Raw genomic sequence first — 71,345 nt, forward strand, 5'->3', positions numbered from 1 at the left:
TCATCTTGGAAAATGGCGTTAAAGAGTTCTTGAGCCACTACTGTCTTTCCCTCTCAATGTTCTACCCCAGCCAGCAACTACGACCACAATAGCTGCTCACGTACTCTCCCAACCTATTAAGTGCAATATGGAAGATAACCGAACGGAATGGAGAAACCCGCGGGTTCAGAAATAGCATTTTAATAAGACAATAAAAATAGTATAATATACTACTACTACTACTACTATGCATATAATTAAATGAAATGCAATTTAAAAATTAAAATGAAATATAAAAAATCAAACTAAATTAAATTAAGAAAATATACTCAGTGCAATCCGTCATGTAACTCCAGTCACACGGAACAGCCTGTCCTGGAGAAAGGAGCACCTTGGTCCCAAACAGCCAATCCCAGCAAGACAGAGCAAAAAGGCCCAAGGACCAAGTGCAAAATGGCAGAACAGCAAAAAATCTCACTCAAAACTCCCAGCAGAACGGAACTTCCAAACTAAACTAACCAAAGTACCTGGCAAATCTGGACTAACAGAAGTAACCAGCCAGAAATGTCAGCTCCAGCTTATACTGAGTATGACACTAATTGTAGGTGTGGGAATATAAGGGAAGATTGGCAAGAAGGAGATTTGTAAATACACTTAAGTGACTGTACCCAGAGTTTAGAAAACACAAATCACAATAATTTAGGTTTAGCCTTGTGTGCTTCACAAGTTGAACGTCTGTCTTTATAGAACATAGACTTGTGAAATCTTAAAGGCACCTCCTCAAACATCCTTGAAATTCCGGCTCTACTCAATAACAGGAAGATGTGCCAGGGGAGGGTCAGTTGGACATGAGGAAAAGGTTCTTCCCCCAGAGGTGCTGGACACTGAACAGGCTCCCCAGGGAGGTGTCACGGCCCCAACCTGACAGTGTTCAAGAAGAGACTGGACAACGTCCTCAGACACACGGGGTGACCTGTGGGGTGTCCTGTGCAGGGACAGGAGTTGGACTCCATGATCCTTGTGGGTCGTTCCAACTCAGGACATTCTATGATTCTATGAAACACTAGGTCAAAAGTCCATGTTTTCATTGTACAGCTGAGATGTAAACACATGGCTCAGGGCTCTTCCTGGGACCGTGGGATGTGGGTGTGCAAGGCCCAGGGAAGGACAACATTGGGACAACAACTTCCAGCTTCCCCATGGGGCTGCAAGGAGGCAACAAGGCCCCAGTGCCATGAGGACAACATGTCTTCTCTTAGACTTTTTTGTAGAGACAACTGCCATGGCTAAGGGGACAGAGACCTGGGTTCTGTGGGTCCCTTCCAGTCTCACCAGTGCCCTTTGCCATCTCCATCCCAGGCTCTTCTACACAGTTCTTGTGTGTGCCACAGGTTTTCGTGGACCCCCAAGGAACAGTTGATGGTGTTTGTGCTCACTCGTGTTCATGACACAGTATCACAGTATGTTTGGGATTGGAAGGAACGTCAAAAGATCATCTAGTCCAATCCTCCTGCTGGAGCAGGAACGCCTAGGTGAGGTCACACAGGAAAATGTCCAGGTGGGTTTTGAATGTCTCCAGAGAAGGAGACTCCACAACCTCCCTGGGCAGCCTGTTCCAGTGTCTGTCACCCTCATTGAGAAGGAGTTTTTTCTCAAATTTAAGTGGAACCTTTTGTGTTACAGCTTGATCCCATTAACCCTTGTCCTATCATTGTTTGCCACCGAGAAGAGCCTGGCTCCATCCTCGTGGCACTCACCCTTTATATATTTATAAACATTAATAAGGTCACCCCTCAGTCTCCTCCAAACTAAAGAGCCCCAGCTCCCTCAGCCTTTCTTCATAAGGGAGGTGCTCCACTCCCTTAATCATCTTTGTTGCCCTACGCTGGACCCTCTCCAGCAGTTCCCTGCCCTTCTTGAACTGAGGGGCCCAGAACTGGACACAATATTCCAGATGGGGTCTCACCAGGGCAGAGTAGAGGGGAAGGAGGACCTCTCTCGATCTACTAACCACCCCCCTTCTAATACACCCCAGGATGCCATTGGCCTTCCTGGCCACCAGGGCACAGTGCTGGCTCATGGTCATGTCACCTCACATACATGATGTGTGTGCTCACATCTCATCTGTACAAAGCAAACACAGACTGCTGAACTATTCATTCAGTGTCCATGCATAGAGGGAAGAACAACTTCCGTGTGTGAGAAGCCAGTGCTGGAAATGATAGCTGTGAGGTGCCAGTCCATGATGACTGACCTGAGGCTCCTTCTGTAGGGTGTCCAGTGCACAGGGGCACAGCCCAGCCCTGCTCTGCTGGTCCTGCAGGTCTCTGGCAGGAGCCTGGCTGTGAGAGGACACTGCTGTGTACCAGCCCTGCACACACACACTGTTCAGCTGTACATTGGGGTTTGAATCTGTGGCCACTTTCTTGGCATGTTCTTGACAGAAATTTTAAGAAGTCCAAAGTCTTCTGACACTGTCCCAAGAAGATCACTGTTCTTTGTAGAATTACTTTTACAAAGACCAGCTCTGTCACAGCAGTGCCCATTGCCTGTCCCTGCCTGCGCCCACAGCACTGACACACAGCAGCACGGTGACAGAGCTGCCAGAGCACTCAGGCCTTGCACCAACACCAGGGATGAGAAGGAGAGTGTGGAGTGGAACCAGAACAGCTCTGGAAGAACAAGCGCAGCTGCTCCCTGGCAGGGCTGTCACGATGGACTCTTTTACCCTTCACCCATTAGAGGAACTGTCCCTGCAGTTCCAAAAAGCCTTGCAGGAAGGATCTAGTGAAAATCAAGTGACTACAGGACTCTTTACATTGTATAAATACACACAGATCATGGCTCCTCATTTACACAACCAGTGGTCATAAAAGAAAAGCAGACAGAGGTTTAGAAAGGGGATGACAACATTATCAGAATAAAAAATGCCAACAACAACAGCGAATACAGATGACAAGCTGGACCTGTAACAAGTTACATTAAAACTTCTATGTAGAAGCAGACGAGCAGTTTATTGCTTCGGAAAACACTGAGATACGAGTTTCCACAGAGCATGCTTAAGCTCCTGGTTCTTCATGCTGTAGATGAGGGGGTTCACTGCTGGAGGCACCACCGAGTACAGAACTGACACCACCAGGTCCAGCGATGGGGAGGATATAGAGGGGGGCTTCAGGTGGGCAAACATGACAGTGGTGACTAACACAGAGACCACAGCCAGGTGAGGGAGGCAGGTGGAAAAGGCTTTGTGCCGTCCCTGCTCAGAGGGGATCCTCAGCACGGCCCTCAAGATATGCACATAGGACACCATAATGAACACAAAACAGCCAAAACCAATTAACAGACTAAACACAATAAGCCCAAGTTCCCTGAGGTAGGAGTGTGAGCAGGAGAGCTTGAGGATCTGGGGGATTTCACAGAAGAACTGGCCCAGGGCATTGCCCTTGCACAGGGGCAGTGAAAATGTATTGGCCGTGTGCAGCAGAGCATTGAGAAACCCAGTGGCCCAGGCAGCTGCTGCCATGTGGACACAAGCTCTGCTGCCCAGGAGGGTCCCGTAGTGCAGGGGTTTGCAGATGGCAACGTAGCGGTCATATGACATGACGGTGAGAAGAAAATACTCTGCCACTATCAAGAAGAGAAATGAAAAGAGCTGTGCAGCACATCCCAAGTATGAGATGGTCTTGGTGTCCCAGAGGGAATTGGACATGGACTTGGGGAGAGTTGTGGAGATGCAGCCCAAGTCAAGGAGAGCGAGGTTGAGCAGGAAGAAGTACATGGGGGTGTGGAGGTGCTGGTCCCAGGCTATGGTGGTGATGATGAGGCCGTTGCCCAGGAGGGCAGCCAGGTAGATGCCCAGGAAGAGCCAGAAGTGCAAGAGCTGCAGCTCCCGTGTGTCTGTGAATGGCAGGAGGAGGAACTGGGTGATGGAGCTGCTGTTGGACATTGGCTGCCTGTGGGCATGAGGACCTGTGCAAGGAGGAAAGGACAGTGACAAGTTAGGGGAGACTTTTCTGGGGAAAATAAACATGCTGTTTCTCATGGAAAACCCCCTTTCTCATGATGGGATGTATCCGCTCATTCTCTCTTTCTACCAAGTGAAAAGTACAGTTCATCACAGTTTAAAATGCAGCTTGGTCATCTGGTTTCCATAAACACATCTCAGGGGAAAGACCCTCTGAGTTGGTGTCAGAACAAAAATTGGCCCACACTCGCACCCCAACCCCAGAGAGCAAGAGCAGCAGGGACAGATGGAGAAACAGGGAAGAACACTGCAGTGGTACCAGAAAATAAAGCAAGGATAGAAAGGCAGACGGGCATGCTGTGGAACCTTCTCCTGACCCAGCTGTGCTGCTGCCACTCGCATAATGACACTGGAGAGCAAGTACTTTTAGCACCCTTTTTGAGTACCACGTTGCAGGAACCCTTCACCTGGAGGTCCAGCTGCTGAGGTGGAGACTCGTGACCTGGACCCCATGGCTTTGGGGCAGAGGGTCTGCTGGGGAGGAGAGGAGACCAGGGGTTGCACTGGGAAACGGGTCTGCGCTGCAGGGGATGGCAGGGGGGCCTGAAGCCCCTCCCCAGCATTTCTGGTCCATCTCCCTCTCCCTGTCCATGTCTGTGCTGCCTGCAGCTGTGTCTGTGTCCCTGGTCTGCTCCCTGTCAGTGTCACAGACCCCGTCCCACCTGCTGTGTGCTCAGCTCTGTCGTGCTCACACCTCCTGGCACTGCCCAGGGGCAGCTCTGTGTGTGCAGGGGCTCAGGAGCAGCTCAGACACGTCCTAACGAGAACTGGGGTCTCACTGTCTGCTCCAAAGAGAGAAATAAATCCCCATCTCCCACTGCACACTCAGCCAATCAAGAGTGGAAAACTGAAAGCACAGACTCCTTCCCTGGCAGCTGTTGCTGTATCAATGTTGTTGTTCAGAAGGACCCTGTGCCATGTCTGTGGGGGCATCTGGATCTCTGAGCAGCCCTGACCCACACAGCCCCCTTCACCCCCACAAGCTCCCTGCCTGCCCTGCCGGGGGTCGCTCCTTCCCCCCACAGCTGCTGCCATGGGATCTCCCGGGCAGGCTGAGCGCTGACCCTGGCAGGCGGCAGAGTCCCTGCCCGGCACAGCCCTGGGGTGCAGGGACCCTGCTCTGCAGGACAGCCCTGGGCACCCCTGGGTGCTCCCCCGGCTTCACAGCTGTTCAACATGGCCTAACAAGAGCCCCGTCCTTACAGATCCCACAAGCTGTGCCTGTGCCAGTTTCAGGAGATGCCTCCAGGAGCTACAGCTGCACTGCCCTGCACCAGAGACTTACCATGGCAAGGGCTGCAAAGGTTTCTCCTCCAGTGAGCTCTCAGTCATCCTCCAGTCCTGAGCACCTTTAATCTCTCTCCACCTTGCTCATCTGCTGAGATCCCCAGGCAGAGCCCTGAGCCCTGCTGCGTGTGCAGAGGAGCTGCTCCTGGGCAGAGCTGTCTCTGTGCAGCACTGCTGCTGCCATGAGCTCCCTGTGTCCCAGGAGCCCAGCCCAGCTCAGCAGCACAGGAGCAGCACAAGGCGCTTTAATGACCCCTCTGGTGGGTTTGGTGCTGAGCCCATGGAACTTAGACCTTGGAGGAAGGTGACGAAACCTCTCAAGAAGTCAAAGTCAGATGTAAACTCCAAAGTTTCTTGTAAAGTCACCTGAAAGGACACAACTGAGAAACCATCCCAGGGGTCTGGTCAGAGAAGAAAACTGGAAACAGAGATGACAGGTCAAGAAAAGCAAAGTAAACGTGGGTCTGATGCTGAGAAAACCTGCATGTGTTAACTTAATCAACGTGCCAAGCCCTGACTCCCAGCCCTGGAAAGGCAGATCCTGTCCCTCCCACATTGCCCAGGGCCCATCCTGGGACAGTGTGATGTGGGGCTGTGCAAGGCCAAGGGCAGGACTATGGTCCCACACCTCCCCGGTTCCTGGCTGGGGACAAGGAGGCCATGAGGCCCCTTTTCTGCAAGGACAAGGTGTCTCCTCACAGGCATCAGAGGTGCAGACAACAGTCACAGCCACGGAGAGAAGCTCATTTCTGGTGGGGCTTTCAGCCTCTTTCCATCCCGTGATCATCTCCACGACAGCCTGTCCTGTGCTGTGGCATCCCCTGCACCTCTGACCCTGCAGGCTGGAGACATCCCCCCTGCTGCCCCACCTTGCTCCTGTCTGAGCATCTTCCTTCCTTTGCTGAGATCTCTCCATCCTCCCCAGCTGCTCCTTGAAGCACAAAGCCTTGGGCTGATGCAGACTCCCTCTGCTGACCTGCTCCACCACAGCACTGCCCTTCCATCACATTCCTTTCTGCTCATGTCCAGCCTGGACCTCCCCAGCTGCACTTTGGGCCATTATTTCTTTTCCACTCTGAAGAAACCTCCACCACCTCTGAAACTGCCCTTCAAGCACTCTCAGGCTACTCCTGCACTGCTGCAGCCTCCCCAGCACTGCTGGGCCAAAGCAGCCCAGGTCCCTCAGCAGCCCACACCATGTGCACAAGGTGCTGAACCTGCCTTGGCACAGCCCTGCACTCTGCAGTTCCTCCCTGCTGCTCCAGACTGGGAAGCCACACACTGGCACACACCTGTGTGTGTGGGTCACACCAGTGCTGAACCGAATGGGGTGAGAACTGCAGGTGTCTGGGTCCCCACGCTCCTCCTCATGCAGCCCCATGTGCAGCTGCCTTGTTCATGGTGACCGTGCACCACGGGCTGGTGTGGAGCCCATTGACAAAATCTTCCTGACACTGGTGACTGAGGAGTCAGTGCGGTGAGGTGCCCTGTGGGAATTCACATTTACAAACCAGAAAGAGTTGGTCAGGATGGAACAGTCAGGGATGGGAAAGTGGAGCTGAGGCTCCTGGGAGATGAGAAGAAGGCCAAGAACAGGATTTCAGGAGAGCAGGATTTGACCTGCTGAGGGACCTGCTTGGGTCCTATGGGATATGACCTTGGTGTCTGCAGAGCTTTTCTCTCACATCTCCTCCCTCCTCTATCCCACCTGCTGTTGTGCAACGTTTTGTACGCTTTCTCAAATACAGCATCCCAGAGGTGCTGACGGCATCACTGAGTGGCTCAGATTGGGCAAGGAGTGGGTCCATCTTGGAGCAGCTGAAATCGGCTCTGTCTGACATTGGTCAAACTCCTGTTGTCTTCTCAGAGAGGTGACAACTGCAGCACACCCACAGTCACCCTCAGTTCCAAGACTTTGCCATGTAAATCCAATACAGGGTGACAAAGCTTTGGATGTTGCAAACTACTTGATCATGGAGAAGTAATGGAAAAGATCTTCTGTCAGTAACCTCAGGAAGTCACCAGTCAATGAGCAGCTTCCTATGGGGAACTATAATTGCCCTGACAGTCACTGGCCTGACATATCTGCAGGTGCCAACAATCCAGAGGATTTTTGGCCAACTGCTTAACTTGTCTGCCTGCTGGGTCAATAAGGGTGATATTTACCTGGATCTGGAACTGGGAAACAAGGAAGATCTGGTGAGGTATGTGAACATCAGTGTCCACCTTGGCTGTCAGGAGTAGGACACAGGGGGGTCCCAGGCACCAGAGGGGAGGGAGGAAGGCCAGCAGCAGAGCACAGGCTGGTGGGATCCAGAGGGGAAGACTTTGACATACTGGGGGTCTGATACAGTTGGTGCCATGGGAAGCAGCTCAGAAAGTGAAGGAGCTCAGGAAATCTGATCAGCCCTACAGGAAAGACTGCTCCAAGCACAAGAAAGATCTATCAGAGAACCTGTGAAATGAAGCATTTATCTCATTAGGGTGTCTGAACCGATGGAGCTGAAGGGCATAATGGCAGCACACAGGAGGTGGCAGCAGGGGAAGCTGCAAAGGAGGAATTTAGAAACCTTGTAATGAGGTGAAAGGCAGAAGCAAACCCCAAGTTTCTGAGGGTGTTTGGACCCCATGAAGGGCCATCACTGACACAGCTGTGAAGGAAACAACCAGTGCAGGTCCCTGTCCCTGGAGGCTGGTGAAGGAAAGACTTGCAGACACTGGTTCCAGGTGGTGAGGGCCATGTGGAGGTGGCTCTGATGCCATGACAGCCCAGAATGGCTGAGCCCTGACCCCTGGGACCTGGTAGATTTTTCTCCAATGTTTTTCAAGTCTTTTCCTGTGGTCAGTGTGAGTGTTTTATGTTTTGGGGGTGGTGTTTATGTCAAGTGCTGTTGCTTTAACTGCAAGGCTCTGGTTTTCTGTCGAGCTCGAAATGCCTGTGAGCTCCTCATAACTCATCCAGCTTCTTTCATACATCTGGCAATGGTCACCAGTCACCTCAGTGTCCCACTTCAAAACTTGCTTGAATCCTCTATTTGGATCCATACCCATCAGTCCAAGAGGTTCATGGATCCAGCAGGCTCATGGATGATTCCTGAGGACCATCCAAGTGTGGGCAGTGTAAGAGAGGAGCAGAGCAGGGTCAGCTCATGGGCCATGACTGAGCACAGCCACCCCAGCAGCAGCCATTCCCCATCTCCCAGGCACAGCCATGCCCACAGCATGCAAATGGCACTGCCATATAGGATTAGTCCAAGAGAGGCCTTTCTTCCTTCTGTATTCCCAGGAAAATCTTCCTCCTGTTCCTCCTCCACCTGCAGACATCAACTGCTTTCCATTGCTGGGCTCAGACATGGCTGGAAGGGTTCACTGAAGCCATCAGCCATCTCATTGCTTCTCCCTGACATGCCCTGACCCTCTCCCACACCTACAATGGCCAATCACAGCTGCTCAGGCCTCCCGCTCTTCAGAAGAGGCCTCAAGCTTCTTGGTTCTTCCTGGTGCTTATTATGAACTTCCTCGCTCTCTCCAGAGTTCACGGTGAGCTTTCTTGTCCATAACAGCCCCTTTATGACCATGTCTCACTAAATGGTTGTGTTTGCATGATCATTTGTGCAGAAAGGGCAGTCACAGGACAGCACCCAATATGTCAAAACTGATGCCGAGTGAAATGCCGTAAAGCCCCGATGAGTTCCCCCTGTGTCTGTGTCTCTCCTGGAAGGAGTCTGTCCCGAGAAGGGGATCCAGCTCCTGCCACTCTCTGCAGAGGCACATGCGCAGTGTCCATCACCTGGGGATACAAAGGGTGACGTTTGCCAGACCACCCGTCATCTGAACCACTTAGATGTGTGCTTGTGGATGGGGTATGGATCCTTATAGTGCAAATGCCTATTTAATTGGCATTGCCAGAGGGGCTACCACAGATGCAGAGTACTATTTTACAGATATTTAAATATATAGCATATACGACTGACATCCCTAGACAAATTACACAAACACCTGAAGGATTATTCAAGCCTTTTAACATGATTATCCTCAGAAGGGCACCAGCTTTGCATCTCAGGAAATGGGATCCAGAGTCCAAGGGCAGGATGGTTTGGGCTCTGTGCTGGGATCTGGAAACTGAAACGTGCTCCCATCTCCCAGCCCCCTGCCCTCCTCAGTGAGGGTGTGAGACATTCTGCCAGCGAGGGCTGAACTCACAGCCATGACCAGTATCTTATGTCCAACTGCAGCCAATGGTGTCCTGCCAGCTCAGGATTGGAGCTTCCATTGCTGAACATGTTTAAAAAACGTGGAGATGTGGCGCTTTGGGACATGGTTTAGTGGTGGACTTGGCAATGTTTGATTTACGGTTGGTCTCCATGTTCTTAAGGGTCTTTTCCAGCCTAAATGATTCTCTGATTCTCTGATTTGGGTTGAAACCATTTCAGTTCGATCACCTCCAGCTTCCATCAGAGGCGGCTGTTGTGTGGCACAACTGTCCTGGCTCTCCAGGCACCCCACACCCTGAACATCTTCTTGCTTCGCTCTCCTTCCCAAAGCTGGGTGACCAGGTGAGGTTCTTCAAGGTCTTTGCTCAGCTTTGCATCATCTCCATCACAGCACAGAAGGGAGAATAAAGACCTTCAGCAGTTTTGGCCCAAATGCTGCTCACATGGGGAATGACACACTAACTGCACAGAGGACACTGCATCGCAGATGATATTTGGGCTTGATGTTTCAGTGAACTTCCTACCAAGCATCCAGTTCTTCAGCCCAAACAGCATCAATCCATCAATAAGGACACCACAAGAGTCCATGTCCAAGGCCTGGCACAATTTCATACACACAACATGCCTGTCTTTCCCCCGCCCATTTTGGTTCACAAGTCTCTTTCTTGTCCTTCAAGTGCCTGCAGATGGCTGCAGGAGGACTTGTCCCATCACCTTTCCAGGGACAGAGACAAGCTGAGAAGCCTGTGATTCCCCCATTCTCCTTCCTGGCTTTCTTGAAGATGGGTCTGACGGATGCCAGGACCTCCTCGATTGCACTGTCATTTTGAAAACGCAATCCAGAATCAAAGGGCAACTGAGGTGAATCTCACTGGGTCAGTGGGGTTTGTTCCCAGAGTCACACACACAAATGTCAGGGTTGTGCCAGGTGTCCATAACTGAGTTGGCTTTCTGGACTCTCATCTGAGGCAGAATCATAGAACCATAGAATACTCTGATAGGAAGAGAGTCTTGGTATCATTGAGTCCAACCACAGCCCAGCTCTCACACTAAACCATGTACCAGAGAACCTCGTCTAAACACCTTTAAACCCCTCCAGGGGTGGTGACTTCCCCACTGCCCTGGGCAGCCTGTTCCAATGCCTGACAATCCCTTCCAGGAAATATTTTTTTTCCTAATATCCAATCTAAACCTTCTCTGGTGCAATTTGGGGCCATTTCCTCCTGTCCTATCACCTGCTACTTGGGAGAAGAGACCAACACCCTTCTTTCAGGCAGTTGTGGACAGTGAGAAGGTCTCCCCTCAATCTCCTGTTCTCCAGGCTGAACAGCCCCAGCTCCCTCAACCACTCCTCATCACACTTGTGCTCTAGACACTCAGCAGCTTTGTCACCTCCTCTGCACTCTCTCTAGTATTTCAATGTTCTTCTTATGATGAGGGCCCCCAACTGAACACAGAATTCAAGGTGCAGCCTCACCAGTGCTGAGTACAGTGGCACAATCACTTCTCTAGTCCTGCTGGCCACACTATTCCTGATACAACCCAGGATGCTGTTGGTCATTTTGGCCACCTGGGAACACCCTGGCTCCTGTTCAGCCACTGTCAGTCAATACCCACAGATCCCTTTCCACCAGGCAGCGTTCCAGACACTCTTCCCTGAGCCTGTAGTGTTCATGGAGTTGTTGTGACCCACGTGCACGACCCAGAACTTGGCCTTGTTAAACCTCTCCCCACAGAGCCCTTTTCCAAGTGACCTGAGCTATGCTGACCTGGCCAGCTGTTCCTGCCCCCCTTCCCACGCTCCATACAGCTCCAACCTGGTGGTGCTGCTCTGCAGAACAAGTGGGCTGTGGTGCCCAGGGCCATGGGGTGACTCTGCAGGCTCATGCTGGTCAGGGTGGGAGGAAGACCCAGCTCAGGGTGGCTCCTGCTCACTCCCCCACAGCACACAGACATGGCTCCTGCAGCCTCAGAGATCCCAGAGAGAGGATTCTGGGCAAACAAGTCACTGTGGGGTCCTTTATTTCATTTATACACACAAAGAGTACAGCTCCATATTTACACAAAGACTATGGGACACACCAGAGAGGTAGATATGGACACAACCATAAGAAGACATAATTTTGCTTGTGGATAGCATTGATACAACCAAGAAAAGCAAACACCAAAGAGAAAACAAACATACAAACAAACAAACAAATAAAAAAAAGCAAAACAAAACAAAGGAAAAAAATGAAACAAACACAAAAGCTACAGAATTCAGGTTGAACTAGTAATGTGTTATATTACAAGTGACACGCAGAAGCAGGAGGTCACTTCATTACAGCTTTTGAAATACGAACAGTCATCACTTTCCTTATAGACTCCTTGAGCTCCTGGTTCCTCATGCTGTAGATGAGGGGGTTCACTGCTGGAGGTACCACCGAGTACAGAACAGACACCACCAGGTCCAGGGATGGGGAGGAGATGGAGTGGGGCTTTAGGTAGGCAAACATGGCAGTGCTGACGAACAGGGAGACCACGGCCAGGTGAGGGAGGCAGGTGGAAAAGGCTTTGTGCTGTCCCTGCTCAGAGGGGATCCTCAGCACGGCCCTCAAGATCTGCACATAGGACACCACAATGAACACAAAACACATGAAAACTAAACAGACACTAACCACAAGAAGCCCAAGTTCCCTGAGGTAGGACAATGAGCAGGAGAGCTTGAGGATCTGGGGGATTTCACAGAAGAACTGGCCCAGGGCATTGCCCTTGCACAGGGGCAGTGAAAATGTATTGGCCGTGTGCAGCAGACAATAGAGAAACCCAGTGGCCCAGGCAGCTGCTGCCATATGGACACAAGCTCTGCTGCCCAGGAGGGTCCCGTAGTGCAGGGGTTTGCAGATGGCAACGTAGCGGTCGTACGACATGATGATGAGGAGACAATACTCTGCTGTGATCAAGAAGAGAAACAAAAAGAGTTGTGTCGCACATCCCAAGTATGAGATGGCCCTGGCATCCCAGAGGGAATTTGCCATGGACTTGAGGAAAGTGGTGGAGATGCAGCCCAAGTCAAGGAGGGTGAGGTTGAGCAGGAAGAAGTACATGGGGGTGTGGAGGTGCTGCTCCCAGGCTATGGTGGTGATGATGAGGCCGTTGCCCAGGAGGGCAGCCAGGTAGATGCCCAGGAAGAGCCAGAAGTGCAAGAGCTGCAGCTCCCGTGTGTCTGTGAAGGGCAGGAGGAGGAACTGGGTGATGGAGCTGCTGTTGGACATTGGCTGCCTGTGGGCATGAGGACCTGTCATAGGAGGAAAAGATAGTGAAGGTTTAGATGAGACTTTTCTGGGAATAATCAAAACCATTTCCCACAGACCCTCACACCCTGTCATACACAGAGACACTTTTCTTTTTCCAGGAGAATGTCCTGGCTGAGCCCTTGTCGGTGCTTGATGAGTGTGCAATGAAGAGCAGGGTCTCTGCCCAGGGGCTCCTGAGGACTCAGCCTGACCCCATGAGATACGACGGGCAGGGGCCAGTCCTGGGGTTCAGCTTTGTCAGCTGGAGCCGCTCCTGGTGCAGAAGGGACTGTCAGCATCTGTACCCCCAGGCCTGAGAAACTGAGTTTGAGAGGTTTGGTGTTTCTACAGCTCCTTCTCCCCTCCCACCCTGGGGAGTGTTGTTGGGTGTCAGAAACCCGCAGCATTTCTGCTGCACTCAGGGAGAACAGAGCGAGTCCTGCGAGACCTGAGGGTGCCTGTGGGACAGTGCAGAGTGAGGGCAGCTGCTCTGTCCCTCTGTCCTGCTCCAGCTGCCCTGGGCTGGCACATTTCTGAGATGGGGGCTGATCACACTCCCATGTTACCCTGAAAAGCCACCAGGCACTGCTGAGAGCAGAGGGATCCACCTCAGACCATGACATTTCTCACTGTTTACTAAGGTCTCAGCACCCCACGTTTAGCCCAGGACACACAGGGCTAATTTCACAAACCCAACAGCATTTTTTCTTTTGTAGCCTCTCTGCACTTCTCTGTGGGGCTTTCAGATACACAAAGATGCTGTAGGACAGGTTTGCATCCTGGTGGGGAGCTCACAGCTTGGAAGGAAACCTCAAGGACATAGCAAAGTGTCCTAATGATGGCATGTGATTCAGGGAGACTCAGCTCATTCCCCAGCCCCACAGACTGCATTGCCCACAGCCTACAGGTCAGAGCAAAGCTGGGACACGTGTGCCCATGGACACACCTGCAGGAAAGGACCCACAAGATCAGGCTGTGCCTCTGCAGCTGAAACTGCCATCCCCAGAGAGCCTGACAGCAAGAACAAGATCCCAAGAGCAGTCACCCAGAGCAGGGGAGCAAGAAGGAAAATGCGGTGAGGGTGGGGGTGAGAGAGGCCAGGGCAGGGGCAGCCGGGCACTCAGACAGCGTCACCCTTCCCCAGCTGTGCAGCCACCTCCCAGACACCAACAGCGCCGGGCAGCTGCTCTCAGCCCCTGTGCTCTGCAGAGGAACTGGAGCTCTGGCTGCACAGGAGCTGCTTCATGCCTTGGAGCCCCCGGCCCTGAGGGCAGAGGCTTTGCTGGATGGGACAGGAGGCCAGGGGGCTGCTCACAGGAGGGATCTGACCTGCAGGGGGTCACAGGGACTTTTCTCTGTTCTCCCTCCCATAACAATTCCGGGTTTGGTTTCCTCTCATTTCTGATCATTTCCCTGCTGCCTGGAGATTCTCCCCTGGGAGGTGTTTCCCTGTCCATGTCTGTTCCCTGTCAGTGCTCACAGACCATCCCACCTGCTGTGCCCTCCCCCTGGCCCTACAGATCCTGCTTGTTCACAGGCACTGCCTGGGGGCATCTTCCTGTCTGCAGGCTGGAAAACAGGACAGGTCAGACTAAGTGTAAGGTGTCCAGCAATGGTGATGCAGGTTCTGCATAGGCAGAGGAGAGGCAAGGCATGCCAGTATTCTCCCAAAGACCTACTGCCATTCATGTGTCTCAAGTATTTCTTTAAATTTTAAGTACAGCCTTAATCACCACTCATTTCCCAGAGTAGGAGACTGAAAAAATAGACTCAGGGAGGTTCCTTATCTTTGTAGTACCCTTTGTCTTCTTCTTCTCCTTGAAACCTCCTCTTGTCAATATTCTGGAATGAGCTCCAGGTGTGAGCAGCCCCGAACCACGGAGAACCCAGCAGCAGAAGGACCCTGCCCTGCCGGGGGTCGCTCCTTCCCCCCACAGCTTCCCCCTCAGTGTTGCTGGGATCTCCCAGGCAGGCTGAGCGGTGACGCTGGCAGGCAGCAGAGTCCCTGCCCGGCACAGCCCTGGGGTGCAGGGACCCTGCTCTGCAGGACAGCCCTGGGCACCCCTGCCTGCACATTGACATTTACACCCCACAGCCACCCTGGGGAGAACGCAGCATTCACGTCTTGTCACTGACAGTGCAGAAGGCAACCCCTGCTCTGCAGCACATCCTCCCCTCTGATCAGAGAACCTCTGAGAGCTGTACTTACTTCTCTCACAGGCTCTGCAATGTGACAGCTTTCTCAGACCCTACCATGATTTGCAGATGCAATGCCCTGGAGCCACAGGCTTCATATCTGAGAGGATTTCATTTCCAGTGACCTCTCAGCATCCTCCCAGCCTAGACTGCATTTCCCTCTCTGTGCCTGGCTCCTGTGCCCTCGGTGCTGCAGGCAGAGCCCTCAGCCCTGCTGCGTGTGCAGAGGAGCTGCTCCTGGGCAGAGCTGTCTCTCTGCAGCGCTGCCGCTGCCATGAGCTCCCTGTGTCCCAGGAGCCCAGCCCAGCTCAGCAGCACAGGAGCAGCCCATGATGTCCCTTTCTCTGTCCCCTCTGCGCTCCTCCAGGTGTCCCTGGGGCTCCACTGGAATATCCTTTGAAACAACGTCAATTAATCAGTGATGTTGATTCTCTCTCCTCTGAAGAGACACGTCATTCTGTTCTTTGTAATAAACAATGAATTCGTATGAGAATCAACTTTTCTTGTCCCATCATTAGACAGGACACCAGCAATATTACAACAAAGGATCTAATTCTTCCAGGCTGGGGGAGGAATATCTTCAGTTGAATGATTTCAGGCATTTTGTTCTCGTTTTACACACCTAAGTCTAGAGAGACATTCATCTGTTTCTGGCCATGTCATATCTGTGCTCTGATTCAAAGCCTTTGCACACATGGGCTCTTGGACACTTGGTATCAGGTTTCTTGTGGCAGGTCAGAGCTGGGCTGGTGCCACAGCTGTGGTGGCTCAGCCCAGATGTGAGGCCATGTCCTCAGCCAGGGACCTGACTGGGGAGCTGGAGCTGTCAGTGTTGCAGACAGAGCTGTGACACGGATGGAATGAACTGCCAGGCAGGGTGGCAGGAATGAGTTCATCTGGTCTCAAGGACAGCAGTCTCCAAGCACAGCAACAGTCCAGATCAAAGCTCAGTCCAGACCTGGAAGGCAATTCAAGGGCCCATAGTGAGCTGTTACTACTGCAGGAACAGTTAAAGGAGAGGCAAAGACACTGTGCGGACACTGATGAATTTAATAAGAGATGAGAATCACTGTGTCCTCTCGTTCTCCATCTTCACCAGCAAGGTCTCCCAGGCCTCTGTGACTGGAGGCAGAACAACCAGCAGTGGATGGGGATCAAGTCAGGGGTCACCGGAACTAACACAATCCTCTCCAGTCTATGGGACAGCAGGGGCAGCATCCCAGGAGCTGGGACAGCAGGACCATGTCACAGTGAGGCCACTCTCCACCATCTTGGAAAGCTCATGGAGACTGGGGGGACTCCCTGAGCACTGGCAGCTCTCACACAGTGTGTGCACTTTTCAAAATGGCCCATGGGTGAGCAGGGGAACTAAGGGCTGTGCCCCAGAGCGTGTCCACTGGGACCCCATTTCTGGATGTCAGGAAGAGAAGGTGACGGGGTTTGCCCAGGGCAGGTTGTGCCTGTCCATCCTCTTTGCTTTCTGTGAGGAAAGGACAGGGTTGATGTGGGGAGAGCAGTGGTGGTCTGTTACCTTTAAGTCAGCAAGGCATTCAGCATCATCTCCCACAACATTCTTGTATCCAAAGTAGGATATTATGGTCTCTGTCATTGTGCAAGTAGATGGGTAAAACCAATGTGGATGGTTGGGCTTGGAAAGGTGCTGTAGAAAGGGAGAAACTTTCCAGTCCTGAGGACAGTCCAGCACTGGAAGCTGTTTCCCAGGAGTGCGCACCCACTCTGTCCCAGAAAGTGACCAAGATGTGTTTGGATAAAGCTCTGAGCAATCTGGTCAGACCCTGCTGTGAGCAGAAGGTTAGTCAAGACAGCTCCTGAGGTCCCTTGGAGCCTGAATGATGCTGTCCTTCCTTCCCCTTCATGTTTTCAAATTAGGGACAGCTCTCAGGTTCTCTCTGACCACAGGAATAATTCACATGAGGTGCAGGGCTGTTTTATAAGTGCCCCTAAGCAGTCCTGAACGCAACTTTTGCATCCCTTTTCATTTGCCCCAACCCAGGGTCTTTTCTGCTGACCTAGTGCCCTTCCAGAAAGAACAACCCTCCTTGTTAATCCTTTCAGAGCAGGCTGTTCAAGAGGTGTCAGCATCCATGTACAGAGTCTGCACAACGGCCAGGCAGCAAAGCCACCATTGCAGAAATGGAGATGAGACACTTGATCAGCTCCTTACACCCAGATATCAGCGTGACATGTCTGCTGAGATGCCAGGGAACACCTGAACTGTAAGTGCAGAGCATGTGAGTCCTGGTTGGGTATCCTGGCTTGTCTCCTGACCCATGTGGTGCTTCAGGCTGTGAAGAGAATCAAAACCAGCCATTGGACTGGGGTAGTTCCATTTTACACGTGTCACACAGGGCAGATGAGGGAGCTCAGAACTCCAGACTCTGCAGCACGGTTGGGACTGCAGAGACTGGAAATGCAGGTGACAGTGTGTGTCAGTGCACACACATAAAGATTCTGGCTTCCTTTGGGCCTTTGCACTGACCTGGGATCTATTCCTTGGCCTTCTTTGTCTCAAAAAGAAACTGTTCTCCTATGCAACCTCCACATCACACCACATCAGAAATAATTAAAAGCTAGAAAAGTAATGAAAGAAGCACAATTTAGGGGTAATTCTGTCCAAGAGGTGTACTCTTTAAATGATTAAAACAAAAAAGAAGTGAGAGAAAAAGCATTATTCTAAGAACTTCTTTCAAGACACAACTGCTGAGGTGTAGTAGATGTTTTGAAAAGCAAGAATGACTGTTAGGAATGAAATTAAAGAGGTTTAGTTCATCATCATCATCAGTGAGAATGAGGAGTTCCCTGTTACTGTTACTAGTGACAGCACCACTGTTCACAAACAACCTTCAGAGCATCTCCATGTTTCCTGGGATCCAAAGCTCATCCTGCTCAGAGTTTGACAGGATTGCTGCAAACCCCTGTGACCCAAATCTCTACAACTGTCTCTCCTCAACAGCCTTTTACCCCAGGAAGGGGAAAACTGCCAATGCAGACACCAACCCAGTGCCCAACCTGCCTGGAAAGCCAGGACAGTTGTGCCACACAACAGCCGCCTCTGAGGGAACCTGGGGGTGATGGGATTGAAATGGTTTCAACCCAAATCATACAATCATAGAATAATTTAGGCTGGAAAAGACCCTTAAGAACATGGAGTCAAACCGTAAATCTAACACTCCCAAGTACTCCACCAAACCATGTCCCAAAGCGCCACATCTGCATGCCTTTTAAACACCTCCAGCAATGGAAGCTCCAATCCTGAGCTGGCAGGACACCATTGGCTGCAGTTGGACATATGATACTGGTCATGGCTGTGAGTTCAGCCCTCGCTGGCAGAAAGTCTCACACCCTCACTGAGGAGGGCAGGGGGCTGGCAGATGGGAGCACGTTTCAGTTTCCAGATCCCAGCACAGAGCCCAAACCATCCTGCCCTTGGACTCTGGATCCCATTTCCTGAGATGTAAAGCTGGTGGGGCTTTTGTCGATAATCATGTTAAAAGGCATGAAAAGTCCTTCAAGTGTTTGTGTAATTTGTCTAGGAATGTCACTTTTATATGCTTATATTTAAATATCTATAAAATAGTACACTGCATCAGTGGTCGCCCCTCTGGCAATGACAATTAAATAGGCATTTGCACTATAAGGCTCCCTAACCCATCCACAAGCACACATCTAAGTGGTTCAGATGACGGGTGGTCTGGCAAACGTCACCCTTTGTGTCCCCAGGTGATGGACACTGCTCATGTGCCTCTGCAGAGAGTGCCAGGAGCTGGATCCCCTTCTCGGGACAGACTCCTTCCAGGAGAGACACAGACACAGGGGGAACTCATCGGGGCTTTACAGCATTTCACTGGGCATCAGTGTTGACATATTGGGTGCTGTCCTGTGACTGCCCTTTCTGCACAAATGATCATAAAACAACAACCATTTAGTGAAACATGGTCATAAAGGGGCTGTTATGAACAAGAAAGCTCACCATGAACTCTGGAGAGAGCGAGGAAGTTCATAATAAGCACCAGGAAGAACCAAGAAGCTCGAGGCCTCTTCTGAAGAGCAGGAGGCCTGAGCAGCTGTGATTGGCCATTGTAGGTGTGGGAGAGGGTCAGGGCATGTCAGGGAGAAGCAATGAGATGGCTGATGGCTTCAGTGAACCCTTCCAGCCATGTCTGAGCCCAGAAATGGAAAGCAGTTGATGTCTGCAGGTGGAGGAGGAACAGGAGGAAGATTTTCCTGGGAATATGGAAGGAAGAAAGGCCTCTCTTGGGCTAATCATGTATGGCAGTGCCATTTGCATGCTGTGGGCATGGCTGTGCCTGGGAGATGGGGAACGGCTGCTGCTGGGGTGGCTGTGTTCAGTCATGGCCCATGAGCTGACCCTGCTCTGCTCCTCTCTTACACTGCCCACACTTGGATGTACCTCAGGAATCATCCATGAGCCTGATGGATCCATGAACCTCCTGCAGTGATGGGTGTGGATCCAAACAGAAGATTAGAGCAAGTGTGGGATTGGGACATTGTGGTGACTGGTGACCTTTGCCAGGAGAATGAAAGAAGCTGGATGTGCTGTGAGGAACTCACAGGCATTTCCAACTCTACAGAAAACCAGAGACTTGCAGTTAAAGCAATATCACTTGATATAAAACTCACAACTAAAACACAAAACACTCACGCTGACCACAGGAAAAGCCTTGAAAAACGTTGGAGAAAAATCTACCAGGTCCCAGAGGTCAGGGCTCAGCCATTCTGGTGATGAACAAGCATCAAGAGCTCACATGGCAGAAACTTGGGGTTTGCTTCTGCCTTTCACTTCATTGGAGATTTGTTCTTTCAGTATCTGCATTTCAGGATCATGGCAGCAGAGGGCTCATTGACTTCTAAAATGCTCTTAAATGCCAAGGCTCTGTGCATCATTTTCCTAAAGGCTTCAAGTATGGTGTGAATGATTGGAGAGATTTCAGGAACAGCCAAACAGAGAACATTTCCATAATAAATAGCAATAAAGCCAAATTTCTTCTATTTCCTTCCCTGCTCACCCTTCCCTCCCTTTCCAGAACAGGTGGCATCAGCAGCCTCCAATTCATATTGATGTGTTGCATCTCCTGAGAAAGACTGAATATGTCAGAAAAGAGGGTGCCTACATCACCATGTGACTGAGGAGACAGGCCAGGACAGCTCAAGAGGAGTCACACTCCTCTGGACCAATGGTGGGTGTTCCTGGCAACCTCAGGTGCCACAGCACAGTGATACTTGTGTTCAGGGAGCTGGTAAAGGGACCCATCTCCTGTTCTGTAACGGTGTCTGAGTTTGCTCAGGTCACCCCTGACTTGAGCCCCATCCACTGCGTGGTGTTCTCCAGACTCCTGCCTTCAGGAACCAAGTCCCAGGAGACCTTGCTGGTGGAGATGGAGGCAAAGAAGCCATGAAGAACCTCAGTCCCATCTGATACTACTCTTCTGAATTTCAGCAGCAGGCCAACGTTCATCCTGTCTATTCTTCTACTGCAAGTGAAGCTCTGTCAGCTCATCTTGCTGCCCTTCCCGTGCATGTATCAAGTCCAGGGCAGCTTTGTCATCATCCCCACATCCATGGACAAGGTTTCTAAATTCCTCCTTTGCAGCTTCCCCTGCTTCCACCTCCTCTGTGCTGCCTTTTGCCCTGGAGCTCCATCAGTTCAGATGAGCAGCCTCACAAGATAAATACTTGTGTTCATGGGTACTTGGAGAGATCATTCTTGTGCTAGGAGCAGGATATCCTGCAAGGCTGATCAGATTTCCTGAGCTCCTTCACTCTTCAGACCTACTTCCATGTCACCACTTTGCCCACCATCCCCCAGTATGTCAAAGACTTCTCCTCTGGATCCCACCAGCCTGTGCTCTGCTGCTGGCCTTCCTCCCTCCCCTCTGATACCTGGGACCCCACTGTGTCCTGGTCACAACAGCCAAGGTGGACACTGATGTTCACATCCCTCACCAGGGCTTCCTTGTTTCACAGTTCCAGGTGAACATCACCCGTGTTGGCCCATCAGGCAGACATGTTAAGCAGTTGGCCCAAGATCCTTTGGATTGTTGGCAGCTGCAGCTTTTCCTGGCCAGTGAATGTCAGGGCAATTACAGTTCCCCATAGAAACCTGCTCATTGACTGGTGACTTCCTCAGGTTACGTACAGAAGATCTTTTCCATTTCTTCTCCGTGATCAAGTAATTTGTAGCACACAACATGTTGTCACCCTCTACTGGGTTTATATGGCAAAGTCTTGGAACTGGGAGTGAGTGTGGGTGTGCTACAGTTGTCACCTCTCTGACAACACCACAGGAGTTTGACCAATGTCAGACAGAGCCGATTTCAGCTGCTCCAAGATGGACCCACTCCTTGCCCAATCTGAGCCACTCAGTGATGCCAGCAGCACCTCTGGGATATTGTATTTGAGAAAGGGTAAAAAACGCTGCACAACAGCAGGTAGGAGAGATGAGGGAGAAAATGGGACAGAAAAGCACTGCAGACACCAAGGTCATATCCCACAGGACCCAAGCAGGTCCCTCAGCAGGCCAAATCCTGCTCTCCTGAAATCCTGCTCTTGGCCTTGTTCTCATCTCCCAGCAGCCTCAGCTCCACTTTCCCATCCCTGACTGTTCCATCCTGACCAACTCTTTCTGGTTTGTAAGTGTGAAGTCCCACAGGGCACCTCACCCCACTGACTCCTCAGTCACCCGTGTCAGGAAGATGTTGTCAATGGGCTCCAAATCCTCCTGGATTGCTGGTACCTTGCAGATATTGGGATATCTCAGGTCTGCCACAAGGACACGGCCCTGGAAACATGAGGCTTCTTTCATTTGTCTGAAGGAGGCCTCATCTCATTCCTCTTCCTCACCAGTGAGTCTGTAGCTGATGTCCAGTCACCACAACACTGCCCATGTTGTTCTGCCCTCTCATGCTGAGTCCTCAACGTTCACCTGACATTGTCCGTCCCCAGGAAGAGCTCCACGCATTCCTGTTGCTCTCCCACATGAATGGAAGCTATCCCTTTGACTCCACACCTCTGGCATTATGAGTATCAGACACCCAAGTCCTCACTTTTTCTCCAGGAGATGATACTTATAGTGTCATGTAACTCCTCATGCTGCTATGTTGGGAGAGACACCCTCATCAAGATAAGCCATCTGCTTGCAAACTTTAATAGCTGAGCAAATGGAACTTCAGTCGAGGGACAGTCCAGACCTTGTGAATATCTGGTGTTCGCCCATCAGAAATCTCTGAATTGTGACAAGATGAAATGAGTTCTCAGTGACCCTGAGGAGAAGGGTCTGGACACTACAAGGTCCCCACAGCAGCCCGTGGTGCACACTCACCATGAACAAGGCAGCTGCACACGGGGCTGCATGAGGAGGAGCGTGGGGACCCAGACACCTGCAGTTCTCATCCCATTCGGTTCAGCAATGGTGTGACCCACACACACGGGTGTGTGCCAGTGTGCGGTTTCCCAGTTTGGAGAAGCAGGGAGGAACTGGAGAGTGCAGGGCTGTGCCAAGGCAGGTTCAGCACCTTGTGCACATGGGTGCTGAGGGACCTGGGCTGCTTTGGCCCAGCAGCGCTGGGGAGGCTGCAGCAGTGCAGGAGTAGCCTGAGAGTGCTTGAAGGGCGGTTTCAGAGGTGGTGGAGGTTTCTTCATATTGGGAAAGAGCATGAGAAAGAAATAATGGCCTAAAATGCACCTGGGGAGGTCCAGACTGGACATGAGCAGAAAGGAATGTGATGGAATGGCAGTGCTGTGGTGGAGCAGGTGAGCAGAGGGAGTCTGCATCAGCCCAAGGCTTTATGCTTCAAGGAGCAGCTGGGGAGGATAGAGAGATCTCAGCAAAGGAAGGAAGATGTTCAGACAGGAGCAAGGTGGGACAGCATGGGGGATGTCTCCAGCCTGCAGGGACAGAGGTGCAGGGGATACCACAGCACAGGACAGGCTGTCGTGGAGATGATCACGGGATGTAAAGAGGCTGAAAGCCCCACCAGACAGCACAAGAAACTTCCGAGTTTGAATCTGAATCTGACTTCTTGAGAAGTTTCTTCACCTTCCCCCAGGGTCTGAAGTTCATGGACTCAGCACCAAACCCACCAGAGGGGTCATTAAAGCGCCTTGTGCTGCTCCTGTGCTGCTGAGCTGGGCTGGGCTCCTGGGACACAGGGAGCTCATGAAGCCAGGTGAGCACCCAGGGGTGCCCAGGGCTGTCCTGCAGAGCAGGTTCCCTGCACCCCAGGGCTGTGCCGGGCAGGGACTCTGCCGCCTGCCAGGGTCAGCGCTCAGCCTGCCCGGGAGATCCCATGGCAGCAGCTGTGCGGGGAAGGAGCGAACCCCAGCAGGGCAGGCAGGGAGCCTGTGGGCTTGAAGGGGGCTGTGTGGGTCAAGGCTGCTCAGAGCTCCAGATCACCCCACAGACATGGCAGAGGGTCCTTCTGAACAACAGCATTGATACAGCAACAGCTGCCAGGGAAGGAGTCTGTGCTTTCAGTTTTCCACTCTTGATTGGCTGAGTGTGCAGGGGAGATGGGGATTTATTTCTCTCTTTGGAGAAGACACTAAGACCCCAGTTCTCGTTAGGACTTGTCTGAGCTGCTCCTGAGCCCCTGCACACACAGAGCTGCCCCTGGGCAGTGCCAGGAGGTGTGAGCAGGACAGAGCTGAGCACACAGCGCGTGGGACGAGGTCTGTGACACTGACAGGGAGCAGACCAGGGACAGACACACAGCTGCAGGCAGCACAGACATGGGCAGGGAGAGGGAGCTACAACCTGAAATGCTTGAGTCGAGATTCAGGCCCCCCTGCCATTCCCTGCAGTGCAGACACATTTCCCAGTGCAACCCCTGGTCTCCTCTCCTCCCCAGCAGACCCTCTGCCCCAAAGCCATGGGGTCCAGGTCACGAGTCTCCACCTCAGCAGCTGGACCTCCAGGTGAAGCGTTCCTGCAACGGGGTACACAAAAAAGGTGCTAAAAGTACTTGCTCTCCATTTTCATTATGTGAGTGGCAGCAGCACAGCCGAGTCAGGAGAAGGTTCCACAGCATGCCCGTCTGCCTTTCTGTCCTTGCTTAATTTTCTGGTAGCACTGCAGTGTTCTTCCCTGTTTCTCCACCTGTCCATGGTGCTCTTGCTCTCTGGAGCTGGGATGAGAATGTGGGGCCGTTCTTGTTCTGACACCACCATAGGGCCTCTTGATCCAGAGGTGTGTTCATGGAAATCAGATGCCCAAGCTGCATTTTAAACTGTGATGAACTGTTTTTCTCACTTTGTAGAAAGAGAGAATGAGCAGAAACATCCCTCCATCAGGGAGGAGGTTTTCCATGAGAAACAGCCTGTTTATTTTCCTTAGAGAAGTCTACTCTAACATTTCATTGTCTTTTCCTCCTTGCACAGGTCCTCATGCCCACAGGCTGCAGATGTCCAACAGCAGCTCCATCACCCAGTTCCTCCTCCTGCCGTTCACAGACACTCGGGAGCTACAGCTCTTGCACTTCTGGCTCTTCCTGGGCATCTACCTGGCTGCCCTCCTGGGCAACGGCCTCATCATCACCACCATAGCCTGGGACCAGCACTTCCACACCCCCATGTACTTCTTCCTGCTCAACCTCTCCCTCCTGGACCTGGGCTCCATCTCCACCACTCTCCCCAAATCCATGGCCAATTCTCTGTGGGATTCAAGGGTCATTTCCTATGCAGGGTGTGCTACCCAGCTCTTCTTTGTATTTTTCTTGCTTGGTACAGAGTTTTCTATGCTCACAGTCATGTCCTACGACCGCTACGATGCCATCTGCAAACCCCTGCACTACAGGACCCTCCTGGGCAGTAGAGCTTGTGTCCACATGGCAGCAGCTGCCTGGGCCACTGGGTTTCTCAGTGCTCTGCTGCACACGGCCAATACATTTTCGTTGCCCCTGTGCAAGGGTAATGCCCTGGGCCAGTTCTTCTGTGAAATCCCCCAGATCCTCAAGCTCTCCTGCTCACACTCCTACCTCAGGGAACTTGGGCTTCTCATGTTTAGTGCTTCTTTTTTTGAGGGCTGTTTTGTGTTCATTGTGGTGTCGTATGTGCAGATCTTGAGGGCCGTGCTGAGGATCCCCTCTGAGCAGGGACGGCACAAAGCCTTTTCCAGTGCCTCCCTCACCCGGCCGTGGTCTTCCTGTTCATCAGCACTGTCATGTTTGCCCACCTAAAGCTCCCCTCCATCTCCTCCCCAAGCCTGGATGTGGTGGTGTCAGTTCTGTACTCAGTGGTACCTCCAGCAGTGAACCCCCTCATCTACAGCATGAGGAACCAGGAGCTGAACATGGCACTGAAGAAGCCGATTCAGTCATTTTTCTGTCAGCAACAATAAGTTGCCCATGTCTCTTCAGAAGTGATTTCCAGTTCATCTCAGATACCTCCTGTGCATTGAGCATTTCATCTGTGATAGCCATGTTTGTCAAGGAATTTCTTCACCCACGGCCCTTCTCCAGAGCAGTGACTCAGAGGCCTGTCTACCTGTTTCTGGGGCCCTGGTACAGCCCGTGTCCTGTGTCACATCTCTGTAATACAGGTGTGGACCCATTTTAAAATTACTGTATTTCTGAAATTGCAGCCATCTTTTTGAAACACCCCACAAAAGGGGATTTCTTCAGTCTCAGTATTTGGAGCTTGGGCTCTTCTTCCAAATCTGTGGTCAGCCTGGATAATTTTCCCCCACAAGGCCACAATGCCGTACTTGTGTTTTTCATGGCTCAGGGGAGGACACGGGGCACCATGTTACGTCATGGTGCTGGTTTGAGTGTCCATCTGTGGGTGCCCAGTGTTTCTGGAGATGGTGAAGGACCTTCAATGATCTGCCTTGGACTGTCTCGCTGTGGTTTCCAGGCACCACAGCCTGTTCCCTCTGCTCTGTGCTTCAACAGGAGAATGAATGACCCACAGAACCCTGTTTCTGCATTCCCCAGCTCAGGGCAGACTGCTCTGTCACTGCGGTAGCAGGAGCAGCATGAAGAGCTCCTGGCCATGAGTCGTGTGCTGGTGGGAGGGGCTGGCACAGGAGGAAACAAGAGCAGGGGACAAAGCAGGGCTGGCCTTGCTTCCATCATGCCATGGCTGGCCCCAGCCCTTAGGCTGATAGGCTGATCCTCCTCTCTGTCCCAATCCATCTATCTCTCCATCCATCCATCCATCCATCCATTCATCCATCCATCCATCCATCCCAGTACTCCATCTGGGTGAGCTGCTCCATCACGTTTCTCATCCCAAAGAGATCATAGAATAATTTAAGTTGGGAGAGACTCTCAAGATCATTGAGTCCAATTATTAACCTAACTCTGGCACTAAACCATGTCCCTAAGAACCTCATCTATATGTCTTTTAAAGACCTTCAGGGATGGTCACTCAACCACTCCTTGGGCAGGCTGTTCCAATGCCTCACAAACTCTTCCATGAAGAAATTTTTCCTAATATCCAAACTGAATATTCTCAGGTGCAACTTGAGGCCGTTTCCTCTCCTTCTACCACTTGCTACACTGGAGAACAGACCAACACCTTCCATGTTCCAACCTCCTTTCAGGTAGCTGTAGACAGCAATAAGGTCTCCCCTCAGCCTTCTGTTCTCCAGGCTAAACAGCCCCAGTTACCTCCACTGCTCCCCGTCTGACTTGTTCTCCAGACCTCTCACCAGCTTTGTTGCCCTTCTCTGAACTCACCCCAGCACCCCAAGGTCTTTCTTGTAGTTAGGGGCCCAAAACTGAACACAGGATTTGAGGTGCATCCTCACCAGTGCCAAGAACAGAGGGATGATCACTTGCCTGGTCCTGCTGGTCACACGATTCCTGATGCATGCTGGGATGCTGGTGGTCTTCTTGGCCACCTGGGCACACGCTGGCTCATGTTCTGTCACTGTCCATCAACACCCCCAGGGCCTTTTCCATTGGGCAGATTTCCAGCCGCTCTTCCCTGAGCCCGTAGTGCTGCCTGGGGTTGTTGTGACCCAAATGCAGGACCCAGCACTTGGCATGAAATTGAACAAGTCCAAGAGTTGGAATTGTTCACCTGGGATAGAGTAACACTGAGTGCAAGTGTAGATTGGGAGAGAGCGGCTGGAGAGAGCCCTGCAGAAAGGGATCTGGCGTGATGGTTGGCCACAGGGTCAATAGGAGGCAATACTGTCTCCCAGCAGTCAAGACAGTAAACGGCATCCTGGGGTGTATCAAACACAGCATGGCCATGTGGTCAAAAGAGGTGACTATGCTGCTGTATTCAGCATTAGTGTGGCCTCACCTTGAGAGCTGTGTGCAGTTCAGGGACCTACATATTTTTACAACAAGGATGTAAAGGTCCTTGAATGCATCTAGACCATCCCCAACCCATTGGAAACCCTTAGGAAAAGTTCCTCTCTCCAAATATCCAGCCCAGCTTGTTACTGCATGAACAACCAGGAGAAACTGCCCGTGGACCCTCATTTCAGATCCCATCTCCTCCACCCCATACAGGCAGTGCTCTCCCCCTTGGCACTGAGGTGGTTCCAGGGACCCAAAAGACACCTGTAGGAGGAGATGTTGGGTGGGGATATGGTGTCCTTCAGTGCTCCTCATGGTGCCTCCTGCTGGGCTTTGTGCCACTGGTCACAACCCTCTGAGCCTGGATGTTCAGCCAGTTCTCAGTGGTGCTGAGCAGGAACATGCCCACGAGCACATTGGGCTGCACTGGGAGGAGCGTGGCCACCCAGACAAGGGCAGTTATTGTCCATCATGAGTCAGCACTGGTGTGGTCACATCTGGAGCCCAGTGTCCCAGTGTGAGGTTCCCCATCCTGGAGGAACGGGAGGAGCTGTCGTGTGGCCAGAGAAAGTCTGGGTCACGTGTGGAGATGTTGAGAGACCCAAACTTCTTTAGGCTGGTGAAGGGGAGCCTGAGGAAACGTGCTGGTTTTACTGAAATTGGGTTAATTTTCTTCACGCATTTTGAACCTCTCTCCTTCACAGCCAGTACAGTCTTTTGTTCAGATTTACTATGAGAATAATGAGGTAACGCTGTTTCTTCCCTGGGACAGAGTTCATTTGTCTTTTAGCAGCTTTACAGTGTTTGCCATTTGCTATGAAAGGAATGTCAGAACTCACTGATATCTTGGCTGTTGTCAAGGAAACCAAGGACTTCTTTGGCCATCCAGATGTGGATGCAGATTGGCAGGAGGGGACACAGACAGGTCAGCACCTGAATTGACATGCAGGCTGATCAATGACATATTCCCTATGATTAGCGCCATGCTCAGTCTAAAGCTGGAGCCGGCTTTTAGGGCTTGTTACGTCCATTACTTTGGGTTTTCCAGCTGGTTTTGTCAGTTCCATTCAGAAGTTTCATCCTGTCAGGAGTTCGATGTCAGTTCGGCCTTTTGCCATTCTGCCATTTTGCTGTTGGCCTTTGGGCCTTTCTGCCTGTTGCCCTTTTGCTCTCTCTCGCTGGGATGGGCTGTTCAGGACCAAAGTGCTCCCTTCTGCAGGACTGGCTGCTCCATGTGACTGGAGTTACATGTGGGATCGCACTGAGCGTATTTTCTTAATTTAATTTATCTATTTCTATTTAATTTACCTGGAATATTGTCAGTGAAACCAAGGACTTCTCTGGAGTGCAGCTGCAGATGCAAATTGGTAGGAGGGGGCACAGACAGGACAGCACCTTGATTGACATCCAGATCAATCAAGGAGCTATTCTCTGTCATTAGCGTCATGCTCAGTATAAAGCTGGAGGTGCCTTTTCCAGCCCGTTAGTTTTGGTTTTCCGGCTACATTGGTTAGCTCTGTTCGGAAGTTCCATTCTATTGGGAGTTCAGTGTTAGTTCAGTTTTACGATGTTTTGCGGTTTTTCAAGTGGCCCTTGGGCCTCTCTGCCTTTTGCACTTGTACTTTCTCTTGCTGGGATCAGCTGTTCAGGACCAGGGTGCTCTCTTCTTTTGGGCTGCCTGTTCAGCAGAATGGGAGTTTTGTGGGGGATTGCACTGAGTGTCATATATTTTACTTTATGTATATCTTAGTATAAGTATATCATTATTAGTAGTGTATTATTTTTATCGTCTTATTAATTTTTTGTCTAAACCCACAAGTTTCTCCCTTCCCATTCAGTTCTCTCCCTTATCCCACTTGGGGACTGGGAGCAGGATGTGAACAGCTCTCATGGTCTTAGTTGGTGGCTGTGGTAAAATCATGAGAAGAAAGGGTAGTAGTAGCTTCAGAAATCCTGAAAATCACTTTCCAAGATGATGGGAGCAGGGAAAGAGCATGTGGAAGGAAAACCATCAGAAACTGCAGCTCTGGAGGTCAACAGTGGAGCTCAGGATCAAGAAATGTCATTCTGAGTGCAGTGCTGTGGTCATTCAGAGGGACTCTGGATCAGCCATGACTTTGTGTTTCCAGGAACAGCTGGTGAGGATGGAGAGACAGCAGCACAGGTGGGAACACATTGGGCTGAGAACAAGGTGGGGAAGCGCATGGGGTGTCTGCAGCCTGTGGGGAAACAGCCACAGGCCTGGGACAGTGCAAGATGGACCTTGGTGGACATGGCCAAGGGCACTGGCAAGGCTGGATGTCCCTGCAAGAGCCAAGGTCTTTGTCCCCTTGGCTATGGCTGATGTCCCTGTCAGCGAGGCCTAAGAGGAGACACATGGTTGTCATGGCCATGGCTCCCCATTGCCTCCTTGCACCCCCAGGGAGTGTCACACCATTGTCCTGCACTGGGCATCGCACTCCCCACAGCCCCAGGAAGAGCCCTGAGCCACACGTGAGGGACAGGATCTCCCTTCCAGAGGCAGGGGCTCAAGGCTTGGCCATTGTCCTTCATCAGACAAACCAAGGGCTTTCTCAGCATCAGAGCTGCTGCACTTTGCCTTTGCCTAATGCAATCACTGCCTCCAATTATCTGCTCTAACGAGTCCCTGGGAGGCTTTGTCAGTAACAGCCCTCAGTGGAGCCCATTAATGCTTCAAGGTACTTTGGAGTTTGTTCTGGCTTGGACTTCTTGAGCAGATTCTTCAGTCTGTGCTTGGTATCTGAGGTTCATGGACTCAGCACCAAATACACCATGGGGCTCATTAAAACACAGAAAGTCCTAACGAGCGATGTTTCTTTCCTTAATTTTCTTCAAATCTTCAAGCGTTGTAGAACTAACTGAAGAGGTTTCAATGGGACACTTGCTGATGAAGGTTTCAAAGAAGATTTCATAAAGGAGGGTTTTTCTTTCAAGGGTATTTTCTGTCATTTTTCAGTGTATGGAAGCAGTGACAGCAGCATTCTACACTGGACATTGATCCCGAGGGTCTCCTGGAGACATCTGAACAGGCAGGAGAACAGTCCCTGAGGCTGGACACTGTATGGACAACCTGGCTCCTCACCCCCACCCCCAGTCTGCCGGTTCCCTCATTGGCCACCAGAGACTGCATCACTTTTCCTCCATCAGACTTCTCCACTGAGCTCTGCAGGAGATGCTGCAGCTCCTGTGCACCAGCTCCACCTGCTCTCCTGTGCAAACACTGCACAGTTCAATCAACAGCAAAACACTTTCCTCAGCTGTGTGTGTAAGTGGATCTGATGAGGTCCAGCATCCACAAGGGACACCCACACAAGAACTGCTTTAGACAGAGAGACAGGAGAGGATAGAAATAAACACAATGAAGGTGTTGACTGCCATGTCAATTAGAGCTCTGAAGAATGAGGCAAGTTTGTAACTCCCTAAAGCTCAAAGCAGAAACCAGACAGTTGAGAGGCCACTGAATGACCAAAGAGCAAGTGGAGGAGAAACCTGAGAGCACAGGGAAGGGCAAACGTCCAGACAGTGCTGGAAAGTTGTCCTTGGACAGGGACATTGAATCAGGGGAGGTGGGAACTCCTGAATGACAAGGGAGATGAAATCATAGAGTGTTGCTAATAGAAGTACAGGGGAAGAGCAATATTTTTTCTCCTTCCCTTATTAAACTTCCCCATAATTCCCTTTTTGGCTTTTTTCTTTTAAATTTTAATATGTTAAAAATACAACGAAACAAAAATCTCCAATCAAAGAAAATAACAAACCAAACAAAATAAACAAAAACACCCACAAAACCAAAGCAAAACAAAAACCAAACCAACCAAACAAGAACAACAACCAAAACCAAAACCCAAACCAACCAATGAACCAACCAAAGGAAAATACTAAACAAAAAAACAACAACAAAAAAGTGGAGGTTTCCAGGCAGACATCAGTCATCACTTGTCTCACCATAAACAGCCAGGGCCATTTTAGGGCCCCAGTGTACCTGAGGTGCTGGCCTGGGATTGGCATCTCTCACACAGGACCTGGGGAGACCAGAGCGCCGTGCAGTGCAGGTGGAGCCTGTGCAGGGCTTCCCAGGGCATCTACACTGGCACCAGGTATTTGTGTCCCTGGAGCTGAAGACATTTGTGTCCTAAATCCATGCCCAGTTCTGGAAAACTCTTTCTTTTCCAAAGAAAAGAAACTCCCCTTACTTTTAATAAGTAAATAAGTAAAAGAACAAGTAAATAAGTAAATAAGTAATAAGTAAATAAATAAATAAATAAGTAAATAAATGAGTGAATAAATTAACAAGTAAATAAATAAGTAAATAAATAAATACATACATAAATACATAAATAAATACATAAATAAAAACATAAATACATAAATACATACATTAAGGGAAAGAGAGAAAGAGAGAGAGAGAGAAAGAAAGAAAGAAAGAAAGAGAGAAAGAAAGAAAGAAAGAAAGAAAGAAAGAAAGAAAGAAAGAAAGAAAGAAAGTTAGTTAGTTGACACCTTCCTTTGCTTTGGATCTTTGTCTTCAGTTCCTCTTATTTTAATTGTCATTGACATTAACTGACATCTGATGGGCCTGCAGGCATGAAGCCAAGATCATGTTGTGTCTTGCACAGCGCCCCATGCCCTCTGAACCTGCCCTGCCCAGGACTCCTCACACGTTGCCCAGAGCGAGTCACACTGAGGTGTTAGCTGTTTCACTGGCTGAGATGTTGATTTAGATGGTCACCTACAGCACAGGTGGGTCCTGCCCCATCATCGCCTGCTCTGCTCCAGTCTGAAACAGAGCCCAACATCACAATGGGATCATGAGAGAACTGAGGCTGAAGGGACCTCAGGAGTCTGCAGTCCAACCTGTCACCAACTGGGTCACACCAAGGTGTTCAAGCCTTGATTCAATCAGAGCTTTAGCAGGAGTAGAGAAGTGATCATCCCTTTGTACTGGGCACAGGTGAGGCTGCACCTTGAATCCTGGGGTCAGTTTGAGGCCCCTCATGGCAAGGAAGACATTGAGGTACTGGAGAGAGTTCAGAGGAGGGTGACAAGGCTGGTGAAGGGTCTGGAGCACCAGTCTCACGAGGAGCGGTTGAGGGAGCTGGGGCTGTTCAGCCTGGAGAACAGGAGGCTGAGGAGAGACCTTATTACTCTCTACACCTGCCTGAAAGGAGGTTTTATCATGGAGGGTGTTGGTCTCTTCTCATAAGTAGCAAGTGGTAGGACAAGAGGAAATGGCCTCAGGTTACACATGGGGAGGTTTAGATTGGATATTAGGAAAAAAATTCTTCAGGGAAAAGGTTTTGAAGCAATGGAACAGACTGCCCAGTGAGGTTGTGGAGTCCCCATCACTGAAGGTGTTTAAAACACAGATAGATGGGGCTCTTAGGGACATGGTTTAGTGCCAGATTTAGGTTATGGTTGGACTCGATGATCTTAAGAGTATCTTCCAGCCACAACTATTCTATGATTCCATGATAAGTCATGTTTGCTATTTTCTTTCTCACAGGACCATGCAGCCTCCCTGAGAGCCAGGACTTTTCTGAGGTGTTGGAGACACGTCTCACGGTCACACCAGCCAGTTCCATAAGCCCCTGTCTGTCCCTTCCCAGACCAAACCTCTTCTCCATATCCCAACCTTCCAGGCGAGTTTCTGGGACACAGCAAATGCTGACCAGGTCCTCTGGGCCTGTTCAGAGAGAACAGCTTGCCAACATGTTGATGGGCTCTCTGTGCACCCCAAAGCCTTCCTGACCATTTTTCTCAATGCCCCACTTGTACCCAACCTTTCTGGTCCTTAAGCTGTACATGAGGGGATTGAGCAGGGATGTGGGGAAGGTGTAGAAAAAAGGCTTTGTCAAACTGTCTTGGGAGGGCTGTTCTGGGCATCCCACAGTCCAAGATGAGGGTGCTGGAGAAATCAGTGGCACAGGCGAGGTGAGACTTCCTGGTGGAGAAGGCCTTGTGCCTGTCTACACTGGGGCAGAGAGCAGTGATGCATTCATGGGATGCCCATGTGAACAGGAAGGTGACAAATGGCTCCAGGGGACAAAATGCCTTCCAGCCAGTTCTTTACCCATCGCACATACACCATCCAGGCCATGAGCTGCAGCTTCTCCAGGAGATGCTGTGAGGCACGGTGTCAAAGGCTTCACTGCAGTCTAAGGACACAACACCCACAGCCCATGTGGCGCATTCACTCCCCACGACAGACTTTCCCTCATCTGCTCAGCGGTCACCTTGTCACAGAAGGAGATCAGGGTGGTCAAGCAGGACCTGCCTTTCATCAAGCCATGCTGATTGGGCCCCATTGCTCATCTGTGTGTGTGGCCTCACAGTCCTTTTCCAGCCATGTTCCTGCTGTTGGCCAATCCCCTGCAGAGGCAGAAGTGACCTCACAGTGCCCTCCACCACCATTGGCTTCCTACTGGACTATGAGTTCCTGAGACACAAGTGACCACATGGCATTGTACCCACCATCACCCTCCTTGTGGTCCAGAGTGCGAGCAGATCAAACTGAGCTGCTTTCATCAAATGTATCTGATAGATTTCCTATTAAGGGTTTGAGTGGAGAAACGTTCCTCAGAGGAGCTGCTGTATTTACTCTGGGACATTTTATATCTTTGCTTCTGCCTCTGCTTTTGGTCTCCTTCCTCTGTCTATTCTGAAGTGAAAGAGCTCTCCAAGGAAAAGATTAATGGAATCCTACAAGAACAAAAGTTGGAAGAGACGCCCAAACACCATCTCTGTCCCACTGACCTTTATGGCACCTCAAGGAACAGCTAATGGCATTTGTGCTCCCTTGAGTTCATCTCACCACATGCACACACTGGACATGCACATGATGTGCGTGTTTACATCTCATCTGCACAATGAAAACACGGACTTTTGACCCAGTGTTTCACAGAATCATAGAATGTCCTGAGTTGGAAGGAACCCAAAGGATCATGGAGTCCAACTCCTGTCCCTGCACAGGACACCCCACAGGTCACCCTGTGTGCCTGATGACGTTGTCTAGTCTCTTCTTGAACACTGTCAGGTTGGGGCCGTGACACCTCCCTGTGGAGCCTGTTCAGTGTCCAGCACCTCTGGGGAAAGAACCATTCCTAACCTTCCAAGTAGACTTCTTTTTTCTCTTTCCTGCTTCTTCCCACTATCAAGAAATCTCGACCATCTCATAAACTTCCCTTCATGCAGGGAACCCAACCCATTAGGCTTCTTGTGGTCTTTTACCTGACCAGATAGAAGTCACCTCGCCATGATCTTCTAAATCCCATGAGTGCTGCTGGCCTTTCAGCTTCTCTGACAGACACGACCATGTCCCTGCCCATGTCCCGTCATGTTCTCAGGTGGGATGGACATGACAACCCGTCTCTCTTCCTGGGTAAGACCTGTGGGCCCTTGGGCAGAGGTTCTTTCCCAGCCATGTCCCTGCTGCTGGGCTGTCACCTCCAGACACAGAACTGACCCCACTGTCCCTTCACAGCCAAAGTCTTTCCACTCAATTAAGAGTTTTGGAGACTCAACTGCCATCATAATCCCACACCCATCCATCTCCCTCCTTATGGGCCGCGACCTGACTAGATAAAACTATGCTTATTTTATCAAACTGATCAAATCTATTTCCTGCTAAAGATCTGAGAGGAGAAGCATTCTTGACAGGAATGTGGAATGTTGAAACCTTTTCTATGTCCTCTCCTACCTCTTTTATTTCTTATTGTTTTCCTTCTTCCTGGTTGCTCATGGTGAATTCACTACCTGAAGTGCAAAGCCAGTCCCACACCCAGAGATGAGATCTTGTTTATTGCAGAGTTGTGCAAGTCTGGATGCTGGAATGAAACCAGCACAACAGGTAGAGAAGGAACATCTATTATATAAAAATCTTATCCCTACATTCAGATCCTCCCGGCAGTCCTAAAGAGCCAAGTGTTCACACATTGGCATATTGGTTACATAATCATTTTACCACTACACATGCTTGTTGAGAGAGGGTCCCGGGCTGAGCCTGGGGCTCCCATCCTGGGGATGTGTGTTTTAGTATTAGAATGAGCGTGCAAGGAGCAAAGCTCAGCTAAAGGACTTTATGTAACCATCTTGAGACAGATGTTAAAACAAGATTCAGCTAATTGTACAGGCTCCAGAGTGTCTGCGCTGCAAGGACAGTATCCTTTGCAGGTTCTGATTAGGAGCCTGGCTGTGAGAGGACACTGCTATGTGTCAGCCCTGCACATACACACTGTTCAGCTGCACACTGATGTTTCATCTGTGGACAATTCTGTAGGAATAAGCTTGAGAGAAACTTTGCAAGAAGATATCAACCATCATGCACTGCCCATAGAAGATCACTTTTCCTTGTGCAAGTATTTTACTGAGGCCAGCTCTGTCACAGCAGTGTCGATTGCCTGTCCCTGCCTGTGCCCACAGCACTGACACACAGCAGGACGGTGACCAAGCTGCCAGAGCACTCAGGCCTTGCACCAACACCAGGGATGAGAAGGAGAGTGTGGAGTGGAACCAGAACAGCTCTGGAAGAACAAGCGCTGCTGCTCCATGGCAGGGCTGCCATGCCAGAGTTGTTTTCCCCTCTACCCACGCACAGGAACTGTCCCTGCAGCTCCAAACGTCTTTGCAGGAAGCATATAGTGAAAAAGAGGTCACTAAAGAGCCCTTTACTCTGTTTAGAGACAAGGAGAGCACTGCTGCTGATGTAAGCAACCAACATTATAGAAGAAAATCCAGCAGTGAAAGGGGATGATAACAATATCACAATAAAAAAACAAGCAACAACAGCAGAAAATTCAGTTGACAGGCTGGACTTGTAATTAGCTACATTAAAACTCCTGTATAGAAGAAGATGGCCAGTTCATTGCTTCAGAAAACAGAGGGATATGAGTTTGCACAGGGCATCCTTGAGCTCCTGGTTCCTCAAGCTGTAGATGAGGGGGTTCACTGCTGAAGGCACTACGGAGTACAGAACAGACACCACCAGATCCAGGGATGGGGAGGAGATGGATGAGGGTTTCATGTAGGCAAACATGGCAGTGCTGAGGAACAGGGAGGCCACGACCAGGTGAGGGAGGCAGGTGGAAAAGGCTTTGTGCTGTCCCTGCTCAGAGGGGATCCTCAGCACGGCCCTCAAGATCTGCACATAGGACACCACAATGAACACAAAACATCCTCCCCAAAAAAAAGCACTAAACATGAGAAGCCCAAGTTCCCTGAGGTAGGAGTGTGAGCAGGAGAGCTTGAGGATGTGGAGGATTTCACAGAAGAACTGGCCCAGGGCATTGCCCTTGCACAGGGGCAGTGAAAATGTATTGGCCGTGCGCAGCAGAGCATGGAGAAATCCAGTGACCCAGGCAGCTGCTGCCATGTGGACACAAGCTCTGCTGCCCAGGAGGGTCCCGTAGTGCAGGGGTTTGCAGATGGCAATGTAGCGGCTATGGTGGTGATAATGAGGCTGTTGCCCAGGAGGGCAGCCAGGTAGATGCCCAGGAAGAGCCAGAAGTGCAAGAGCTGCAGCTCCCGTGTGTCTGTGAACAGCAGGAGGAGGAACTGGGTGATGGAGCTGCTGTTGGACATTGGCTGCCTGTGGGCATGAGGACCTGTGCAAGGAGGAAATAACAGTGACAAGTTAGGGGAAACCGGCTGTTTCTCATGGAAACCCCCCTTCCTGATGGAGAGATGTTTCAGCTCATTCTCTCTTTCTACCAAGTGAGAAAAACTGTTCATCACAGCTTAAAATACAGCTTGGGCATCAGGTTTCCATGAACACAACTCTGGGGCAAGACCCCTTGAGTTGATATCAGAACAAGAAGTGATCGACACTCGCATTCCAACACCAGAAAGCAAGAGCAGCAGGGACAGGTGGAGAAAAAGAGAAGTACACTGCAGTGTTACCATAAAAGAAAGCAAGGACAGAAAGGCAGACGGGCATGCTGTGGAACCTTCTTCTTACCCAGCTGTGCTGCTGTCACTCACATAATGACACTGGAGAGCAAGTACTTTTAGCACCTTATTAGTGTATACCATTCCAGGAACCCTTCACCTGGAGGTCCAGCTGCTGAGGTGGAGACTCGTGACCTGGACCCCATGGCTTTGGGGCAGAGGGTCTGCTCGGGAGGAGAGGAGACCAGGGGTTGCACTGAGAAATGTGTCTGCACTGGAAAGGATCTGAGAGACGTTCCTAAATCCCCTCCCCAGCATTTTTGGTAGCAGTTAACTCTCCCTGCCCATGTCTGTGCTGCCTGCAGCTGTGTGTCTGTCCCTGGTCTGCTCCCTGTCAGTGTCACAGACCTCGTCCCACGCGCTGTGTGCTCAGCTCTGTCCTGCTCACACCTCCTGGCACTGCCCAGGGGCAGCTCTGTGTGTGCAGGGGCTCAGAAGCAGCTCAGACACGTCCAGGGCAGTTCAGCCCTGACCCACACAGCCCCCTTCAACCCCACAAGCTCCCTGCCTGCCCTGCCGGGGGTCGCTCCTTCCCCCCACAGCTGCTGCCATGAGATCTCCCGGGCAGGCTGAGCGTTGACCCTGGCAGGCGGCAGAGTCCCTGCCCGGCACAGCCCTGGGGTGCAGGGACCCTGCTCTGCAGGACAGCCCTGGGCACCCCTGGGTGCTCCCACTGCAGTCACCCTCAGCAGAAGGTGCCATCATGCCCTGTCCCTCTGAAATTGAAGCAGGGAAGCGCTGATCTGGACCATGTTCTTGTCCTCTACATGAGAAATACAGTGAGAGAGCCCTGACAGATACTGTAAATTGTGGGATGTATCATCTTTAGATCCCTCCAGAAAATGCAGCTGCATTGTCCTACAGCCAGCGACTTACCGTGTTAGAACTGTGAAGATTTGTCTCTCATTGAGCCCTCAGTAGCCAACACCCTACATTGCCTTTCCCTCTCTGTGCCTGGCTCCTGTGCCCTCGGTGCTGCAGGCAGAGCCCTCAGCCCTGCTGCGTGTGCAGAGGAGCTGCTCCTGGGCAGAGCTGTCTCTCTGCAGCGCTGCCGCTGCCATGAGCTCCCTGTGTCCCAGGAGCCCAGCCCAGCTCAGCAGCACAGGAGCAGCCCATGATGTCCCTTTCTCTGTCCCCTCTGGGCTCCTCCAGGTGTCCCTGGGGCTCCAGGGGCACATCCTTTCAAACAACTTCAAGTAATCAGTGATGTTGATTCTCTCTCTTCTGAAGAGACACATCATTGTGTTCTTTGTATTAAACAATGAATTAGTATTAGAAGCAACTTTTCTTGTCCCATCATTAGACAGGACACCGGCAACATTACAGCAAAGGATCTAGTAACTCCAAACCGAGGGAGGAATATCTTCAGTTGAATAAGTTCAGGCATTTTATTCTGGTTTTATACTCCTAGGTCCAGAGAGACATTCATCAGTCTTTGGCCATGTTATGTCTGTGCTCTGATTCAAAGCCTTTGCACACATGGGCTCTTAGGCACTTGGTACCAGGTTTCTTGTGGCAGGTCAGAGCTGGGCTGGTGCCACAGCTGGGGCGGTTCAGCCCAGATGTGAGGCCATGTCCTCAGCCAGGGACCTGACTGGGGAGCTGGAGCTGTCAGTGCTGCAGACAGAGCTGTGACACGGATGGAATGAACTGCCAGGCAGGGTGGCAGGAGTGAGTTCATCTGGTCTCAAGGACAGCAGCCTCCAAGCACAGCAACAGTCCAGATCAGAACTCAGTCCAGACCTGGAAGGCAATTCAAGGGCCCCATAATGAGCTGTTACTACTGCAGGAACAGTTAAAGGGGAAACAAAGACCCTGTCTGGCCACTGATAAATTTAATAAGGGAAATGGATGAGAATCCCTGTGTCGTCTTGTCCTCCATCTTCACCAGCCATATGTCCCAGGCCTCTGTGACTGGAGGCAGAACATACAGCAGTGGATGGGGATCAAGTCAGGGGTCACCGGAACTAACACAATCCTCTCCAGTCTATGGGACAGCCGGGGCAGCATCCCAGGAGCTGGGACAGCAGGATCATGTCACAGTGAGGCCACTCTCCACCATCTCGTAAAGCTCATGGAGACTGGGGGGAATCCCTGAGCACTGGCAGCTCTCACACAGTGTGTGCACTTTTCAGAATGGCCCATGGGTGAGCAGGGGAACTAAGGGCTGTGCCCCAGAGCATGTCCACTGGGACCCCATTTCTGTATGTCTGGAAGAGAAGGTGATGGGGTTTGCCCAGGGCAGGTTGTGCCTGTCCATCCTCTTTGCTTTCTGTGAGGAAAGGACAGGGTTGATGTGGGGAGAGCAGTGGTGGTCTGTTACCTGGAAGTCAGCAAGGCATTCAGCATCATCTCCCACAACATTCTTGTATCCAAAGTAGGATATTATGGTCTCTGTCATTGTGCAAGTAGATGGGTAAAACCAATGTGGATGGTTGGGCTTGGAAAGGTGCTGTAGAAAGGGAGAAACTTTCCAGTCCTGAGGACAGTCCAGCACTGGAAGCTGTTTCCCAGGAGTGTGCACCCACTCTGTCCCAGAAAGTGACCAAGATGTGTTTGGATAAAGCTCTGAGCAATCTGGTCAGACCCTGCTGTGAGCAGAAGGTTGGTCAAGACACCTCCTGAGCTCCCTTGGAGCCTGAATGATGCTGTCCTTCCTTCCCCTTCATGTTTTCAAATTAGGGACAGCTCTCAGGTTCTCTCTGACCACAGGAATAATTCACATGAGGTGCAGGGCTGTTTTATAAGTCCCCCTAAACAGTCCTGACCACAACTTTTGCATCCCTTTTCATTTGCCCCAACCCAGGGTCTTTTCTGCTGACCTAATGCCCTTCCAGAAAGAACAACCCTCCTTGTTAATCCTTTCAGAGCAGGCTGTTCAAGAGGTGTCAGCATCCATGTACAGAGTCTGCACAACGGCCAGGCAGCAAAGCCACCATTGCAGAAATGGAGATGAGACACTTGACCTTGCACCCAGATGTCAGCGTGACATGTCTGCTGAGATGCCAGGGAACACCTGAACTGTAAGTGCAGAGCATGTGAGTCCTGGTTGGGTATCCTGGCTTGTCTCCAGACCCATGTGGTGCTTCAGGCTGTGAAGAGAATCAAAACCAGCCATTGGACTGGGGTAGTTCCATTTTACACGTGTCACACAGGGCAGATGAGGGAGCTCAGAACTCCAGACTCTGCTGCACGGTTGGGACTGCAGAGACTGGAAATGCAGGTGACAGTGTGTGTCAGTGCACACACATAAAGATTCTGGCTTCCTTTGGGCCTTTGCACTGACCTGGGATCTGTTCTTTGGCCTTCTTTGTCTCAAAAAGAAATTGTTCTCCTATGCAACCTCCACATCACACCACATCAGAAATAATTAAAAGCTAGAAAAGTAATGAAAGAAGCACAATTTGAGGGTAATTCTGTCCAAGAGATGTACTCTTTAAATGATTAAAACAAAAAAGAAGTGAGAGAAAAAGCATTATTCTAAGAACTTCTTTCAAGACACAACTGCTGAGGTGTAGTAGATGTTTTGAAAAGCAAGAATGACTGTTAGGAATGAAATTAAAGAGGTTTAGTTCATCATCAGCACCAGTGAGAATGAGGAGTTCCATGTTACTGTTACTAGTGACTCCACCACTGTTCACAAACATCCTTCAGAGCATCTCCATTTTTCCTGGGCTCCAAAGCTCATCCTGCTCAGACTTTGACAGGATTGCTGCAAACCCCTGTGACCCAAATCTCTACAACTGTCTCTCCTCAACAGCCTTTTACCCCAGGAAGGGGAAAACTGCCAGTGCAGACACCAACCCAGTGCCCAACCTGCCTGGAAAGCTAGGACAGTTGTGCCACACAACAGCCACCTCTGAGGGAACCTGGGGGTGATGGAACTGAAATGGTTTCAACCCAAATCATAGAATCATAGAATAATTTAGGCTGGAAAAGACCCTTAAGAACATGGAGTCAAACCGTAAATCTAACACTCCCAAGTACTCCACCAAACCATGTCCCAAAGCGCCACATCTGCATGCCTTTTAAACACCTCCAGCAATGGAAGCTCCAATCCTGAGCTGGCAGGACACCATTGGCTGCAGTTGGACATAAGATACTGGTCATGGCTGTGAGTTCAGCCCTGGCTGGCAGAATGTCTCACACCCTCACTGAGGAGGGCAGGGGGCTAGGAGATGGAAGCACGTTTGAGTTTCCAGATCCCAGCACAGAGCCCAAACCATCCTGCCCTTGGACTCTGGATCCCATTTCCTGAGATGTAAAGCTGGTGGGGCTTTTGTCGATAATCATGTTAAAAGGCATGAAAAGTCCTTCAAGTGTTTGTGTAATTTGTCTGGGAATGTCAGTTTTATATGCTTATATTTAAATATCTATAAAGTAGTACACTGCATCAGTGGTCGCCCCTCTGGCAATGACAATTAAATAGGTATTTGCACTATAAGGCCCCATACCCCATCCACAAGCACACATCTAAGTGGTTCAGATGACGGGTGGTCTGGCAAACGTCACCCTTTGTGTCCCCAGGTGATGGACACTGCTCATGTGCCTCTGCAGAGAGTGCCAGGAGCTGGATCCCCTTCTCGGGACAGACTCCTTCCAGGAGAGACACAGACACAGGGGGAACTCATCGGGGCTTTACGGCATTTCACTCGGCATCAGTGTTGACATATTGGGTGCTGTCCTGTGACTGCCCTTTCTGCACAAATGATCATAAAACAACAACCATTTAGTGAAACATGGTCATAAAGGGGCTGTTATGGACAAGAAATGTAACCATGAACTCTGGAGAGAGCGAGGAAGTTTACAATAAGCACCAGGAAGAACCAAGAAGCTCGAGGCGTCTTCTGAAGAACGGGAGGCCTGAGCAGCCGTGATTGGCCATTGTAGGTGTGGGAGAGGGTCAGGGCATGTCAGGGAGAAGCAATGAGATGGCTGATGGCTTCAGTGAACCCTTCCAGCCATGTCTGAGCCCAGAAATGGAAAGCAGTTGATGTCTGCAGGTGGAGGAGGAACAGGAGGAAGATTTTCCTGGGAATACGGAAGGAAGAAAGGCCTGTCTTGGGCTAATCATGTATGGCAGTGCCATTTGCATGCTGTGGGCATGGCTGTGCCTGGGAGATGGGGAACGGCTGCTGCTGGGGTGGCTGTGTTCAGTCATGGCCCATGAGGTGACCCTGCTCTGCTCCTCTCTTACACTGCCCACACTTGGATGGACCTCAGGAATCATCCATGAGCCTGATGGATCCATGAACCTCCTGCAGTGATGGGTGTGGATCCAAACAGAAGATTAGAGCAAGTGTGGGATTGGGACATTGTGGTGACTGGTGACCTTTGCCAGGAGAATGAAAGAAGCTGGATGTGCTGTGAGGAACTCACAGGCATTTCCAACTCTACAGAAAACCAGAGACTTGCAGTTAAAGCAATATCACTTGATATAAAACTCACAACTAAAACACAAAACACTCACGCTGACCACAGGAAAAGCCTTGAAAAACATTGGAGAAAAATCTACCAGATCCCAGGGGTCAGGGCTCAGCCATTCTGGTGATGAACAAGCATCAAGAGCTCACATGGCAGAAACTTGGGGTTTGCTTCTGCCTTTCACTTCATTGGAGATTTGTTCTTTCAATATCTGCAGTTCAGGATCATGGCAGCAGAGGGCTCATTGACTTCTAAAATGCTCTTAAATGCCAAGGCTCTGTGCATCATTTTCCTAAAGGCTTCAAGTCTGGTGTGGATGATTGGAGAGATTTCAGGAACAGCCAAACAGAGAACATTTCCATAATAAATAGCAATAAAGCCAAATTTCTTCTATTTGCTTCCCTGCTCACCCTTCCCTCCCTTTCCAGAACAGGTGGCATCAGCAGCCTCCAATTCATATTTATGTGTTGCATCTCCTGATAAAGACTGAATATGTCAGAAAAGAGGGTGCCTACATCACCATGTGACTGAGGAGACAGGCCAGGACACCACAAGAGGAGTCACACTCCTCTGGACCAAGAGGTGGGTGTTCCTGGCAATCTCAGGTGCCACAGCACAGTGATACTTGTGTTCAGGGAGCTGGTAAAGGGACCCATCTCCTGTTCTGTAACGGTGTCTGAGTTTGCTCAGGTCACCCCTGACTTGAGCCCCATCCACTGCTGGGTGTTCTCCAGACTCCTACCTTCAGGAACCAAGTCCCAGGAGACCTTGCTGGTGAAGATGGAGGCAAAGAAGCCATGAAGAACCTCAGTCTCACCTGATACTACTCTTCTGAATTTCAGCGGCAGGCCCACGTTCATCCTGTCTATTCTTCTACTGCAAGTGAAGCTCTGTCAGCTCGTCTTACTGCCCTTCCCGTGCAGGTATCAAGTCCAGGGCAGCTTTGTCATCATCCCCACATCCATGGACAAGGTTTCTAAATTCCTCCTTGGCAGTTTCCCCTGCTTCCACCTCCTCTGTGCTGCCTTTTGCCCTGGAGCTCCATCAGTTCAGATGAGCAGCCTCACGAGATAAATACTTGTGTTCATGGGTACTTGGAGAGATCATTCTTGTGCTAGGAGCAGGATATCCTGCAAGGCTGATCAGATTTCCTGAGCTCCTTCACTCTTCAGACCTACTTCCATGTCACCACTTTGCCCACCCTCCCCCAGTATGTCAAAGACTTCTCCTCTGGATCCCACCAGCCTGTGCTCTGCTGCTGGCCTTCCTTCCTCCCCTCTGGTACCTGGGACCCCACTGTGTCCTGGTCACAACAGCCAAGGTGGACACTGATGTTCACATCCCTCACCAGGGCTTCCTTGTTTCACAATTCCAGATCCAGGTGAACATCACCTGTGTTGGCCCATCAGGCAGACATGTTAAGCAGTTGGCCCAAGATCCTTTGGACTGTTGGCAGCTGCAGCTTTTCCTGGCCAGTGAATGTCAGGGCAATTACAGTTCCCCATAGAAACCTGCTCATTGACTGGTGACTTCCTCAGGTTACGTACAGAAGATCTTTTCCATTTCTTCTCCGTGATCAAGTAATTTGTAGCACACAACATGTTGTCACCCTCTACTGGGTTTATATGGCAAAGTCTTGGAACTGGGGGTGAGTGTGGATGTGCTACAGTTGTCACCTCTCTGACAACACCACAGGAGTTTGAGCAATGTCAGACAGAGCCGATTTCAGCTGCTCCAAGATGGACCCACTCCTTGCCCAATCTGAGCCACTCAGTGATGCCAGCAGCACCTCTGGGATATTGTATTTGAGAAAGGGTAAAAAACGCTGCACAACAGCAGGTGGGAGAGAGGAGGGAGGAAATGGGAGAGAAAAGCACTACAGACACCAAGGTCATATCCCACAGGACCCAAGCAGGTCCCTCAGCAGGCCAAATCCTGCTCTCCTGAAATCCTGCTCTTGGCCTTGTTCTCATCTCCCAGCAGCCTCAGCTCCACTTTCGCAGCCCTGACTGTTCCATCCTGACCAACTCTTTCTGGTTTGTAAGTGTGAAGTCCCACAGGGCACCTCACCCCACTGATTCCTCAGTCACTCATGCCAGGAAGATGTTGTCAATGAGCTCCAGACCCTCCTGGATGGCTGGTTCCTTGCAGATATTGGGATATCTCAGGTCTGCCATGAGGACACGGCCCTGGAAACATGAGGCTTCTTTCATTTGTCTGAAGGAGGCCTCATCTCATTCCTCTTCCTCATCAGTGAGTCTGTAGCTGATGTCCAGTCACCACAACACTGCCCATGTTGTTCTGCCCTCTCATGCTGACTCCTCAACGTTCAGCTGACATTGTCTGTCCCCAGGCAGAGCTCCACGCATTCCTGCTGCTCTCCCACTTGAAGGGAAGCTACCCCTTTGACTCCAGACCTCTGATATTATGAGCATCAGACACCCAAGACCCCACTTTTTACTCAGGAGATGATATCTATAGTGTCCCGTAACGCTTCATGTTGTTATGTTGGGAGAGAGACTCTCATCAGGATGAACCACCTGTGTGCAAAAAATAACAGCTGAGAAATTGGAGCTTCAGTCCAGGGAGAGTCCAGACCTTGTGAATATCTGTTGTTCGCCCATCAGAAATCTCTGAATTTTGACAACATGAAATGATGAGTTCTCAGTGACCCTGAGGAGAAGGGCCTGGACACTACAAGGTCCCCACAGCAGCCCGTGGTGCACGCTCACCATGAACAAGGCAGCTGCACACGGGGCTGCATGAGGAGGAGTGTGGGGACCCAGACACCTGCAGTTTTCATCCCATTCGGTTCAGCACTGGTGTGACCCACACACACGGGTGTGTGCCAGTGTGCGGCTTCCCAGTCTGGAGCAGCAGGGAGGAACTGCAGAGTGCAGGGCTGTGCCAAGGCAGGTTCAGCACCTTGTGCACATGGTGTGGGGTGCTGAGGGATCTGGGCTGCTTTGGCCCAGCAGCGCTGGGGAGGCTGCAGCAGCGCAGGAGTAGCCTGAGAGTGCTTGAAGGGTGGTTTCAGAGGTGGTGGAGGTTTTCTGCATAGTGGGAAAGAGCATGAGAAAGAAATAATGGCCCAAAGTGCAGCTGGGGAGGTCCAGGCTGGACATGAGCAGAAAGGAATGTGATGGAAGGGCAGTGCTGTGGTGGAGCAGGTCAGCAGAGGGAGTCTGCATCACCCCAAGGCTTTGTGCTTCAAGGAGCAGCTGGGGAGGATGGAGAGATCTCAGCAAAGGAAGGAAGATGCTCAGACGGGAGCAAGGTGGGGCAGCAGGGGGGATGTCTGCAGCCTGCAGGGAAAGAGGTGCAGGGGATGCCACAGCACAGGACAGGCTGTCGTGGAGATGATCACGGGATGGAAAGAGGCTGAAAGCCCTACCAGACATGAGCTCTTTCTCCCCTTGGCTATGGCTGTTGTCTGTACCTCTGATGCCTGTGAGGAGACACCTTGTCCTTGCAGCACAGGGGCCTCATGGCCTCCTTGTCCCCAGCCAGGGACCTGGGAGGGGTGGGACCATAGTCCTGTCCTTGGCCTTGCACAGCCCCACATCACACTGTCCCAGGAAGGGCCCTGGGCAACGTGAGAGGGACAGGATCTGCCTTCCTAGGGCTGGGGGTCAGGGCTTGGCTTTTGGTTAAAGAAACACAACCAAGTATATTCAGCATCAGAGCCACCTTTACTTTGCTTTTCCTGACCTCCAGTTTTCTCCTCTAACCGAACCGGGATATTGTTTCTCAGTAGGTTCCCTCAGTGGGACCCATTAACAGTATAAGAAACTTTGGAGTTAGAATCTAAATTTGACTTCTTGAGAAGTTTCATCACCTTCCTCCAGGGTCTGAGGTTCATGGACTCAGCACCAAACCCACCAGAGGGGTCATTAAAGCGCCTTGGGCTGCTCCTGTGCTGCTGAGCTGGGCTGGCCTCCTGGGACACAGGGAGCTCATGGCAGTGGCAGCGCTGCAGAGAGACAGCTCTGCCCAGGAGCAGCTCCTCTGCACACGCAGCAGGGCTGAGGGCTCTGCCTTGGGATCTCAGGAGACGAGCAAGGCAGAGAGAGATTAAAGGTGCTCAGGACTGGGAGGATGACTGAGAGCTCACTGGAGGAGAAACCTTTGCAGCCCTTGCCATGGTAAGTCTCTGGTGCAGGGCAGTGCAGCTGTAGCTCCTGGAGGCATCTCCTGAAACTGGCACAGGCACAGCTTGTGGGATCTGTAAGGACGGGGCTCTTGTCAGGCCATGTTGAACAGCTGTGAAGCCGGGTGAGCACCCAGGGGTGCCCAGGGCTCTCCTGCAGAGCAGGGTCCCTGCACCCCAGGGCTGTGCCGGGGTTCACAAACCATGGGCTGATCCAGCTCCCTCTGGGTCACCTCTTGCCCTACAGCACTGCCCTTCCAGTGACATTTCTTCCTCCTCATATCCAGTCCTCACCTTCCAAGTTGCACTTTCTGAACTTTTTTTCCCCTCTTCTGCTTTTTGCTATTACCAAGGAAAGCTCAGCCATCTCACAAACAGGCCTTCATGCATGGAACCCAACTCACAAGATGTTTAGAGATCTTTTACCTGAGAGAAGGAGCCTCACACTGATCTTCTAAATCCCCTGACTGCTGTTGGCCTTTCTGCTTCTCTGACAAACGCGACCATGTTCCTGCTGCTGTCCCATCATGTTCTTATGTGGAATGGACATGACAACCCGTCTGCAAGGGCTCTTTTTGGGTAGGGCCTTTGGGTACTTGGGCAGAGATTCTTTCCCAGCCATGTCCCTTCTGCTGGGCTGTCACCTCTAGACACAGAACTGACCTCACTGTCTCCTTTACACATACATGCTTCTTGCTGGATTATGAGATACTGGGACACAACTGATGTCCTAACACACCATACCCATCCATAAAACTCCTATGGCCCAATACCTGACCAGATGAATGTATGCTTATTTTATCAAAGTTATCAAATATATTTCCTACTAATGATTTGAGTGGGGAAACATCCCAGTGCTGCATCCAGGCAGATTTCTCTGGTATGTAACATCCAACGTGAAGTGACCTGTAGACACTGTCTGCTGCACAGGCCTTCATGGAACCTCAGGGAATGGCTGTTTGGTTTCACTTGAGCTCATCTCACCTCGGGTTCCTCTCACCTCACATACATGATGTGCATGCTCACAGCTCATCTGTTCAATGAAAACCTCCTGTTGCCACTCCCAAGGGATGGGAGGTACCTCAGCCCTAAGGTGTGTCCCCCTGCTCTGCACTCATCTGAGATGTCCCATGTCATGTGGAATGGACACAGGGAGCTCAGTTCAAGGAAGCACATCCAGGGCTGCATTCACGTGTTTTCCCGTGGGATGTTACTCCCAACATGAAGTGATCTCGAGACACTGTCTGTCCAACGGGCCCTTATGGAACCCCCTGGAATAACCAGATGGTATTTGTGCTCACTCAGGTTCATGTCACCTCACATACATAATGTGCATTCTTGCATCTCATCTATACAAAACAAACCTGCACTGCTGAACTACTCATTTGGTGTCCATCCATGCAGGGAAGAACAACATCTGTGGTTGAGGGGCCAGGGCTGGAAATGGTGGAGGGGTTTGGAGGGGTTTGGAGCTCATTGAAAACATCTTCCTGACACGGGTGACTGAGGAGTCAGTGGGGTGAGGTGCCCTGTGGGACTTCACACTTACAAACCAGAAAGAGTTGGTCAGGATGGAACAGTCAGGGATGGGAAAGTGGAGCTGAGGCTGCTGGGAGATGAGAACAAGGCCAAGAGCAGGATTTCAGGAGAGCAGGATTTGGCCTGCTGAGGGACCTTCTTAGGTCCTGTGGGATATGACCTTGGTGTCTGCAGTGCTTTTCTCTCCCATCTCCTCCCTCCTCTCTCCCACCTGCTGTTGTGCAGCATTTTTTATCCTTTCTCAAATACAATATCCCAGAGGTGCTGCCAGCATCACTGAGTGGCTCAGATTGGGCAAGGAGTGGGTCCATCTTGGAGCAGCTGAAATCGGCTCTGTCTGACATTGGTCAAACCCTGTTGTCTTCTCAGAGAGGTGACAGCTGTAGCACAGCCGCACTCACATCCAGTTCTAAGACGCTGGCATGAAACCCAGCATAGGGTGACAATGTTTTGGGTGTTGCAAACCACTCGATAATGGAGAAGTAATGGAAAAGATCTTCCATCATCAAAGCAAGGAAATCTCCAGTCAATGAGCAGCTTCCTATGGGGAACTGTAATTGCCCTGACATTCATGGGTCAGGCAAATCTGCCAACAGTCCAGAGGATCTTTGGCCAACTACTTAAGATGTCTGCATTGTGGGCCAATGAGAGTGATGCTCACCTGGATCTGGAACTGGGAAACAAGGAAGAGCTAGAGAAGGATGTGAACATCAGTGTCCACCTTGGCTGTTGTGACCAGGACACAGAGGGGTCCCAGGCACCATAGCAGAAAAAGAAAGGCCAGCAGCAGAGCACAGGCTGGTGGAATCCAGAGGAGAAGACTTTGACATACTGGGGGATGCTGTGTGATGTGGTGACATGGAAGTAGGTCTGAAGAGTGAAGGAGCTCAGGAAATATGGCAAGTCTTACAGGACATCCTGCTCCAAGCACAAGAATGATCTCCCCAAGCACACATGAAAAGAAGCATTTATCTTGTGAGGCTGCTCATCTGCACTGATGGAGCTGCAGGGCGCAAAGGCAGCACACAGGAGGTGGAAGCAGGGGAAGCTGTAATGGAGGAATTTAGAAACCTTGTCCATGGATGCGGGGATGATGACAAAGCTGCCCTGGACTTGATACCTGCACGGGAAGGACAGTAAGATGAGCTGACAGAGCTTCACTTGCAGTAAGAGAATAGACAGGGTGAACGTGGGCCTGCCGCTGAACTTCATAAGAGTAGAATCAGATGGGACTGAGGTTCTTCATGGCTTCTTTGCCTCCATCTTCACCAGCAAGGTCTCCTGGGACTTTGTTCCTGAAGGCAGGAGTCTGGAGAACACCCAGCAGTGGATGGGGCTCAAGTCAGGGGTGACCTGAGCAAACTCAGACACCGTTACAGAACAGGAGATGGGTCCCTTTACCAGCTCCCTGAACACAAGTATCACTGTGCTGTGGCACCTGAAATTGCCAGGAACACCCACCTCTTGGTCCAGAGGAGTGTGACTCCTCTTGAGGTGTCCTGGCCTGTCTCCTCAGTCACATGGTGATTTAGTTACGCACTGTTCTGAAATATTCAGTGTTTCCTAGGAGACATTCCACATCAATATGAACTGGAGGCTGCTGGTGCCACTTGTTCTGGAAAGGGAGGGAAGGGCGAACAGGGAATGAAATAGAAGAAATTTTACTTTATTGCTATTTATTATGGAAATGTTCTCTGTTTGGCTGTTCCTGAAATCTCTCTAATTATCCACACCAGACCTGAAGCCTTTAGGAAAATGACGCACAGAGCCTTGGCGTTTAAGAGCATTATAGATGTTAGTGAGCCCTCTGCTGCCATGATCCTGAACTGCAGCTACTGAGAGAATGAACAAGCCTCTAATGAAGTGAAAGGCAGAAGCAAACCCCACGTTTCTGAGGGTGTTTGGGACCCCATGAAGGGCCATCAGTGACACAGCTGTGAAGGAAACAACCAGTGCAGGTCCCTGTCCCTGGAGGCTGCTGAAGGGAAGACTTGGAGACGCTGGCTGGTTCCAGGTGTTGAGGGCCATGTGGAGGTGGCTCTGATGCCATGTCAGCCCTTGATGCTTGTTCATCACCAGAATGGCTGAGCCCTGACCCCTGGGACCTGGTAGATTTTTCTCCAATGTTTTTCAAAGCTTTTCTTGTGGTCAGTGTGAGTGTTTTGTGTTTTGGTGGTGAGTTTTATGCCAACAGATCTTGGTTTAATTGTAAGGCTCTTGTTTTCTGTGGAGTTGGAAATGCCTGTGAGCTCCTCACAACTCATCCAGCTTCTTTCATACACCTGGCAATGGTCACCAGTCACCTCAGTGTTCCTGTCCCAAACTTGCTCGAATCCTCTATTTGGTTCCATACCAATCACTCCAGGAGGTTCATGGATCCACCAGGTTCATGGATGATTCCTGAGGACCATCCAAGTGTGGGCAGTGTAAGAGAGGAGCAGAGCAGGGTCAGCTCATGGGCCATGACTGAACACAGCCACCCCAGCAGCAGCCGTTCCCCATCTCCCAGGCACAGCCATGCCCACAGCATGAAAATGGCACTGCCATACATGATTAGCCCAAGACAGGCCTTTCTTCCTTCCGTATTCCCAGGAAATCTTCCTCCTGTTCCTCCTCCACCTGCAGACATCAACTGCTTTCCATTGCTGGGCTCAGACATGGCTGGAAGGGTTCACTGAAGCCATCAGCCATCTCATTGCTGCTCCCTGACATGCCCTGACCCTCTCCCACACCTACAATGGCCAATCACGGCTGCTCAGGCCTCCTGCTCTTCAGAAGAGGCCTTGAGCTCCTTGGTTCTTCCTGGTGCTTATTGTAAGCTTCCTCGCTCTCTCCACAGTTCACGGTGAACTTTCTTGTCCATAACAGCCCCTTTATGACCACTAAATGGTTGTGTTTGTATGATCATTTGTGCAGGAAGGGCAGTCACAGGACAGCACCCAATATGTCAAAACTGATGCCCAGTGAAATGTCGTAAAGCCCCGATGAGTTCCCCCTGTGTCTGTGTCTCTCCTGGAAGGAGTCTGTCCCGAGAAGGGGATCCAGCTCCTGGCACTCTCTGCAGAGGCACATGAGCAGTGTCCATCACCTGGGGACACAAAGGGTGACGTTTGCCAGACCACCCTTCATCTGAACCACTTAGATGTGTGCTTGTGGATGGGGTATGGAGCCTTATAGTGCAAATACTTATTTAATTGTCATTGCCAGAAGGGCGACCACTGATGCAGTGTACTATTTTACAGATATTTAAACATAACCATATAAAACTGACATCCCTAGACAAATTACACAAACACCTGAAGGACTTTTCGTGCCTTTCAACATGATTATCCACAGAAGGCCACCAGCTTTACATCTCATGAAATGGGATCCTGAGTCCAAGGGCAGGATGGTTTGGGCTCTGTGCTGTGATCTGGAAACTGAAACGTGCTCCCATCTCCCAGACCCCTGCCCTCCTCAGTGAGGGTGTGAGACATTCTGCCAGCCAGGGCTGGACTCACAGCCATGACCAGTATCTTATGTCCAACTACAGCAGGATTGGAGCTTCCATTGCTTGAGGTATTTAAAAGATGTGCAGATGTGGCACTTAGGGATATGGTTTATTGTTGGAGTTCTTATGTGGAGTTCTTATGTTGGAGTTCCATGTTTTTATGTGTCTTTTCCCAACCAAATTATTCTATAATGCTGTGATTCTACGATTTTAGTTTAAATATTTCAATTCTCACTAACTGTAGCTTCTGTCCAGGGTGGATCTTGTGTGGCACAACTGTCCTGGCTCTCCAGGCAGGTTGGGCACTGGTTTGGTGCCTGCACTGGAAGTTTTTCCCTTCCTTGGGTAAAAGATTTGGGTCACGGATGTTTGAAGCAGTCTTGTCAAATACTGAGCGGGCTTAGCTTTGGAGCCAAGGGATGACAGCGACATTTTCAAGGATGTTTTTGAATAGTGGTACTATCACTAATAACCATAACAGAACACTCCGTATTCTTGGTTATGGTGAGGAACTAAAGCTCCCAGCAGTCATTCTCACTTCTCAAAATACATATTGTGTTTCAGTAGTTGGCATCTTCTATGAAGCAATTAGAACAGTGCTTTCTCTCACTTCTACCTTTTTTATTATTGAAAGAATACACCTATTGGTCAGAATTTCTCCCAGTTCATCCCTCTTCCATACATTTTCTCCTTTCTTTTTCTGGTGTGAGGGCCAGGTGGCATAGGTGAGTTATTTCCTTTTTAGCCAATGAAAGCCAAGGAACAGATCCCAGCTTAGTGAAAAGGCAAAAAGGAAGCCAGAATCTTTATGTGGTGTGCACTGACACAACATCATTCCCTATATTTCTAATCTCTGAAGTCCCAACTGTGCAGCAGAGATTGGAGTTATAAGCCAAGTTCTCTGCCCTGTTTGGCACCATGTAAAACGGAACTAGCCCAGTCAACAAGTTGGTTTGGATTCTCTTCACAGCCTGGAGCACCACATGGGTCAGGAGATGAACCAGGAAACTCAGTGAGGACTAAAACTTCTCGGTTCTTAACGTTCAGGTGTTCCCTGGAATCTCAGCAGACAAGTTGTGCCAATTGCTCGCTGCAAGGAGCTGGTCAAGAGCCTCGTCTCCATTTCTATAGTGATGAATTTGCTGCCTGGCTGATGAGCAGACTCTGTACATGGATGCTGACACCTGTTGAGCGACCTGCTCTGAAAGGGTTAACAACATGGGCTGTTCTTTCTGGAAAGGCATTAGGACAGCAAAAAAGAAGATCTTGGCTCAGGGAAAAAGAGAAAGGATGGAAAAGTTGTCAGGACTGTTTGGGGGCACTTGTAAAGCAGCCCTGCACCTCATGTGAATTATTCCTGTGATCAGGGAGAACCTGAGAGCTCTCCCTAATTTGAAAATCACAGAATCACAGAATGGACTGGGTTGGAAAAGACCTCATAGATCATCCAGTTCAACTCTTGGTCCAACTCCAGTCCATTGACTAGATCATGGCACTAAGTGCCATGTCCAATCTCAGTTTACAAATCTCCAGGGCCGGTGAGTCCAGCACCTCCCTGGGCAGCCATTCCAATGCCTGACCACTCTCTCTGCACAGAATTGCTTTCTTATCTCCAGCCTTAAATTTCCCCTGGCAGAATTGAAGCCCATGCCCCCTTGTCCTATTGCTGATGCCTGGGAGAAGAGCCCAATAACCCCCTGGCTAGAACTGCCCTTCAGGTAGTTCTAGAGAGTGCTGAGCTAACCTCTAAGCCTCCTCTTCTCCAGACTAAACAAGCCCAGCTCCCTCAGCCTCTCCCCATAGGGCTTGTGTTCAAGTCCCTTCCCCAGTCTTGTTGCTCTTCTCTGGACCCGCTCCAGCACTTCAATGTATTTCGTGACCTGAGAGGCCCAGAACTGAACACAACATTCCAGGTGTGGCCTCCCCAATGCAGAGCACAGGGGAAGGATCACTGCCCTTGTCCTGCTGACCACGCTGTTTTTGATACAGAGTCTCCACAATCTCCATGAGCTTTCCAAGATGGTGGAAGGTGGCCTCATTGTGACATTGTTCTGCTGTCCCAGCTCCTGGGATGCTGGCCCTGCTGTCCCATTGACTGGAAAGGATTGTGTTAGTTCCAATGACCCCTGACTTGATCTCCATCCACTGCTGGTTGTTCTCCAGATTCCCGTCACATGTCAGAGAGACCTAGGAAACATTTCTGGTGAAGACAGGGAACAAGAGGACATGGAAATTCTCAACTCTTTCTCTTATTAAATTCATCAGTAGCTATAAAGTGTCTTTGTTTGTCCTTTAACTGTTCCTGCAGAAGTAACAGCTCATTATGGGGCCTTGAATTGCCTTCCAGGTCTGGACTGAGTTCTGATCTGGACTGTTGCTGTGCTTGGAGGCTGCTGTCCTTGCAGACCGGATGAACTTAATCCTGCCACCCTGCCTGGCAGTTCATTCCATCCGTGTCACAGCTCTGTCTGCAGCACTGACAGCTCCAGCTCCCCAGTCAGGTTCCTGGCTGAGGACATGGCCTCACATCTGGGCTGAGCCACCCCAACTGTGGCACCAGCTCAGCTCTGACCTGCCACAAGAAACGTGGTACCAAGTGTCCAAGAGCCCATGTGTGCAAAGGCTTTGATTCAGAGCACAGACATGACATGGCCAAAGACTGATGAATGTCTCTCTAGACCTGGGAGTATAGAACCAGAATAGAATGCCTAAACTCATTCAACTGAAGATATTCCTCCCCAGCTTGGAAAAATAAAATCCTTTGCTGCAACATTCCTGGTGTCCTGTCTAATGATGGGACAAGAAAAGATGATTCTCATACCGATTCATTTTTTAAAATGAAAAATACAATGCTGGTGAGAAGTGTCTCTGAAGAGGAGAGAGAATCAACATCACTGATTAATTGAGGTTGTTTGAAAGGATGTGCCCCTGGAGCCCCAGGGACACCTGGAGGAGCCCAGAGGGGACAGAGAAAGGGACATCATGGGCTGCTCCTGTGCTGCTGAGCTGGGCTGGGCTCCTGGGACACAGGGAGCTCATGGCAGCGGCAGCGCTGCAGAGAGACAGCTCTGCCCAGGAGCAGCTCCTCTGCACACGCAGCAGGGCTGAGGGCTCTGCCTGCAGCACCGAGGGCACAAGAGCCAGGCAGAGAGAGGGGAAAGGAAATGTGGGAGAAGGATTGCTGTGAGTTCACAAGGAGAGAAATCTTCACAGACACTAAGTCTGTGGCTGCACACTATTACATCTGTAGATTTTGGTGGAATTTCCTAACGCTGTGACATCAAATGAGATACGTAAGTAAAACTATTAGAAATTTTCTTGTATAGATAAGGAGGACCTGCAAGAGATCAGGGATTTCCTCCTTAAACCATCAGAGGGATAACACATGGCAGCTGCCTCCTGCTAAGGATGACTCCAGATGTGAGAAGCTGTTTGCACAGGCAGGGGTGCCCAGGGCTGTCCTGCAGAGCAGGGTCCCTGCACCCCAGGGCTGTGCCGGGCAGGGACTCTGACGCCTGCCAGGGTCAGTGCTCAGCCTGCCTGGGAGAGCCCCACAGTGCTGTGGGGAGAAGCTGTGGGTGGAAGGAGCAAGATCTGGTAGGGCAGGGTCATGTTGTAGGAGAGGGTGCTGTGTGGGTCATCACTGCTCACAGCTCCAGATCACCTGCAGGATTTATCTAAGGTGATGACCCAAAGACAAGATCAATGCAAAGATTAGCAGACAGATAAGGAGCTTTCCTGAGCCTGTCTTTTCAGTTTCCTCTCCCAAGGGGTGGGGGATGCAGGAAAGGATAAAATGAAAATGAGCTCTCATGCTGAAACAAGTCACTGAGACTCCTGAACTGCAACTGTGATTGATCAGCACATCTGCCAGAAGGGTCATGACATCCCTTCCCCACCCCTCTGCCTGTGCACAGCACCTGCATCACCTTGGCTGGACCCGTCAGCCTTAGTCTGACCTGTCCTGTTTTCCAGCCTGCAGACAGGAAGATGCCCCCAGGCAGTGCCCTGTGAACAGGCAGGATCTGTAGGGCCAGGGGGAGGGCACAGAGGGTGGGATGGTCTGTGAGCACTGACCGGGAACAGACATGGACAGGGAAACACCTCCCAGGGGAGAATCTCCAGGCAGCAGGGAAATGATCAGAAATGAGAGGAAACAAAACCCGGAAGGATTATGGGAGGGAGAAGAGAGAAAAGTCCCTGTGATCCCCTGCAGGTCAGATCCCTCCTGTGAGCAGTCCCCTGGCCTCCTGTCCCACCCAGCAAAGCCTCTGCCCTCAGGGCCGGGGGCTCCAAGGCATGAAGCAGCTCCTGTGCAGCCAGAGCTGCAGTTCCTCTGCAGAGCACAGGGGCTGAGAGCAGCTGCCCGGCACTGTTGGTGTCTGGGAGGTGGCTGCACAGCTGGGGAAGGGGGACGCTGTCTGAGTGCCTGGCTGCCTCTGCCCTGGCCTCTCTCACCCCCACCCTCACCGCATTTTCCTTCTTGCTCCCCTGCTCTGGGTCACTGCTGTTGGGATCTTGTTCTTGCTGTCAGGCTCTCTGGGGATGGCAGTTTCAGCTGCAGAGTCACAGCCTGATCTTGGGGGTCCCTTCCTGCAGGTGTGTCCATGGGCACGTGTCCCAGCTGTGCTCTGACCTGTAGGCTGTGGGCAATGCAGTCTGTGGGGCTGGGGAATGAGCTGTGTGTGTCCTGGGCTAAACGTTGGGTGCTGAGACCTTAGGAAAGGTTGGGACATGTCATGGTCTGAGATGGATCCCTCTGCTCTCAGCAGTGCCTGGTGGATTTCAGGGTAACATGGGAGTGTGATCAGCCCCCATCTCAAAAAGGTGCCAGCCCAGGGCAGCTGGAGCAGGACAGAGGGACAGAGCAGCTGCCCTCACTCTGCACTGACCCACAGGCACCCTCTGGTCTCACAGGGCTCGCTCTGTTCTCCCTGAGTGCAGCAGAAATGCTGTGTTTTTCTGATACCCAGCAACACTCTGCAGTGAATATGGGGGGATATGTAAAAAAACCTGGAACTCCTAAACTGCCTTCACCATCTCTGTTCCCTATCACTGGGAAAGTAAGTGCTGACAGCCCTTCTGTGTTAGCAGAACCAGGACAGTCCCCACCATTCCCTGGCCCAACTTCTGCAGAGCTGGGCTGACTTATCGATGGCCCATGAGCAGAGGCCCCGCTCTTGTTTGCATATTTTCCAGCCTCAAGCAGGGCTGCAGCCACAGTGCTGAAAAAGGTACTCCTAGAAAAACACGAGAGTGTCTGTGTGTGACAGGGGAGGGTCTATGTGAGTTGGTTTGATTTTTGTCAGAGGATTCTGCCCTGGATTCTCATTGTCTTTTTTTTTTTTTCTCATGACAACGCCCCGTCCTCAGGAAAAGCAAATGTCCAACAGCAGCTCCATCACCCAGTTCCTCCTCCTGCCCTTCACAGACACACGGAGCTGCAGCTCTTGCGCTTCTGTCTCTTCCTGGGCATCTACCTGGCTGCTCTCCTGGGCAACGGCCTCATCATCACCACCATAGCCTGGGACCAGCACCCGCACACCCCCATGTACTTCTTCCTGCTCAACCTTGCCCTCCTTGACCTGGGCTCCATCTCTATCACCATTGTCCCCAAGTCCATGGCCAACACTGAGGTCATTTCCTAGACAGGATGTGCTACACAACTCTTTATGTTTGCCTTTTTAGTTTCAGCAGAGTTTTACCTTCTCACCATTATGTCGTACGACCGCTATGTTGCCATCTGCAAACCCCTGCACTACGGGACCCTCCTGGGCAGCAGAGCTTGTGTCCACATGGCAGCAGCTGCCTGGGCCACTGGGTTTCTCCATGCTCTGCTGCACACGGCCAATACATTTTCACTGCCCCTGTGCAAGGGCAATGCCCTGGGCCAGTTCTTCTGTGAAATCCCCCACATCCTCAAGCTCTCCTGCTCACACTCCTACCTCAGGGAACTTGGGCTTCTCATGTTTAGTGCTTTTTTTTTTTGAGGGATGTTTTGTGTTCATTGTGGTGTCCTATGTGCAGATTTTCAGGGCCGTGCTGAGGATCCCCTCTGAGCAGGGACGGCACAAAGCCTTTTCCACCTGCCTCCCTCACCTGGTCGTGGTCTCTCTGTTCATCAGCACTGCCTTATTTGCCAACCTGAAGCCCCACTCCATCTCCTCCCCAAGCCTGGATGTGGTGGTGTCAGTTCTGTACTCAGTGGTGGCTCCAGCAGTGAACCCCCTCATCTACAGCATGAGGAACCAGGAGCTCAAAGTGGCACTGAAGAAGCTGATTCAATCATTTTTCTGTCAGCAGCAATAAGTTACCTGTGTCTCTTCAGAAGTGATTTCCAGTTCATCTCAGATACCTCCTGTGCATTGAGCATTTCATCTGTGATAGCCATTTTTGTCAAGGAATTTCTTCACCCACGGCACCTCTCCAGAGCAGCAACTCAGAGGCCTGTCTACCTGTTTCTGGGGCCGTGGTACAGCTCGTGTCCTGTGTCACATCTCTGTAATACAGGTGTGGACCCATTTTGAAATCACTGTATTTCTGAAATTGCAGTCATCTTTTTGAAACACCCCACAAAACGGGATTTCCTCAGTCTCAGTATTTGGAGCTTGGGCCCTTCTTCCAAAGCTGAGGTCAGCCTGAATAAATTTACCCCACAAGGCCATGCTGCTGTACTTGTGTTTTTCATGGCTCAGGGGAGGACATGGAGCACCATGTTACATCATGGTGCTGGTCTGAGTGTCCATCTGTGGGTGCCCAGTGTTCCTGGAGATGATGAAGGACCTTCAGTGATCTGCCTTGGACTGTCTCGCTGTGGTTTCCAGGCACCACAGCCTGCTCGCTGTGCTCTGTGCTTCAACAGGGGAATGAATGACCCACAGAACCCTGTTTCTGCATTCCCCAGCTCAGGGCAGGCTGCTCTGTCACTGCGGTAGCAGGAGCAGCATGAAGAGGTCCTGGCCATGAGTCGTGTGCTGGTGAGAGGGGCTGGCACAGGAGGAAACAAGAGCAGGGGACAAAGTAGGTCTGGCCTTGCTTCCATCATGCCATGGCTGGCCCCAGCCCTTAGGCTGATAGGCTGATCCCCCTCTCTGTCCCAGTCCATCTATCTATCCACCCATCCATCCATCCATCCATCCCAGTACTCCATCTGGGTGAGCTGCCCCATCACGTTTCTCATCCCAAAGAGATCATAGGATAATTTAATTTGGGAGAGACTCTCAAGATCATTGAGTCCAATTATTAACCTAACTCTGGCACTAAACCATGTCCCTAAAAACCTCATCTATATGTCTTTTAAACACCTCCAGGGATGATCACTCAACTACTCCTTGGGCAGGCTGTTCCAATGCTTCACAAACTCTTCCATGAAGAAACTTTTCCTAATATATGAACTGAATATTCCCAGGTGCAACTTGAGGCCGTTTCCTCTCCTTCTACCACTTGCTACATTAGAGAACAGACCAACACCCTCCATGTTCCAACCTCCTTTCAGGTAGCTGTAGACAGTAATAAGGTCTCCCCTCAGCCTTCTGTTCTCCAGGCTAAACAGCCCCAGTTACCTCCACTGTTCCCCATCTGACTTGTTCTCCAGACCCCTCACCAGCTTTGTTGCCCTTCTCTGAACTCACCCCAGCACCCCAAGGTCTTTCTTGTAGTGAGGGGTCCAAAACTGAACACAGTATTTGAGGTGTTGCCTCACCAGTGCCAAGAACAGAAGGATGATCACTTGCCTGGTCCTGCTGGCCACACTATTCCTGATGCATGCTGGGATGCTGGTGGCCTTCTTGGCCACCCGGGCACACGCTGGCTCATGTTCTGTCACTGTCCATCAACACCCCCAGGGCCTTTTCCATTGGGCAGATTTCCAGTCGCTCTTTCCTGAGCCCGTAGTGCTGCCTGGGGTTGTTGTGACCCAAATGCAGGACCCAGCACTTGGCATGAAATTGAACAAGTCCAAGAGTTGGAATTGTTCACCTGGGATAGAGTAACACTGAGTGCAAGTGTAGATTGGGAGAGAGCGGCTGGAGAGCAGCCCTGCAGAAAGGGATCTGGTGTGATGGTTGGCCACAGGGTCAATAGGAGGCAACACTGTCCCCCAGCAGTCAAGACAGTAAACGGCATCCTGGGGTGCATCAAACACAGCATGGCCATGTGGCCAAAAGAGGTGACTATGCTGCTGTATTCAGCATTAGTGTGGCCTCACCTTGAGAGCTGTGTGCAGTTCAGGGACCCACATATTTTTACAACAAGGATGTAAAGGTCCTTGAATGCATCTAGACCATCCCCAAGCCCATTGGAAGCCCTTAGGAAGAGTTCCTCTCTCCAAATATCCAGCCCAGCTTGTTACTGCATGAACAACCAGGAGAAACTGCTCGTGGACCCTCATTTCAGACTCCATCTCCTCCACCCCATACAGGCAGTGCTCTCCCCCTTGGCACTGAGGTGGTTCCAGGGACCCAAAAGACACCTGTAGGAGGAGATGTTGGGTGGGGATATGGTGTTCTTCAGTGCTCCTCATGGTGCCTCCTGCTGGGCTTTGTGCCACTGGTCACAACCCTCTGAGCCTGGATGTTCAGCCAGTTCTCAGTGGTGCTGAGCAGGAACATGCCCACGAGCACATTGGGCTGCACTGGGAGGAGCGTGGTCACCCAGACAAGGGCAGTTATTGCCCATCGTGACTCAGCACTGGTGTGGTCACATCTGGAGCCGAGTGTCCCAGTGTGAGGTTCCCCATCCTGGAGGAACGGGAGGAGCTGTCGTGTGGCCAGAGAAAGTCTGGGTCACGTGTGGAGATGTTGAGAGACCCAAACTTCTTTAGGCTGGTGAAGGGGAGCCTGAGGAAACGTGCTGGTTTTACTGAAATTGGGTTAATTTTCTTCACGCATTTTGAACCTCTCTCCTTCACAGCCAGTACAGTCTTTTGTTCAGATTTACTATGAGAATAATGAGGTAACGCTGTTTCTTCCCTGGGACAGAGTTCATTTGTCTTGTAGCAGCTTTACAGTGTTTGCCATTTGCTATGAAGGGAATGTCAGAACTCACTGATATCTTGGCTGTTGTCCAGGAAACCAAGGACTTCTTTGGCCATCCAGCTGCGGATGCAGATTGGCAGGAGGGGACACAGACAGGACGGCACCTGGATTGACATGCAGGCTGATCAATGACATATTCCCTATGATTAGCGCCATGCTCAGTCTAAAGCTGGAGCCGGCTTTTAGGGCTTGTTACATCCATTACTTTGGGTTTTCCAGCTGGTTTGGTCAGTTCCATTCAGAAGTTTCATCCTGTCAGGAGTTCGATGTCAGTTCGGCCTTTTGCCGTTCTGCCATTTTGCCGTTGGCCTTTGGGCCTTTCTGCCTGTTGCCCTTTTGCTCTCTCTTGCTGGGATGGGCTGTTCAGGACCAAGGTGCTCCCTTCTGCAGGACTGGCTGCTCCGTGTGACTGGAGTTACACGGGGGATTGCACTGAGCATATTTTCTTAATTTAATTTATCTATTTCTATTTAATTTACCTGGAATATTGTCAGTGAAACCAAGGACTTCTCTGGAGTGCAGCTGCAGGTGCAAATTGGTAGGAGGGGGGACAGAATGGACAGCACCTTGATTGACATCCAGATCAATCAAGGAGCTATTCTCTGTCATTAGCGTCATGCTAAGTATAAAGCTGGAGGTGCCTTTTCCAGCCCGTTAGTTTTGGTTTTCCGGCTACATTGGTTAACTCTGTTCGGAAATTCCATTCTATTGGGAGTTCAGTGTTAGTTCAGTTTTATGATGTTTTGCTGTTTTTCAGTTGGCCCTTGGGCCTCTCTGCCTTTTGCACTTGTACTTTCTCTTGCTGGATCAGCTGTTCAGGACCAGGGTGCTCTCTTGGGCTGCCTGTTCAGCAAAACTGGAGTTATGTGGGGGATGGTCATATATTTTACTTTATGTGCATTTCAGTATTATTAGTAGTAGTGTATTATTTTTATTGTCTTATTTATTTTTTGTCTAAACCCACAAGTTTCTCCTTTCCCATTCAGTTCTTTCCCTTATCCCACTTGGGGATTGGGAGCAGGATGTGAGCAGCTCTCATGGTCTTAGTTGGTGGCTGTGGTAAAACCATGACAAGAAAGGGCAGTAGTAGCTTCAGAAATCCTGAAAATCACCCCCAGTTGCTGGGGACAAGGAGGCCATGAGGCCCCTGTGCTGCAAGGACAAGGTGTCTCCTCACAGGCATCAGAGGTGCAGACAACAGCCATAGCCAAGGGGAGTAGGAGCTCATGTCTGGTGGGGCTTTCTGCCTCTTTCCATCCCGTGATCATCTCCACGACAGCCTGTCCTGTGCTGTGGCATCCTCTGCACCTCTTTCCCTGCAGGCTGCAGACATCCCCCCTGCTGCCCCACCTTGCTCTTGTCTGAGCATCTTCCTTCCTTTGCTGAGATCTCTCCATCCTCCCCAGCTGCTCCTTGAAGCACAAAGCCTTGGACTGATGCAGACTCCCTCTGCTCACCTGCTTCACCACAGCACTGCCCTTCCATCACATTCCTTTCTGCTCATGTCCAGCCTGGACCTCCCCAGCTGCACTTTGGGCCATTACTTCTTTCTCAAGCTCTTTCCCATTATGCAGAAACCTCCACCACCTCTGAAACCGCCCTTCAAGCACTCTCAGGCTACTCCTGCGCTGCTGCAGCCTCCCCAGCACTGCTGGGCCAAAGCAACCCAGGTCCCTCAGCACCCCACACCATGTGCACAAGGTGCTGAACCTGCCTTGGCACAGCCCTGCACTCTCCAGTTCCTCCCTGCTTCTCCAAACTGGGAAGCCGCACACTGACACACACCCGTGTGTGTGGGTCACACCAGTGCTGAACCGAATGGGATGAGAACTGCAGGTGTCTGGGTCCCCACGCTCCTCCTCATGCAGCCCCGTGTGCAGCTGCCTTGTTCATGGTGAGCATGCACCACGGGCTGCTGTGGGGACCTTGTAGTGCCCAGGCCCTTCCCCTCAGGGTCACTGAGAACTTGTCATTTCACCTTGTCACAATTCAGAGATTTCTGATGGGCGAACACCAGATATTCACAAGGTCTGGACTCTCCCTTGACTGAAGTTCCATTTGCTCAGCTATTAAAGTTTGCACGCAGATGGCTTATCCTGATGAGGGTGTCTCTCCCAACATAACAGCATGAGGCATTACAGGATTCTATTAATATCATCTCTTGGGGAAAAAGCGGGGTCTTAGGTGTCTGATACTCCTAACGCCAAAGGTGTGGAGTCAAAGGGATGGTTTCCCTTCATGTGGGAGAGCAGCAGGAATGTGTGGAGCTCTGCCTGGGGACAGACAATGTCAGCTGACCGTTGAGGAGTCAGCATGAGAGGGCAGAACAACATGGGCAGTGTTGTGGTGACTGGACATCAGCTACTGACGCACTGGTGAGGAAGAGGAATGAGATGAGGCCTCCTTCAGACAAATGAAAGAAGCCTCATGTTTCCAGGTCCGTGTCCTCGTGGCAGACCCGAGATATCCCAATATCTGCAAGGAATCGTCCATCCAGGAGGGTTTGCAGCTCATTGACAACATCTTCCTGACACGGGTGACTGAGGAATCAGTGGGGTGAGGTGCCCTGTGGGACTTCACACTTACAAACCAGAAAGAGTTGGTCAGGATGGAACAGTCAGGGATGGGAAAGTGGAGCTGAGGCTCCTGGGAGATGAGAACATGGCCAAGAGCAGGATTTCAGGAGAGCAGGATTTGGCCTGCTGAGTGACCTGCTTGGGTCCTATGGGATATGACCTTGGTGTCTGCAGAGCTTTTGTCTCACATCTCCTCCCTCCTCTCTCCCACCTGCTGTTGTGCAGCGTTTTTTACCCTTTCTCAAATACAATATCCCAGAGGTGCTGCCAGCATCACTGAGTGGCTCAGATTGGGCAAGGAGTGGGTCCAGCTTGGAGCAGCTGAAATCGGCCCTCTCTGACATTGGTCAAACTCCTGTTGTCTTCTCAGAGAGGTGACAACTGTAGCACACCCACACTCACTCCCAGTTCCAAGACTTTGACATGTAAACCCAGTACAGGGTGACAATATATTCGGTGTTACAAAATAATTGATCATGAAGAAATGGAAAACATCTTCTGTCAGCAGCCTGAGGAATTCTCCTGTCAATGAGCAGGTTTCTATGGGGAACTGTAATTGCCCTGGCATTCATTGACCAGTGAAAGCTGTAGGTGCCAACATTCTAGAAGATTTTGGGACAACTTCTTAATGTGGCTGACTGGTGGGCCAACAAGGGTGATGTTCACCTGGATCTGGAACTGGGAAACAAGGAAACCCTGGTGAGGGATGTGAACATCAGTGTCCACCTTGTCTGTTGTGACCAGGACACAGTGGGGTCCCAGGCACCAGAGGGGAGGGAGGAAGGCCAGCAGCAGAGCACAGGCTGGTAGAATGCATAGGAGAAGACTTTGACATACTGGGGGATGGTGGGCTATTTGGTGACATGGAGGTTGGTGTGAAGGGTGAAGGAGCTCAGGAAAACTGATCAGCCTTACAGGACATCCTGCTCCAAGCACAAGAATGATCTCTTTAAATACTCTTGAAAAGAACCATTTATCTCATGAGACTGTTTGCCTGAACTAGTGGAGCTGCAGGGCACAAAGGCATCACACAGGACGTGGGAGCAGGGGAAGCTGTAATGGAGGAATTTAGAAACCTTGTCCATGGATGTGGGGATGATGCCAAAGCTGCCCTGGACTTGATACCTGCAGGGGAGGTTGAGGGCAACAAGGTTAGCTGACAGAGCTTCATCTGCAGTAAAAGAATGGACAAGGTGAACGCGGGCCTGCTGCTGAATTTCCTAGGACTAGAATCAGACAGGTCTGAGGTTCTTCATGGCTACTTTTCCTGCATCTTCACCAGCAAGGTCTCCTGGGACTTTGTTCCTGAAGTCAGGAGTCTGGAGAACACCCAGCAGTGGATGGGGCTCAAGTCAGGGGTGACCTGAGCAAACTCAGACACCGTTACAGAACAGGAGATGGGTCACTTGACCAGCTCCCCGAACACAAGTATCGCTGTGCTGTGGCACCTGAGATTGCCAGGGACACCCACGTCTTGGTCCAGAGGAGTGTAACTCCTCTTGAGCTGTTCTGGCCTGTCTCCTCACTCACATGGTGATTCAGGCACCCACTTTTCTGACATATTCAATGTCTGTCAGGAGCCACATTGCATCAATATGAAGTGGACATTGCTGATGTCACCTGATCTGGAAAGAGAGGGAAGGGCAAGCAGGGAAGGAAATAGAAGAAATTTGGATTTATTGCTATTTATGATGGAAATGCTCTCTGTTTGTCTCTTCCTGAAATTTCTCTACTAATCCACACCAGACTTGAAGCCTTTAGGAAAATGATGCACAGAGCCTTGCCTTGTAAGCTCATTTTCGATGTTAGTTAGCCCTCTGGTGTCGTAATCCTGAACTGCAGCTACTGAAAGAATGAACAAACCTCTAAAGAAGTGAAATGCGGAAGCAAACTCAAGTTTCTGAGGGTGTTTGGACCCCATGAAGGGCCATCACTGACACAGCTGTGAAGGAAACAACCAGTGCAGGTCCCTGTCCCTGGAGGCTGGTGAAGGAAAGACTTGGAGACACTGGTTCCAGGTGGTGAGGGCCATGTGGAGGTGGCTCTGATGCCATGTCAGCCCCTGATGCTTGTTCATCACCCGAATGACTGAGCCCTGACCCCTGGGACCTGGCAGATCGTTCTCCAATGTTTTTCAAGGCTTTTCTTGTGGTCAGTGTGAGTGTTTTGTGTTTTGGGGGTGGTGTTTATGTCAAGTGCTGTTGCTTTAACTGCAAGGCTCTGGTGTTCTGTGGAGCTGGAAAGGCCCATCAGTTCCTCACAACTCATCCAGCTTCTTTCATACACTTGGCAATGGTCACCAGTCACCTCAATGTCCCAGTCCCAAACTTGCTTGAATCCCTATTTGGATCATTACCCGTCACTGCAGGAGGTTCATGCATCCACCAGGCTCATGGATGATTCCTGAGGACCATCCAAGTGTGGGCAGTGTAAGAGAGGAGCAGAGCAGGGTCAGCTCATGGGCCATGACTGAGCACAGCCACCCCAGCAGCAGCCGTTCCCCATCTCCCAGGCACAGCCATGCCCACAGCATGAAAATGGCACTGCCATACATGATTAGCCCAAGACAGGCCTTTCTTCCTTCCATATTACCAGGAAAATCTTCCTCCTGTTCCTCCTCCCCCTGCAGACATCAACTGCTTTCCATTGCTGGGCTCAGACATGGCTGGAAGGGTTCACTGAAGCCATCAACCATCTCATTGCTTCTCCCTGACATGCCCTGACCCTCTCCCACACCTACAATGGCCAATCACGGCTGCTCAGGCCTCCCGCTCTTCAGAAGAGGCCTTGAGCTCCTTGGTTCTTCCTGGTGCTTATTGTAAGCTTCCTCGCTCTCTCCACAGTTCACGGTGAACTTTCTTGTCCATAACAGCCCTTTATGACCATGTCTCGCTAAATGGTTGTGTTTGTATGATCATTTGTGCAGAAAGGGCAGTCACAGGACAGCACCCAATATGTCAAAACTGATACCGAGTGAAATGCCGTAAAGCCCCGATGAGTTCCCCTGTGTCTGTGTCTCTCCTGGAAGGAGTCTGTCCCGAGAAGGGGATCCAGCTCCTGCCACTCTCTGCAGAGGCACATGAGCAGTGTCCATCACCTGGGGACACAAAGGGTGACGTTTGCCAGACCACCTGTCATCTGAACCACGTTGATGTGTGCTTGTGGATGAGGTATTGTCCTGGTTTTGTTAAAAACAAGTTTCCCTTTCAGTGATTTTTTCCTGTCAGCTAAAGCCTTCATATTAACTGCATTTTCCTGGAGAACCAGACACATGTTTTGGTAAAACCTAGCAATGGAATGCAAACTTATTGATAAGCATGGATGGACATCTCGCGAGAGGGGCGACGAGAAACAACTGACCAACGGTGTATAACATTCCATTCACGTGAATACTTCATATAAAATGGGAGATCACGAGGATCTCGTCCCTTTTTTCCCTATGGCCGACATTAGGAGAGGACCTTGCTAGTCGTCCCTGCGAACTGAGGCCTAGTGAGAGACTGAATCCAGCTCTGGTTGGCTGTGGAGTCTAATCCAGGACTTTGGGTGCCGGCTCTCCAGTTGCTGAGACTTTCAAGATTGGTTTTGTATATTTTGTATTATTTTCTCTATTTTTATTAGTAGCATTAGTAAAACATCTTTAATTTTTTCAACTCTTTTCTCTCTGTCCTTCTTTTTCTCTCCCGATCGCCTGTCCTGAGTGGAAGGGGGGAGAGGGAGGGGCAAAAGGGGGGAGTGGGGGGGAAGAGGGGGTTAACAATACATCTGCCAGGGTTTTATTGTCACCCCGCAATCTTAACCCTCGACAGATAATTGGCGCCCAACGTGGGGCCAGAGAAAGGGGTAAATTTGGAGATTTTTGGCTTTTCTACTGCTCTGACGTACCTTTCAATTTTCTTGGCACGGTGCCAACTCATAGAGTTGTGATATTCGCGCGTCTGTTTGCTTCGAATATTATTTAGTGGTATTAAGGCAAAGTGAATTCCACTGATTTAAAGATGTTATGGCTTAAGTTGTATCAGTTATTTTCTGCATTGTGCTCACTGATTCCATATCTGTGTTGGGCTTTCTTTTTAAATCAAAGTATTCATTATATAACAACAAGGAACTGGACAATGCTCATGATGATACTGTGTGGTTTGTCACTGGTTTATTTCATTATACTGCAGCCGCTAATGAATTTCTACTCGCTTCTGCTTTACCTTGAAAAGCCTCCAGGAGAGATTAAAGAGCAGTACGGCTCTGTGTTTGCTAATTGGTCAAGCGAACCTTTAGAAAGACTGACTAACAATACTTTCGTTTTTTCGCTAGGACAGTTCGCAAATGTTTTAGAGAGCTTTGAATACCCTTGGAGTTTTGATAGAACTGTGATGGTGTTATCTGGTTTGCTGAATGTGTGTCAGTTTGTGCTTCTGTTAAGAGAAATGGCGTTTAACAGGAGGTTTGCGTCTCTTTGTTGTCCTGAGATTTGCGGTGCATCTTCGGAAGCTTTAGCAAAAAGCACTCCTGGCCGCTCGAGAAAGAGTAAAACAGGGAAAGCTGCCGTTGCAGCTGCTGCCCCCGCCAAGGCGGCTTCGCAGGCTGAAGGTACAGCTCCTACACAGAGTTCTTCTGCCAAGGTCACTTCTGATAACACTAATTCTGCAGCCTTAAAGGCAGCCCCCCCTTCTTCACACACTGGGCACTGTTGCTGCTGTAAGCACAGCAATCACTGTGACAGTCATTCAGACTCTGGAAATGAATCAAATGATGGTAAACCCATATCAGCATCAGTTGCTGGTTGTAAGAAAGTCACTAGAAAGACTACCCGTGCAGCAGATGATGGCACAGGGCCAACATCAACTCAAGGGGCACCATCAGGACAGGGAGGAGATGAAGTGACCACCACTCGGTCCTTTTCTCCAGGTGAGCTGAGAGATCTGCGAAAAGACTTTAGTCGTCGTGAAGGCGAGAATATTTTAACCTGGTTGCTCCGATGCTGGGACAATGGGGCAGATACAATTGAACTGGAAGGTGGTGAAGCCAGGCAGCTGGGATCTCTGTCAAGTGATTCCACCATTGATAGGACAATTTCAAGAGAGTCTAATGCCACTACTCTCTGGACCCGACTCCTGGCAGCTATGAAAGTAAGATTTTCCTACAAGGAAGATTGTATATCCAAGTTAGGGAAATGGAATACTATGGAGAAAGGTATTCAGTTCCTGAGAGAATTAGCTGTGCGAGAGATCATCTATTTTGGACCAAACAGCCAAGAGGGAACAGACCCAGATAGAATCAATTGTTCACGACCTCTGTGGCGCAGATTTGTACAAAGTGCATCACCTGCATATGCTAAGTCATTGGCAGGAATGCTCTGGTCATCTAGAGGTGGACAAGATATTACTGAAGTGATTGAGCAGCTCCGTGACTTTGAGGACAGCCTTGCTGGTTCTCTACGGGCTTGTGTCTCTGCTGTGGAGAAACTGTGCGAAAAATCTGATGACCGGTTTGAAAAGCTATTGCAATAAATCAAAGAACTCAGAGAGGACACGTACTATTCACGACCTGCACAAACCTATGTTTCAGCTGTTAGGAAAAGGCGTTTCCAATCTCGAGAGAGAGGACAGAGGCAGCCCACAAAAAGAGGTTCACTGTGGTTCTTCCTGCGTGAGCAGGGAGAAAACATGAATAAGTGGCATGGGAGACCTACCTCAGAGCTTCAGGAACGAGTACGTGAGATAAAAGGAAAAACTCCTAGGAAGGTGGCTGCTCCAGTTTACAAAAGGAGCAGAAGAGATTCTGATGCTCTTGAAGGAACCTCTAATTCACACCCAGAGACTGTGCAAAACAGAAATTAGAGGTGCCCTGCCTCCAACCAGGTGGAGGAAAGGGATAACAGAGTTTATTGGACTGTACAAATACGATGGCCTGGTACAACACATCCCCAGGAGTACAAAGCTTTAGTGGACACTGGTGCTCAGTGCACAATAATTCCTTCTAATTATAAAGGAACGCAATCCATCAATATTGTTGGAGTGACTGGGGGATCCCAGGAACTGACTGTTGTAGAGACTGAAATGAGCCTAACTGGAAAAAACTGGCAAAAGCATCCCATTGTGACTGGTCCAGATGCTCCGTGCATCCTTGGCATAGACTACCTCAAGAGAGGGTATTTTAAGGACCCAAAAGGGTATAGGTGGGCATTTGGTATAGCAGCTGTGGACACTGAGAAAACTGAACAGCTGTCTGATTTGCCTGGTCTTTCAGATGATCCTTCTGTTGTAGGACTGCTGATGGTTGACGATCAGCAGGTGCCAACTGCTACCACGACAGTGCATCGTCGGCAATATCGCACCAATCGAGACTCTTTGATTCCTATCCAGAAGTTGATCCGTCAATTGGAAAGCCAGGGTGTGATCAGTAAGACTCGCTCACCTTTTAACAGCCCAATCTGGCCAGTGCGTAAGTCTAGTGACGAGTGGAGACTAACTGTGGACTATCGTGGCCTGAATGAAGTTACGCCACCACTGAGTGCTGCTGTGCCTGACATGCTAGAACTGCAATTTGAACTGGAGTCAAAGGCAGCTAAGTGGCATGCTACAATTGACATTGCTAATGCATTTTTCTCTATTCCTGTAGCAGCAGAGTGCACGCCGCAGTTTACTTTCACCTGGAGAGGCATCCAGTACACGTGGAATCGCTTGCCCCAGGGGTGGAAACACAGTCCTACCATCTGCCATGGACTGATCCAGACCACGCTGGAGCAAGGTAAAGCTCCAGAACACTTGCAATATATTGATGACATCATCGTATGGGGCGACACAGCGAAAGAAGTCTTCGAGAAAGGTGAGAGAATAATTCAGATTCTTTTGGATGCTGGTTTTGCCATAAAACGAAGCAAGGTCAAGGGACCTGCACGAGAGATCCAGTTTTTAGGAATAAAATGGCAGGATGGCTGTCGTCAGATCCCAATGGATGTGATCAACAAAATTGCTGCAATGTCTCCACCTACCAATAAAAAGGAGACACAGACTTTCTTGGGCGTTGTAGGTTTTTGGAGAATGCATATTCCTGACTACAGCCAGATTGTGAGCCCTCTCTATCGAGTGACTCGAAAAAAGAACCAATTTGAGTGGGGCCCTGAACAACGACAAGCCTTTGAACAAATTAAGTGTGAGATAACTCATGCGGTGGCCCTTGGACCAGTTCGGACTGGACTAGATGTTAAAAATGTGCTCTACACTGCAGCCGGAGATAATGGACTTACATGGAGCCTCTGGCAGAAAGCACCAGGAGAAACCCGAGGTCGACCCTTAGGTTTTTGGAGTCGAGGATACAAAGGATCTGAGGCCAACTATACTCCAACTGAAAAAGAGATACTAGCAGCATACGAAGGAGTTCGAGCTGCTTCAGAAGTGATCGGTACTGAAGCACAGCTCCTCCTGGCACCTCGACTGCCAGCGCTGAGCTGGATGTTCAAAGGGACGGTTCCCTCTCCACATCATGCAACTGAAGTTACGTGGAGTAAATGGATTGCATTGATCACGCAACGAGCTCGAATTGGAAGTCCCAATCGCCCAGGGATCTTAGAAGTGATTACAGATTGGCCAGAAAGCAAAGACTTTGGGATGTCTCCAGATGAGGAAGTAAAACGTGCTGAAGAAGCACCACCGTATAATACTCTTTCAGAGACTGATAAGCAGTATGCACTGTTCACAGATGGATCCTGTCGTCTTGTAGGAAAACATCGAAGGTGGAAAGCTGCTGTGTGGAGTCCCACACGACAAGTTACAGAAGCCACTGAAGGACAAGGTGAGTCTAGTCAGTTTGCAGAAGTGAAAGCCATCCAGCTGGCTTTGGACATTGCTGAACGAGAGAAGTGGCCAATACTTTATCTCTATACTGACTCATGGATGGTAGCAAA

At 50.6% G+C, this 71,345-nt stretch overlaps 2 protein-coding genes and 1 pseudogene across 3 annotated transcripts; 1 reads left to right on the plus strand and 2 right to left on the minus strand.

Annotated features, from left to right (window-relative positions):
• Positions 1 to 2,992: 2,992 nt before the first annotated feature.
• Positions 2,993 to 3,925, minus strand: LOC308052575 (olfactory receptor 14A16-like; the record flags this gene model as incomplete). The annotated part of the gene is made up of 1 exon (XM_080364644.1): positions 2,993 to 3,925. One exon carries the CDS (start codon positions 3,923 to 3,925, stop codon positions 2,993 to 2,995), a length of 933 nt encoding a protein of 310 aa, XP_080220770.1.
• A 7,234-nt stretch (positions 3,926 to 11,159) lies between these two features.
• LOC308052596 (olfactory receptor 14A16-like) lies at positions 11,160 to 12,758 on the minus strand (the record flags this gene model as incomplete). Its single annotated transcript, XM_080364658.1, has 1 exon — positions 11,160 to 12,758. The coding sequence occupies one exon, from the start codon at positions 12,756 to 12,758 to the stop codon at positions 11,817 to 11,819; it is 942 nt and encodes a 313-aa protein (XP_080220784.1). The 3' UTR covers positions 11,160 to 11,816.
• An 11,657-nt stretch (positions 12,759 to 24,415) lies between these two features.
• LOC308052578 (olfactory receptor 14J1-like) lies at positions 24,416 to 58,140 on the plus strand (annotated as a pseudogene). Its single transcript has 2 exons — positions 24,416 to 24,734; positions 57,520 to 58,140. The product of its transcript is annotated as an olfactory receptor 14J1-like (transcript).
• Positions 58,141 to 71,345: the final 13,205 nt, after the last annotated feature.

This window comes from Nesoenas mayeri (assembly GCF_963082525.1).
Source record: "Nesoenas mayeri genome assembly, contig: SCAFFOLD_35, whole genome shotgun sequence".
In the NCBI taxonomy this organism is placed as follows: domain Eukaryota; kingdom Metazoa; phylum Chordata; class Aves; order Columbiformes; family Columbidae; genus Nesoenas; species Nesoenas mayeri.